The sequence below is a fragment of the Triticum aestivum genome, chromosome 3A (assembly GCF_018294505.1).
Source record: "Triticum aestivum cultivar Chinese Spring chromosome 3A, IWGSC CS RefSeq v2.1, whole genome shotgun sequence".
Classification (NCBI taxonomy): domain Eukaryota; kingdom Viridiplantae; phylum Streptophyta; class Magnoliopsida; order Poales; family Poaceae; genus Triticum; species Triticum aestivum.
In genome coordinates, this window is record NC_057800.1 from 576,321,640 (window position 1) to 576,393,728 (window position 72,089).

The 72,089-nt window shown below is 49.4% G+C and overlaps 1 protein-coding gene across 1 annotated transcript; it reads right to left on the minus strand.

The window, feature by feature from the left end:
- Positions 1–32,364: 32,364 nt before the first annotated feature.
- LOC123062328 (probable sugar phosphate/phosphate translocator At4g32390) lies at positions 32,365–34,038 on the minus strand. The gene has a single exon (XM_044485788.1). The coding sequence runs from the start codon at positions 33,753–33,755 to the stop codon at positions 32,682–32,684; it is 1,074 nt and encodes a 357-aa protein (XP_044341723.1). The 5' UTR covers positions 33,756–34,038; the 3' UTR covers positions 32,365–32,681.
- Positions 34,039–72,089: the final 38,051 nt, after the last annotated feature.

Consider the following 72,089-nt stretch of genomic DNA (forward strand, 5'->3'; position numbering starts at 1 on the left):
TACCGACGGTCGAATCTCAGGCAAGTAACATACCGATGACAAAGGGAATTACGTATGTTGTCATAAGATTCGACCGATAAAGATCTTCGTAGAATATGTAGGAGCCATTATGGGCATCCAGGTTCCGCTATTGGATATTGACTAGAGAGGTGCCTCGGTCATGTCTACATAGTTCTTGAACCCGTAGGGTCTGCACGCTTAACGTTCATTGACGATATAGTACTATATGAGTTATGTATGTTGGTGACTGAATGTTGTTCGGAGTCCCGGATGAGATCCCGGACATGACGAGGAGCTCCGGAATGGTCCGGAGGTAAAGATTTATAGATATGATGATATGGTTCAGCCAAGGGGTGAAGCCCACAGGGCTTTAGGTCGGTGCAAAAGGAGTTTTGCGGAGACGAGGGGGCCAAACACCGGAGACCCTAGCGTCTGGGACAAATGCCAAGGACCATGGTGTCTGGTTCTGGAAGTCCAAGAAGGACTCTTCCTTGCGGGCAAAAGCGACTTTGAGGAGGCTTTTACTCCAAGTTTCGACCCCATGGATCAACATATGAATAGAGGGGCAGGGCTAGCACCTGGAACACATCAAGAAACACCAAGCCGTGTGCTGGCAACCCCGTCCCCTCTAGTTTATCCTTTGTCATAGTTTTCGTAGTGCTTAGGCGAAGCCCTGCTGAGATTGTTCTTCACCAGCATCGTCACCATGCCATTGTGCTGCCGGAACTCATCTACTACTTCGCCCCTCTTGCTGGATCAAGAAGGCGAGGACGTCATCGAGCTAAACGCGGAGGTGCCGTGCGTTCGCTACTTGATCGGGACGGATAGTGAAGGTGTGCAATGATAACCCACAAGTATAGGGGATAAATTGTAGCCTCTTTTGATAAGTAAGAGTGTCGAACCCAACGAGGAGCTAAAGGTAGAACAAATATTCCCTCAAGTTCTATCGACCACCGATACAACTCTACGCACGCTTAACGTTCGCTTTACCTAGAACAAGTATGAAACTAGAAGTACTTTGTAGGTGTTTTTGGATAGGTTTGCAAGATAATAAAGAGCGCGTAAATAAAAAGTAGGGGCTGTTTTAAGTAAAGAAGCAACTAAGTTAGGTTTAGTAGAGAGCTTTTTGTCACAAGAAAGTTATTTGTCCCTAGGCAATCGATAACTAGACCGGTAATCACTATTGCAATTTTATTTGAGGGAGAGACATAAGCTAACATACTTTATATTCTTGGATCATATGCACTTATGATTGGAACTCTAGCAAGCATCCGCAACTACTAAAGATCATTAAGGTAAAACCCAACCATAGCATTATAAGGCATCAAGTCCTCTTTACTCTCATACGCAAACGACCTACTTACTTTGGTTGTGCTTCTGTCACTCACGCCACCCACCATAAGCAAATCATGAACATATTGCAAACCCTACAGCGGGGATCCCTCACGCTTGCGCGACATGGAGAGCACCATAGGACAGCACCAATAATAAAACATGCAACTCAAACCAATCACGATCGTCAATTAACCCATAGGACAAAACGGATCTACTCAAACATCATAGGATAGCCATACATCATTGGTGTCGTGGAATTGTCACAACAGATGTCCTAGTGTAAGGACTTAGTCGCGAGGCCAACGCATCTATGTGGTAGCTTGAAGGGGTTGAGCGGAATCGAGAGACACAACACACAAGACGAGGATTTAGACAGCTTCGGGCCCCGGGAAACATCATCCAGTAATAACCCTACGTGCTGTTTGTGGCTAGGTCTCATTATGATCATGAGGGAGTCACCGTAAGCCGGCTCTCCTCTTTGTGTCTAGCCCTAGATATTGTTTCTTGTTGCTTTTCCCTCTTTGGGGAGCCCTGCCCTTCCTTATATAAGTTAGAGGGGCGGGTTACATGTGGAGTCCTAGTAGGACTAGGATTAATCTATCTTCTCTTACAAGTTGATTACAAGTCCGGGTCTTGCTTCCTCGTAAAGGAGATATTCCTCATGCCTTCTGTCTTAAGCCGGCCTACCATAACATAGCCGGCCTTTTGGGCCTTGAGCCTCTTGGGCCCCCGGGTCTTGTCGCTCCTTTGATCCGCTGGCCAGGTCACCCATAAGTCGCCAGGCTCGGGCGGGTCACTTAGTGAGTCGTCCAGCCAGGGCGGGTCATTAGTGAGTCGCCAAGTCCAGCTGGGTTATACCGTGGGGTATATCCCTGACATTAGCCCCCAAGTTTAATTTGGATTTATCCATGTTAAACTGATCCTGTAAAACAAACACAAGAGCAAATTTGACAGATTATGCTCCGGGTTAAGAATTCTTGTAAACCGGCATCTGATGATCCTTAAGTCCTTGTCATTTCCTCCTTCTAGAAAATCCGGGTTAACAAGCCAGCTTCATACTCAATTTGTTGACATTGGTTTCTCACAGAGAAATATTGTGAAGAATAATCCACTTGAGTCGGCTTCCAAAGCGCCGGTTTAAGAAATATGAGTCTTGAGATACTTATCTGATATTCAGCCGGTTTGAAGATGTAAAACTTGCCGGTTTAATATTACCAAAATGGCCGGTTTATAAATATTGATGGCACCGGGTCATAATTGTTGTCGACACCGGGTCATGTGATTGATCTTCCTGATTTGCTCAAAACTGATAAAATGAAGATGTTCCTCCTTTATATGCATAATACCTGTAGCCCCCAAGTTTTAAGAGGAGAACATAGTGATAACTTAAGACTTGCTCCAATAAGTGTTTCAACCTTGAAGAAATCCGGTTTGTTCATCTCAATCACTAGTCAGAACTGAGTATTCCACATATGTAGCCCCCAAGTGCCGGGTTGTCATGCTTGCAACAACCTGGGACTTGAATTTGCCTGATGCTCAAAGAACTTCAACCAGTGTAGTCCCCAAGGGCCGGGTCATTATGCAATAATGAGCAGGGACTTTATAAATATGATCCTGTAGACTTGAACGACAACGTGTAACCCCCAAGGGCCAGCTTATTATAATGTAATGAGTCGGGTCTTCAATAAGGCCAATAAAAATGACTTTGCATTAGCCCCCAAGTGCCATGGTGCATGCTGGCAGTGACATGGGACTTGCATATTTGATATAATCTCAATCTGAATAATGTAGCCCCCAAGTGTCGGGTCGTAAGCCTGCAGTGACTCGGGACTATTCCTTCCATTGTAAAATAAATCATGCCCATTGATAAAGATAATAGCTGTGGCGCTAAAGCGACTTTGAAAACCTCAATCATAATACTGGTTATTGATAATCATAATAGAAATCCAGCCATGTCGGCTATTTAAAGAATTCAAATACCTTATCTGTTGACAAGTAAATCCAGAGTTTAAATACCCGGCGGCTCTTGGCCGATGGCGATTCAATACGCCTTCATTGTAAACCGGAATTCTCATGACCCGGCGGCTTATAGCCTTTTGAGAAAAATCCAGAACGGATAATCATTTTGAAGCATCAACTTTGGTAATGAGCTTGAACTTAATCATTTATATGTCATATTTCTGCAAATCCTGCAGAGAGTTTAAACAACATATGCCCTGGCGACTTAGCGTCAAAACCATGGCGGGTCATAATATCTCACATATAACCACTATGATATTGAATTTGTACTGCCAGCTTACATAACCTATGTAGTAAGGGTGATAACCCAATCCTTAGAAGCTAATGCTTCCACATAGATGATGATTGTCATAAACTGGCGACTTATAGTCGAAAGTCAAGCCGATTTAAGCATAAAACACTTATATATATTTGAGATATAATCCCAAAAAGGCGTCAAATTAAGTAATTGTGGCTGCAATAAACTTTACCAGAGACGGAATAAAACTTTTTGAGGCTTCTGATTCGGATACGATCAGTAAACCATTCCAAAGGGGTTAAGCTAAGATTCGAATACGATCATATAGCCCCCAATGGCTTTGGCGATGCCGATCAAGAGGGTATCGACAGCTATGTTCTCTTTGGTTCGAATACGACCTATGTTTGAACAGGAAGCCCCCAGATGACCTTGAGAGTTGTTTAACGATGCTGATTCGAATACGATCCACGTCGATTCCCAAAGGGGTTGAGCTATGATTCGGATACGATCAAAAAGCCCCCAAGTAGGTTCGGCAGTTTGCCAATCAAAAGGGTATCGACAGCTATGTTCTCTTTGGTTCGAATACGACCTATGTTTGAACAGGAAGCCCCCAAGTGACCATATAAATTTTGGCATTGCGCCGATCAAGAGGGTATTGATAGCTATGCTCGATGAGCAGGAAGCCCCCAAGTGATCATAATAAGATAAGCCGTAGGGCAGGATATCCAAGTTTGAACCGCGCATCATGGCAGCAAGTTCTTTTGGCAACCTTTAATTTTTCTGAGAACTCCAACTTGCGAGAGATTTAAATCTTTTTGAATCCGGAACTTTAAACCGGATTTTAAAACTTCAAAACTTTGTGAAAGACAAATTTACCTTGAGCCGGATTTTGAACCGGATTTGATAGCTTCAAAGCTTTGCGGGAGAGAGATGTCTCTTGAGCTATATTTTAAACTGGAATCTTCATTTTGAGCCGGAAATTTTTCTGACGGCCTTTAAATATTCGCCAATAAAGAGTAGCCTCCGGGGCCGGGTTATCTTCCCTTCAATGACCCGGAGTTCTTGAATTCATTGAAACCGGCTAATTTTGCCGAGCCATACCATTGTAGCCCCCGAGTCTCAAGATGACTCGAAGAGTTGGCTTGAGATTCTCCATATTTGACCATAGCAGAAGGTGTATATCATTGGCGTTGATAACGCGATGTGAATCCACAGAAGGTTGAGGTGACTGCGGCGGGTTATAAATGATCCCGTATGAGCCGTGTCAGCAACTCGCCAATGGTTCTTTCCAACTGGCTATTTGAAATTTAACCAAATTGTAGCGATGGCGACTTGTGTGCCTGCCCATTGAGCAATCCAGTGTAGACGGCGGCTGATAATACATGATAATTTGCCTCCAATTTGTTGAAAGAAAACCGGGCTTCCCAAGCGGTGACTTGCTCATACTCAATAAACAGCTCATGCAGACAGGTGTGGCCCGATGTGTTGATGTAAACCAGTCCGTGAGAGGCGGATGGTAAAGATGACCGCAATATCTGAGGCGGCACAGACAGATGAATCGGTCGTGACGTTGTAAGCCGGTGCAGACGGGCAAGTTATCCTCCTTGTTGTAAGTCAGCATGGTCGCGAGAGACGGCCACGGCGTTGTAAGCCGGCGCGGTTGCGAGAGACGGCCACGGCGTTGTAAGCCGGCGCGGTCGCGAGAGACGGCCACGGCGTTGTAAGCCGGTGCGGGAGTCCGTTGAATAACGACGACCATCTGTGCCACAAGATGTTGGCGTGCCTCCATCTCCGCGGTATAATATCACTTTTTGTCATAAATAATTGCCCTGCATAAACAATATTGCAGACCAAGGCAAAGATAAACTTGCTCTTTGACAAAGAACCACACGTGCTAATAAAACAAACTTGGATGGACATCACCTGATATGTTAGGCCGGAAATAATCCGCCATGGAGTTGATGATATCTATGGTGAAATTGAAATCACTCACGGGTGAGTCGCTTGTGGCGTTATAAACCGGCGCAGATGGTAGAGTCAATTGCAGGCGCGGTAAGCCGCACGGACGAACGAGTCAATCGCCGGCACGGCAAATTGCGCGAACGGGCGAGTCAGCCGCATCGTGTTGATGTAGACCGGACCGCAGGGGCAGTGGTTTGCGCACATCTGCTGAGCAATTTGACATAGTGCGGATGTCGACTCGACCTCCAATGACAGCGCACGAGGACCGGATCCTACTTCGGCCCTGAGTTAATTGACCTGTGTACATAATAGCATACCATGAAAAAAAGCTTTGGGTGATATTTAATTATACCAAGTACAGTAAGAGTTTAGAAAAATAGCACCTGATTGTTTTTTGTTCGGCAAGTCAATAGAACCCCTTTTCATTTTATCTCTGCTCCGGGTGCAAACGCCTTGCCGTGCACATTATATGCATACTTGCACCGTTCTTCAACTGGTATTCTTTGTTAGTATTTTACATTGGCTCAAGTCTTCACATGGAGGAAACAGTAGCAGCAGCTGTAATCATTGACCGCTCCTTGTCCTCATATCAAACACCATATCACGGAAAACCACTGCTTGGTGGTACCATACTCCTCGTCTTCAGAATCCCAGCCGCTCAATACATGTCATCTGATGAGTCTGACAATACCTGCGTCACCTGCTTACTTATTCATTATCACCTTGGAATTCTCACACAAGAAACATGAGGCGGCGGAGACTGGAGAGAGAGCGACCCGTCATGAAAGAAGGCGCGGGCGGATCCAGCGAGCCATGGCGGTGGAAACAGCCAGGCGGTGCTGCGGCGGTTGCGGCGACTTGTGGCCGCAGCAGCTGGCGCTAGAAGGCGGTTCTCCGGCGGCGGCGCTAGCGAAGCGGGTGTGCGCACGTGCCAGCGAGCAGTGCTGAGACACGCAGATGGCCCGGTGGCGACGGGGAGGCCAGCAGGCGGAGCGAAATGCGCCAAGCCGGCTGAAACGACGCAGACGCGATGAAGTGTGATGCAGTGCAGGGCGCACGAGGCGGAGCCTGGCCCGGAGCAACATCAACGCGGAGCCGGCCGCGGCGGAACACAGGCAAGGCCATTGTGGGCGGAGAACGAGGCGAGGCCACGGGACTTAGCAGAGGCGGCAATATAGGCGGGTCGCGCCGGGCGACGGTTCAGCCCCGCTACTGCTGAGGCGGGCGGAGACGGAGGTCTCGAAGGCGGACGGCGGCAGTCGGCGAGGCTGAAACGACTCTGGATAGGGCCGAAACCGTGCCCCTGTCCACGTCCTTTTCCGGGTCGTGGTCTTCCCTCTTTTTTTTAATGCCGCAGCGGACACTCGCCGGCCCTCCAACCTCGGAATTGACTGCATGCGGATTTCCAGGTAGACGTACATGGCCGGGATTAATTTGGTCTTGATCTCGTCGAATAACAAACTGCCGCATGGTTTTGATGATCCATCAGAAGTGTTAGTCGAAGTTGTACTGCTAGGATTTTGATTGCCTTTGTTTTTTCGTGCGCCGCTGCTGACCGAATCTTGCATCTCGTGCCTCCTCGAGATTTGACGCGCTCGGAGTAGCAGAAAATGACAGTCTCGGCCGTAACAGATATCGATTCGTCCTTGGATGGATCGCCACAAACATGTGCGGCGACGAAACCCTAGCTTCTAATGTAGATCCTTTCACACCAGCTCCTCTTCATCGGAAAAATTTGGCGAATTTCTCGATCCCTAAGAGAAATCCCTTCAAGAACTCAACACCATCGTGCGCAAGCCCCACGGTGGGCGCCAACTGTCGTGAAATTGTCATGGCAGATGTCCTAGTGTAAGGACTTAGTTGCGAGGCCAACACATCTATGTGGTAGCTTGAAGGGGTTGAGCGGAATCGAGAGAAGCAACACACAAGACGAGGATTTAGACAGCTTTGGGCCCGGAAAACATCATCCGGTAATAACCCTACGTGCTGTTTGTGGCTAGGTCTCATTATGATCATGAGGGAGTCACCGTAAGCCGGCTCTCCTCTTTGTGTCTAGCCCTAGATATTGTTTCTTGTTGATTTTCCCTCTTTGGGGAGCCCTGCCCCTCCTTATATAAGTTAGAGGGGCGGGTTACATGTGGAGTCCTAGTAGGACTAGGATTAATCTATCTTCTCTTACAAGTTGATTACAAGTCCGGGTCTTGCTTCCTCGCAAAGGAGATATTCCTCATGCCTTCTGTCTTAAGCCGGCCTACCATAACGTAGCCGGCCTTCTGGGCCATGAGCCTCTTGGGCCCCCGGGTCTTGTCGCTCCTTTGATCCGCTGGCCAGGTCACCCATAAGTCGCCAGGCTCGGGCGGGTCACTTAGTGAGTCGTCCAGCCAGGGCGGGTCATTAGTGAGTCGCCAAGTTCGGCCGGGTTATACATCTGGCCGGGTCATACCGCGGGGTATATCCCCGACAATTGAGAAATAATATATAGCGTTGAGCACCATGTTTAAGTAGAGATTACAATAGGTAAAAGAGGGGTTACACTGCTCCATAGAGGGGGGAAGAGTTGTTGATGACGGCGGTGAAGTTGTTGGTGTAGATTGCGGTGACGATGATGGTCCTGGCGGCGTTTCGGCGCCACCGGGAGAGAGGGGGGAGGGGCCCCCTTCTTCTTCTTCCTTGACCTTCTCCCTAGATGGGAGAAGGGTTTCCCCTCTGGTCCTTGGCTTCCATGGCATGGGAGGGGCTAGAGACCCTCCGAGATTGGATCTGTCTCTTTGTCTCTTTTTGTTTCTGCGTTTCAGATTCTACCCTTTCACCGTTTCTTAAATTCCCGGATATCCATAACTCCGACTGGGCTGAATTTTGGACACAATTTTTATCTGGATATTAGCTTTCTTGCGGCGAAAGAAGGGCACCAACCGCCTTACAGGGTGGCCACGAGGGACCATGGCACACCTGACCCTCTAGGGCGCGCCCCCTGCCTCGTGGCCCCCTCGGGCATCGTCTCACGTTGATTCTTTTTCCCAAAAATCACATATATTCCAAAAAAAATCTCTGTTAGTTTTTATCCCATTTGGACTCCGTTGATATGGAATTTCTGCGAAACAAAAAACATGCAACAAACACGAACTGGCACTGGGCACTGGATCAATATGTTAGTCCCAAAAATAGTATAAAAAATTGCCAAAAGTATATGAAAGTTGTATAATATTGGCATGGAACAATCAAAAATTATAGATACGATGGAGATGTATCATACGACTACATCAACCGCGTTGATAAACGCTTCCGCTTTCAGTCTACGAGGGTACACAGACACACTCTCCCCTCTCGTTGATATGCATCTCCTAGATAGATCTTGCGTGATCGTAGGAATTTTTTTGAAATACTGTGTTCCCCAACAGTGGCATCCGAGCACAAAGGGTTTGGGAACACAAAGGGTCTATGCGTAGATATTATATGCATGAGTAGAACACAAAGGTTTATGGGCGATAATAGTGATACTGCTTACCAGCAATGTCTTACTTTGATTCGGCAGTATTGTTGGATGAAGTGGCCCAGACCGACATTACATGACTGCGTTCATGAGACTGGTTCTACCGACGTGCTCCGCACACAGGTGGCTAGTGGGTGTCTGTTTCTCCAGCTTTAGTTGAATCGAGTTTGACTACGCCCGGTCCATGTTGAAGGTTAAAACAACACACTTGAAGAAAAATCATTGTGGTTTTGATGCGTAGGTAAGAATGTTCTCGCTAGAAGCCCGTAGCAGCCACGTAAAACTTACAACAACAAAGTAAAGGTGGTCTAACTTGTTTTTGTAGGGCATGTTGTGATGTGATATAGTCAAGATGTGATGAGATATAAATTGTTGTATGAGATGATCATGTTTTGTAACTGTTGGGGATATTACTACTGGGCGTAAACCGGCCTACCTGGGCCGGGTTAACGTCATCTGTAGTTCAAGGGTGTTAAAGCCCAAGGAGGAAGATAAGGGCCCAAGGCCTGTAGTCGGTTTAAGGCCTGTGGCCGTAAACCGGCGTTGGTATTTAACTTGTATTGTAAAGTTAGGAATAAGTAGAGACCAAACCGGACACATCTATGAGCCGGTATTGGGAATCTGTGAACCGACGGGCGTCACCCGTGTATATAAGAGGACAACCCGGCGGCGGTTCAGGAGACAGACAACAACTCGAGACATAGGCGAAGCTTGTTTGCTCCCTAGTCATCGAAATCCCATCAATTCCATCACAACTAGACGCAGGCTTTTACCTTCATCGAAGGGGCCGAACTAGTATAAACTCTCTTGCGTCCTTGTGTCCGCTTTAACCCCTTCAAGCTAACCCGTCGTGATGGCTCCACGACTAAGTCCTTTCTCTAGGACATCTGCCGTGACAAAACCACGACAGTTGGCGCCCACCGTGGGGCTATCGCACGATGGTTTCCGGTTCTTGGAGGGCCGCTTTGAAGGACTCGAGGGCTATGCTGTAGGCCGGATGACTAAAAGTCGTCGCGGCAAGCTCTACATCGACGACGCAGGCTGGGGCCACGAGGCCGGCTCAATTGAGTACGGGTACCGGTCCCCCTTTGGAAGCATTCACGTTTTCATTGGCAAGATCAGTGAACCGGGCCCTAAGCCGGACATCTGCACCGACCTCTTCGAGACGGCTCAGCGTGCGCAATCCGCCCGGGTTAAACCGGCCATGAAACGTGCCTTTGTGGGAGTCATCCATGGAGGAAGTTATAAGGACGGATCGGAATTTCGCGGGGCGACTGTCATTTGTTCCGGTGACGAATCTTCAACCGGAGAAACCGAATCTCTTTATCAGCTACAAGATGGCCGGATTGGGAGCTGTTCCGATGGCGACAGTATTCCGGACCCCTCTGGTCTGCCCAACCGGGTTGGAATATTCATGGACGGAACACAAGCAGCGCTTCATTCTTCGACAGCTGCAGCAACGGTTTCCGGTTCAGCAGCAGTGATGGCTGCCGGGGCAGGAGGCCCTGTGCGCCCGCCGGCTCAGGTTCTATCAGAACTATTTGATGCGTTGGTTGTGCTTATGGCGGAAGTTAATCCGCCAGATCAGGACGTTCACAATACGGAGATTGCAAAGGTAAAGGAACAGATCACCCAGGCCAAGGCGGATCTAGCGGCTGAGGACACCAGGATGGCCGCAGAGCGGGCTGCTTTAGACGCACAGGCCTACAGGCTTATGTTAGACCAGAGCGCGTCGCATGAAGTCATGAGGAGGAAGCACCGATCCCGCTTACCTCCGGTTTTCGAGGCCAGAGACCTTTTCAACACTCCAGGGCCAAGAGCCGGCAATCCACTGGAGGGGAACCGGGCAGAAGCCCCTGGGACCGGTGCACCGGTTCAGCCTCGTCAGATGGACCTGCCTCGTCAAAACACCTTTGTACCTCAGGCTGCTTTAACACCCCCGGGTCACTACTCCAACCCAATGGACAATCTTGTTGCCGCTGCTGCACGGCTGGAGGCCATTCCAATTGAAGGTGACTCGCTGCAAGCAGTAGAGACACGGCGGGTCAAGGAACTTCTAAGGACAGCTTTGGCCCAACAGGAAGCGTACTCATACAGCCGCGACCGGATCCACTCGACCCCTCGTCCAAGCCGGAGCTATAGCAGACATATGGATGAACCGGCAGTGTCGAGTAATGAACGACATGGGGCACGTCGGGACAACAACCCGGCGGGTGGTGCTGATGACGCTCAGGGAGTGGTGGACCGGGCCCGCGCACGCAGGGAGGCCGAGTTAGCTGCACAGCATCAGGCTTGGCAGCTCACGCCGCGTCCAACCACCTTGAATGAACCTGGTATTACTTCTAGTTCTTTGGGGGTGCCTTGCCTTATCCCCGCTTTACGGAACGTGCGCCTGCCCAAGGATTTCAAAGGCCCGCACAAGGTACCAAATTACACAGCGGATCAACCTCCAGAGACATGGGTGGAGAGGTATGAGATGGCCATGGAGATGCTTGATGTGGATGACGCGGCGTGTGCAAAATACTTCACCATGATGCTCGAAGGAACGACCCGTACCTGGTTAAAAAGCTTGCCGGCTAATTCTATCAGTTCATGGGTCCAATTACGGGCCCGGTTTATCAGCAATTTCAAAGATACCTGTAAACAGCCTATGTCGATAGTGGACTTAGCTGCATGCGTCCAGGAGGAAGGAGAATCAATGACTCATTGGGTGCGTCGGGTTTCACAAGTGTTGCACTCCTCAGACCGCATCAACGCTGACACCGCAGTATTAACCCTAGAGGGCAACTGCCGGTTTGGACCCCTGAAGCTGAAGTTGGGATGGATGAAGCGTCATTGCACCGACATGGGGACTCTCATGGCCGCTTTGGTGAAATATGCTGATTCTGATAGTACCAAGGATCCCGAATCTGATGATGACAAGACAGGGAAAGGAAAGAAGAACAGCAGCACCAAAGGTCAGCAGCATCACTGGGTAGGCAATGGCGGAGGAGGCAAGCGTAAAGCGGATGGTAACATGGACTTTGTGGCTAATACCAACGCACAGAACAATGGCCAGCGACGCAAGGGTAGGCCAAAAAATCGTAGTGGGGCACCCAACCCTAACCCAAGCCGCCTAAACTATCTGTTAAGCCAGCCCTGTCCGAGACATGGGACGAAGGAGGAACCAGCAAACCACCTTTGGAAGGATTGCTTTATTATGCAGGAGTTCAAGAATTCTAATAATTTCCGGTATGATCACGAATCTGGCGATGGCTCAGGGTCCGGGCCGGGTTACGGTGGAGGAAGTTCTGGTTCAGGATTTAATGGTAATCCGGGTGGGAATAATGGTCAAAATAATCGGAACAACCAGGGTGGTTACAACCAATAGCAGCAACAGTCAGGTTACCAGAGCAACCCAAAGCAGTTGAGTGGTGGGCAGTACCATGTCTTTACCACTAGCTTGGACAAGCGAGACCGGAAGGTTCAGAGGCGGGCGGTCAACTCTGTTGAACCGGCCATACCCCGTTATCTACATTGGTCTGAACAGCCGAACATATGGAGCAGAGAGGATCACCCGCCCCAGGTCGATAATCCAGGTCAGCTGGCTCTGGTGGTGGCACCTCAGGTGGGAGGTTACAAGTTCACCAAGGTGCACATGGATGGAGGGAGCAGTATTAACATCCTGTACTATGAGACCTTCCGTCGTATGGGACTAACAGATAAGAATCTCAAACCGTCTAATACAGTATTCCACGGTGTAGTGCCTGGCAGATCAGCATATCCCGTTGGTAAGATAGCTCTGGAAGTGGCCTTTGGGGATGATCATGATTCCAGGTCAGAGACATTGACGTTTGAAGTGGTGAAAATCCAAAGTCCATATCATGCCCTGTTTGCGCGACCGGCATACGCCAAGTTTATGGCCCGGCCCTGTTATGTGTATTTGCAGCTCAAGATGCCGGGTCATAAGGGGACAATAACGGTTCACGGAAGCCACAAAATCGCTTTGGAATGCGAGGAAGGAGATGCGGCTTATGCAGAGTCGGTTTGTGCCACCGAGGAGTTGAAGTACTATAAAGACAATGTTGATCCGGCGGACATGACTCCGTTAAAGAAACCAACTACGGAGCATGATCCGGCCCTGAAGTTCAAATCGGCAGCAGAGACTAAGCTTGTTGACTTCGTACCTGGCGATTCGTCCAAGCAGTTCAGCATCAGTGCCAACTTGGATCCGAAATAGGAAAGCGCGCTCATCGAGTTCATCCATGAGAATCGGGACATTCTCGCATGGAAACCCTCCTACATGCCAGGTGTACCGAGGCAACTCGCTGAGCACACACTTAATGTGGATCCTAAATATAAACCAGTGAAACAGTTCCTCCACCGGTTTAACGAAGAAAGGCGCAAGGCGATTGGAGAAGAGGTAGCCAGGCTCCTAGCAGCTGGCTTTATTGTTGAAGTTTTTCACCCTGAGTGGCTTGCCAATCCGGTGCTGGTCCTCAAGAAAAACGGCACCTGGCACATGTGTGTGGATTACACAGATCTTAATAAGGCTTGTCCAACAGATCCTTTTTCCCTCCCCCGTATTGATCAAATTATTGATGCTACGGCGGGTTGTGAGCGTTTAAGTTTTTTGGATGCCTATTCTGGCTATCATCAGATCAAAATGGCAGTTAAGGACCAGGAGAAGACATCATTTATAACTCCCTTTGGAGCCTTCTGCTATGTGTCTATGCCATTCGGGCTCAAGAGTGCCCAGGCAACTTACCAACGGTGTGTACAAAATTGTCTTCACAAGCAGATTGGCCGTAATGTACATGCTTACATGGATGATATCGTGGTTAAATCCAGGGAGAAGGAGACTCTGATTGATGATTTGAAAGAAACCTTTGATAATCTGAGAACATACAAGATGATGCTTAATCCGAACAAGTGTGTCTTTGGTGTATCGGCGGGCAAGCTATTGGGTTTTCTAGTGTCCAACAGGGGAATTGAGGCTAATCCGGAGAAGATCACGGCTATCACCTCCCTGGCTAAACCGAAGTGTATCAACGATGTTCAATGCCTGGCAGGCAGGATTGCTGCGCTAAGCCGGTTTATCAGTCGCCTGGGTGAGAAGGCAATCCCTTTGTATCCTATGTTAAAAAAGACGGATCAGTTTGTCTGGAGTTCTACTGCTGATGAAGCATTTGAGGACTTAAAGCGGCAATTGGCCAATCCGCCTGTGCTTGCCGCTCCCGTTGACAAGGAGCCGTTACTGCTATATGTTGCTGCTAATGTTCGAGCGGTCAGTGTAGCTATTGTAGTGGAGCGAAAGGAGGCAGGTAAGGAGCATCCGGTTCAACATCCGGTCTATTACATCAGCGAGGTGCTCATTGAGTCCAAGCAAAGGTATCCGCATTGGCAGAAGCTAGTGTATGGAGTTTTTATGGCAAGCCGGAAGCTTAAACAATATTTCCAAGGGCACTCAATTACGGTGGTCAGTTCTGCTCCTTTGGGAGATATCATCCAGAACCGGGAAGCAACTGGCCATATTGCAAAGTGGGCCATAGAGCTGGGGCCATACGGTTTGAAGTATGTGCCTAGGACATCGGTTAAGTCTCAAGCACTTGTTGACTTCATCAATAATTGGACAGAAATGCAAGCACCTGAAGAAAAGCCGGATCATACGTATTGGACCATCCATTTTGATGGATTCAGGAAGTTGGAAGGCTCGGGGGCTGGAGTCATATTAACTTCCCCACGAGGTGATAAGTTTTGTTATGTTCTCCGTTTAATGTTCCCTTGTACTAACAATGCAGCTGAGTATGAAGCCTTGCTCCATGGTCTTCGGATGGCTAAGGAGATGAACCTAAGTCAAGTTAAGTGCTTCGGTGACTCGGACCTTGTGGCCCAGCAAGTGTCTGGCACTTGGGACTCCAAGGACCCGCTCATGGCAGCATATCGTCGTGAGGTGGATACTATCGCAGGTTATTTCAAAGGCTATCAGGTGGATCACGTGGACCGGCGGAAAAATGAAGTGGCAGACGCTTTAAGTCGGCTGGGCTCTCAGCGCAAACCGGTCCCACCCAATGTTTTTCTGGATGTGCTGCACAACCCGTCGGTCAAGATCCCTGGTGAAGAGGATTTGGCTATTCCTGATCCGGAGGCTCGATTGGTGGCGGCTCTTCATGTTATTCCGGATTGGACGCTTCCTTACCTGGCGTATAAGAACCGGGGTGAGTTGCCAGAGGATGAGATTCTAGCCCAGCAGATAATCCGGCGATCCAAGTCCATGGCTATCATCAACGGCGAGTTGCATCATTGCAGTATATCAGGAGCTTTTCAACGCTACGTGTCTCCTGAAGAAGGCCGGAAATCTTGCGTGAGATCCATGAAGGAGATTGTGGCCACCATGCCGGTTCAAAGTCTCTGGTGGCTAAAGCGTTACGCCAAGGTTTTTATTGGTTAACTGCTCATGCTAATGCGGAGGATCTGGTCAGATGATGTGATGGTTGCCAAAGGTTTTCAAGGCGTGCTCATGTACCGGCTCAAGAATTAAGAATGATACTAATTACTTGGCCGTTTGCGACTTGGGGGCTGGATATGGTTGGGCCTTTCAAAAGGTCCAAAGATAAGAAGACCCACCTCCTGGTGGCGGTTGACAAGTTTACAAAGTGGGAGGAGGCAGAACCTGTTAGCAAGTGTGATGCGGCCACGGCGGTTCAGTTCATCAAAAAGGTGATTTCCCGGTTTGGTTTTCTGCACAGTATTATCACAGATAATGGTACCAATTTATCCAAAGGTGCTATGAAGGAGTTCTGTGAACGGGAACACATCCGGCTCGACGTTTCATCAGTGGCACATCCACAGTCCAATGGTCAAGCAGAAAGAGCTAATCAAGAGATCTTGAGAGGCATCAAGCCCCGGCTCATGGTTCCTTTGCAGAGAACACTGGGTTGTTGGGTAGAAGAATTACCATCTGTGTTATGGAGCGTCAATACAACACCCAACAGATCAACAGGATACACACCGTTCTTCATGGTTTACGGAGCGGAGGCGGTTCTCCCCAGTGATATCTACCATGATTCACCTCGTGTCACGGCCTATATTGAAGCGGACAACGAGACAGCACGGCAAGATGCTTTGGACCGGTTGGATGAAGAGTGTGACATCGCAGCAACCCGATCGGCGATTTACCAGCAGGATCTTCGTCGTTATCATAGTCGCCGGGTCAGAACCAGAACCTTTCAGGAAGGAGATTTGGTGCTTCGGCTCATCCAAGATCAGACTAACATGCATAAGCTATCCCCACCTTGGGAGGGGCCTTTCGTGGTCAGCAAGAATCTGCACAACGGGTCATACTATCTGATCGATATTCGAGAGCATAAGGACTCATGTACATCAGAGGAGGAGACTAACAGGCCGTGGAATATAGCTCATCTTCGGCCTTACTATACCTGAGCCATTGGCTATACTTATGTACATATTATGACAATGTATATATTATGATTAAATATAATAAACCGGAACCTTAGCTAAAGCGAGGTATCTGTTCTTTACATCATGTGAGGTTACACGGAGTTGCTCTAAAGCGGCCTTCGGTTTACCCCTTGAGTTCGCTTTGCTAAAAGCATCGTGTTATATCACTTGGAGGATTGGTCGTGCCCGAACCAATACCATGCCTCTTGATAGGCGAGAGCCACCAGATCACTTGGGGACTTGGTCATGTCTGAACCAGTCATGCCTCTTGGTCGGCCTAAGGCCACATAATCACTTGGGGGCTTGGTCGAACCCGAACCATGACCACGCCATTTGGTCGGCATAAATGCCTCGATTTCATCTGGGGACCTGGCTGACTAGAACCATAGTTACACCTAACGGGAGCTTGGTCGTGTTTGGCCATGGTAACGCCATTTGATCAGCTTAAATAAAACTTTTATTTTGCTTCACACTTTTCTTTGAAGGGGGGTTTTGCTTTTCATTGTGTTTCTTAAACCGACAAACAATTTTTTTTCAATTGACGGAACACAGTTCACGTCAATCCGGAGACTATTTGACCGGTTTGATCCGTGTTGTTAACATCCTCTTATGGAGTAACACGGTGTTTATTATAACCCGGCACGGTTTACATGGTAAACCAGCATCATATATATATACACGAGCTGTTATCTCCTCCAACAGTGTGGGTTTGCAAAACTCCGCTTCAAGATTGGCCAAGCCAACTTCACGCTCAATGATGGCAGAAAGTGTTTTGGAAAGTTCATTACCACAGGAAGAACAAATTATGCACGAAGGCATATCAACATCAAAAGTATCAGCTAACCTATTACAAGGCAACATGGTGCCCATAATAATATAATTGTTTTTCACAAAGAAGAGGCGGTTTTTAAACCGGCTTCTGGTTTAAGCTTGGTCACCAGCCCGGCCTGATGGTTGTGGGTCATCCTGTGCCGCTTCAGCCTCCGTTTCCCTACCCAGTGGCTGGAAATCCACAGTTGTCCAGTCGATTCCCATTAATGCTTGAAAAACAGCTTCATCATGGATCAGCAATGACGGGTCAATATCGGGAGCGTAAGTATGCTTATGGATTGGAGGGATCAGATTTTACGATTCGTGGATTGGTGCAGCTATTCGCTTGTTCTGACTATCATATTGCGCTTGATAACGAGACAAGTCTGCTTCCTCAGCCAACTGACAAGCTAGTGGACGCACCTCCCGGTTTATTGCTCGCAGATCCGCTTCACCAAATTCTGACCCGTCTTCCTTCAAGCTGGGATAGCCCTGAGCCGCTTCAACAGGATCAAAATCCGGCACCCAGGCTTTTGCCCGGATTAAGGCATTGATTGCACCGGTTCGAGAAGCAGATTTCTTTAGCTCTTCAACCCGGGCAGGAAGCACCGACAGTTTCATCAGAGTATCTTGAATTAAAGTGGGCGCCGGTTTGTTATGAGATGCGGTACAGATGATCCGCTGGGCACCGGTATACAATTGTTCAACCAATGTATAGGCGGCCTTTAGTTTCTTCCGCACATCTGACCCCAAGTGACCAATGCGTGTCCCTGAAATACCATAAAAGGTTAGTAAACCGGTGACTCTGTCAGAAGGCAGAGCCAATTCGGAAGGCAAACTGGCTTACCAAAGATAGCAGTAGTCATGGCATGCACGTGCCGCTTTATGCTGGTCAGTTCATCTGCCACTGATTTTAGGGCAGCCTCGGCATCCTCTGCTCGTTTGATCAAAGCGGACTTTTCAGTGGCCCAATCCGCCCGCTTTTTCTTGAAGTTCTCCTTAAGTTGTTCCATGCTGCTTAAAGCGCTGGCCAATTCCTCTTTTGCTTTGGAGGTTTCAGCCTGTTGGGTTTTCAGATTTTCTTGAAGATCGATGACTTGGTTTTCCTTCGTCTTCAGCTCCGCCTGCATGCATACAGATATATGTTTCAACAAATCGGTAGAAGGATTCAAGTACCAACCACATAACAAGTTATGCGCTTAGCACTTGGGGGCTAATGCATATTTGATCTTCATCTTTCGATTGTTTACAAAGTCCCAAGATCAATACAAGTATTCAACTTGGCACTTGGGGGGTAATGGCTATTTGATCATATATATTCTGATACGGCAGTTTCAATTACTTATAGTACCGGTTTAACTATGCTAAGTTGAACCGGCTCTTGGGGACTACATCAGCAAATTTCAAAGCAACAAGATTTATATTATTGAAGTCCCGGTTTGAAAGAATATTCCAAACCGGCCCTTGGGGGCTAGGAGAGTCAGGAATGGAAGCATACAAACAGAATTACCAAGTGCACCACTTTGCAAGCTTGTGCTAGTCACCACACACATCACAAAAATACATGGGTTGCACCTCTGGAAAGATGACAAAACCCTTAACAAAACATATGTAGAACATCAGGGCATATCATGCACACATTAATCATGGCAAAAATGACAAAAACCTAAATGGAGCAGCAGATCTAACAATTATCTCAAGTAGCCTCCTTCTAACAGCATTTCGGGCATCAAGATGAACTCAAATGAAAATGATGCAATGGAATGAAATGATGTACTCTCTGAGATGTACATTTTGATATGCTATATGCATGAATCGGAGCTACAGATGCAAAGTTACGAGGCTATGAACAGGAGCATCTGGATCTGGGATTTCGGGACTTAGAAGAAAAAAAACACCTCCGAGATCTAGGGTTTACTGTTCACGGCACGCGAACCGAGGCGGTGGCGCGCGAACTCCGGCGAGCCGGTGGTGGCCGGGGCCGGCGAGGAGAGGGTCGGGGAGGTCGGGCGGCGGCAGATCCGGTCGCTCCTCGACCGGATCTGGCCGGAGGAGGGAGGCGAGGCCGAGGCAGCGGCGTGGTCGGCGAGGCGCGGCCGGGCAGCGTAGGTCGGCGATGGCGGCGGCGGCCGGCAAGGCGCGGGCGGCGGGGAGCGAAGGAGGCGGCGGCGGCTGCTACGGGCCGCGGTGGCCGGCGCTGGGGCTGGCGGGCCCGCGCGGGTGACGGCGCGGCGAAGTGGGGCGCTGCCACGTGGCGGCTCCCGGTTGGGGCGGCGGCGACGTCCGGCACGGGGCGGACAATGTCCAGCCGCGCGGAGACGATTTTTAGGGTTTCGGGGAGGGGGATCCGAGATTTTCGGGAGGGGATCTATATATAGGCATAGGAGGAGCTAGGAGAGTCCAAATGAGGTGCGGTTTTCGGCCACGCGATCGTGATCGAACGATCTAGATGATGGAGAAGGCTTAGGTGGGTTTTGGGCCAAATTGGAGGGGTGTTGGGCTGCAACACACACGAGGCCTTCTCGGTCCCTTGGTTAACCGTTGGAGTATCAAACGAAGTCCAAATGATACGAAACTTGACACGCGGTCTACCGGTAGTAAACCAAGGCCGCTTGGCAAGTCTCGATCCAATCCGGAAATGTTTAATCCCCACACACGAAAGAAAGCTAGAAATGACCACCGGAGGAGAACGAAGTGCCGGAATGCAAAACGGACAACGGGGAAAATGCTCGAATGCATGAGACGAACACGTATCCAAATGCAATGCACATGATGACATGATATGAGATGCATGACAACGATAACAACACACGGAGACAAGGACCCTAACCCGAGAAAATAAAAATAACTTAACGCCGAAACGGCAAGAGTTGGAGTACAAATTGGGAAAGTTACATCCGGGGTGTTACAGACTGTACACGCCCGGGAGTCTCAGGAGTGCCGCCCTCGGGCCTCGGGGGCTCCCTCCCATGCCTAGTGGAAGCACTTAGCTCCGCGCTGGTGAGAAGACTTGAAGACTAGACTAGGTGCCGGACGCGGCTTTTCATTTGCTTTCCGTAGTTGGTTTGCCTTCTCTTAATCGAAGTTTGCTTCTGGTGTTCCTTGCTGATTTGGTTATGTCGCCTTTTGCCGCCTTTTTCGAATCCAGTTCGCTTGTGTTTTCTCTCTCTCGCATACCTCGCGAGGGGGGCTAGGCAGGCGCCTTCGCGAGGGTTTCTTCCTCCTGTGTTGGTCCTTCTCTCTGCCTTCGGTCTGCTTTCTCGTGAGGCACCCTCGTTTGAGCCCACAAACTGGCACATCTCTCCTAATCTGTGCCCCTTTTGTCGGATTTCGGGTTCCGGCAGACCCTTGAGGTTCGAACACTGGGGTGCACGCGGAGATTTCGCCTTCTACCTACCTGCGCCCCTCCGCCTCGCTAAGATCTAAGCTATGGAAAGAACAACACAAGAGACACAGGGTTTATACTGGTTCGGGCCACTGTTGTGGTGTAATACCCTACTCCAGTGTGTGGTGTGGTGGATTGCCTCTTGGGCTGATGATGATGAGCAATACAAGGAAGAACAGCCTCGCGAGGGTCTGCTCTTGGCTGAAGGGATGAACTGCTGGGAGGAGTTCAGTCACCCTTCTCTCTCTCTCTCTCTTCTTGATTCTCTCTCCGATTTCAATCATAGCTAGTTTCTCTCTTGGCTTCTAGATTCTCCCTTCTTGATTCCGATCTCTCCTGTTTCTTATCCCTCTACCCTGTGGGTGGCTAGTCCTATTTATAGGCAAAGGCCCTAGGCCTCTTCCCAAATATTAAGCGGGAAGGGCGCCAACAATTGGCCATTTTGAAGGGGAACATCTGGTACACTTACCCTGACTAAAGTTGGTCCTCGCCTGCCAAAGGCTCTGGTGGTGACGCTGGCTTGGGCTCCACAATGACTTCCTCCCTGCCGTTGGACTGGTCTTGGTCTCGTTGCACCGACACGGGTGCCTTCGCTTGATGCTCTCGCTTGCGCTTGCTCCCTTTGCACCAAAGAGGAATGGAGGACACTGCGCGGGCTGGCGCCCGCCTGGAACCCTTGGTCGTCATGGCTTGCATCACGGGCACCTCATGAGGTACCCCGCCTTGATCTCTCCGCCTCCTCGCGAGCCAGCCTGACGAGGCCGTGCCTGAGGAAGCTCCGTGTAGTCCGCCCCGCGAGGCTTGGCCCCTCGCGAGGGTCTTGGGTCTGTGTTGATGAAGATGGGTCGTGCTGGGGCCCTCCTCGAGCCACGCCGCAGGCCACAAGCAGGCAAGTCTGGGGACCCCCGTTCCCAGAACGCCGACAGTAGCCCCCGGGCCCAAGGCGCGCCCGGACTTGGCCGTGTAGGGAGGCGAAAGGGCAAGAGCGAAGCGCCACGGGCCCTAACAGCCTGCGGCCTTGGGCGCCGCGTGGCGGTTGATTGGACGTGGGCGTCTCCACTTCCCCACGGCGCCTCGGCAACTGCACGGATTGGACAAGTCCCTGCAAGCAAAGCGGGTCATGATTACCTGCGATCATGGGGGGCGACGGTTGGCCCTCACCGGCTATAAGTACGGATCAGCGCGCACCCTTCCAGTTCATCCCCCCTTGCTTCTCCTTCTTCATGGCCCCGTCGAGGAGGTTCTCGGCCGCAGAGAAGGGGAAGGCTCGCCAGGTTGAGCCTGCCTCTCCCCCGCCCAAGCGCGGCCGAGGGCGCCCTCGCAAACATCCTGTGGCCACCACGGCAGCTCCCCACGGTCGTGGAGACGATTTCCAGCACGGTGACAGGCGGACTGCTGCGGTCGAGGGGCGCGCTTCGGTCGCGCGTTCCCCTAGGCCGCGCTTTCGCGCTGCAGAGGTGCTGCCGGAGTTCGTTGTGTGGTCGGCGGAGCCGACTAGCACCCGGCTTCAACTTCCTCGCTTCCTCCTTGGCGAGCTCCCGGCCGGCGCCCCGGGCGGCCTCTGGCTTCATGCAGACGGCTGCTGCAGCCGGGCCTCATGGGCTTCACTGGAGGTCTCCGCAGCCGGGAGCCTGGCCTTGACCCGCGGTTGGCAGACGTTTGCCCGCGCGCGTGGCCTGAGCCGTCGGTGCACCCTGCACTTCAAGTTTAACGGCGATGCCACCCTCTACGTGAGGGTGTTTGGGGAAGATGGTCGCTACGCAGGGTGCTCCCCTGAGGACGACGACCGCGGCTGGGAACCCAGCCCCGACGATGATGGAGAGGACAGCGCTCGCGTGATTGGCGGCGCTCAGGGTTCCCCAAGCTTCACCGGTTCTTCTTCAGGCGGCGACTCTTCTAGCGATGGCCGCGGTCAGCCTCCACGCCGTCGTACCTGCTTGGGAGGTGGTAGCGTGTCTGCCCGCCGTCGCGCCTCGGTGAAGCGCGAGAGGGAGTCTGTCTGAGCCCCGGAGGCAGCTCGAGTCTTCCCTGCAGGCCGGTGTGAGGCGAGCTGCGCCTGATTTGTTCTTTCTTCTCCTTTTTCCTGTGTAAAAAGACAGTAGCGTGGAGCCCCGTGGGGGCGTGTTTGGGTTATTGCTGTTAATCATCGCTTTGCTTCCGTTATTATGCCTTCCGGCTACATGCCCGCGTGTGGATAGTTCCCGGCCCCAGCCATGGGGGGGCGACCGACCCAGGCCCTGTGTTCGTGTCGCGGTGCCCGTGGGGCACGGACTGGAGGGGTGCTCCTGTAATGGACCCAGGTCGCGAAACCTTTGAACGACTAGGACAGGAACACTCGCGAGGGCGCTCGGCTGCCCCCTCGCGAGGCCTTGCATAAGAGAAATCAAGGCAGGAGAGTGAAAAGTCGAAGAACCACAAGCCAAAGACGGCAACAACTTCAATAAAACTTCGAATGAGAATGAACAAGCCAACTGCGGAAAGCAAATGAAAAAGCCGCGTCCGGCATCTAATCTTGTCTTCGACGTCTTGTCACCAGCGCGGAGCTAAGTGCTGCCACTGGGCGTGGGAGGGAGCCCCAGGGCCTGAGACCAGCGCTCCTGAGACTCCGGGGCGTGTACAGCCCCAACTCATTATTACGTGAGAGTGTCACGGGCGGCGAGCTTCACAGGCATTGGCCTTCTTCACAGGCTCCGGGCCTTTCTTGGGGGAAGCAGGCTTCACGGGCATTTGCCCTCTTCACAGGCTCCGGGCCCTTTCCAAAACGCGACAGCTTCACAGGCATTCGCCTTCTTCACAGGCTTTGGTCCTTTTCCAAAACGCGACAGCTTCACAGGCATTCGCCTTCTTCACAGGCTCCGGGCCTTTTCCAAAAAGGATAATCTTCACAGGTATTCGCCTTCTTCCTAGCCTCTGGGCCTTTTCCAAAAAGGATAATCTTCACAGGCATTCGCCTTCTTCACAGGCTCTGGGCCCTTTCCAAAATGCGACAGCTTCACAGGCATTCGCCTTCTTCACAGGCTCTGGGCCTTTTCCAAAACGCGACAGCTTCACAGGCATTCGCCTTCTTCACAGGCTCTGGGCCTTTTCCAAAAAGGATAATCTTCACAGGCATTCGCCTTCTTCACAGGCTCTGGGCCTTTTCCAAAAAGGATAATCTTCACAGTCAGCCGTTGGTTGCTTCCGAGGGGCGATGAGGCACTGAAGGCTTGACGAGGTGGCGCCATGCGGGGCTGCCGCGGCTAGAGCTCAGCCATTCAGGTTTGTCGGTGTTGCAGGGACGGACCCATGCGCAAGCGTCGTGCCGTTTGGGAGCAGCTCCGTCAGTTGGCGTCAGTTGAGCGGGCAACTAGGTCAAACACATTAGCCGCGAAGGAGTGGATTCATTCAAATAGATGCTGGGAAGGCGGACATCACTGGGTCAGGCCCGAGCGACTTGGGGATGATGCAGCCCATGGGGCGCCCCCAACAAAGTAAGCTAATAACATGAAATAAAAGGGATACATGCCGCAGGGACGGACCCACGCGACCTGGGAATAATGCAGCCCTGGGGGCGCTCCCAGCTGGAAATCAAACTTGAAAGATGTCACCTGATGATGTTGAGGATGAAGGAGTGTTGGTGTAGCAGACTCGGTGGGCTGCGGAAGCCGATCCTCACGAGCCCCCAGGCCTAGGGGCCTCGGGAGGCTCCGGAGGCGCTGGTGGCTCCTCGCGGACCATCTCCACCTCCGCCAGGGCTGCGGAACGCCTGGCCTCTTGAGCCTCCATCATGCCCCTCATGAGGCGCTGGTATGCGGCAGCCGCGTTCGGCAAGCCGTAAGGCATGCGAACGTAGCTGTGGGGTGGACCTTCGCAGCGCCCCACTCGCGAGGGCCAGAGGCGCTCCAGAGAGGCGACTCGATTGAGCCCTGGTATGTCGATGCAGACGCGCAGCCCTCCATCCTCGCCTGGATGGGGAGCCACAACTGGTAGACGGCGGCCGCCTTTCATGACTCTTGACTCATGTAGCTCCTGAATGGCCTTGCTGACGAACTCCTGAGGGTCTGGCTCTCCTTGCCTTACTCCTTCTTGAGGGAAACGTGCTTCGAAACACGCCTCCATGTGGTGCCCAAGCGCCTCCCTCATGACCTTAGCCAGGTCGGTGGCCCTCCAGGGGAGAGCCCCGAGCCCTGCCTGAGGAGGGCGCCGGGCGCGCTTTCCTATGCGATGGAAGGAGTTTCCCCCTGGGCAGGCGCGGGCCCTGAGGGGCCGGGCTGGACGATGTCTTCTTCTTGGGGGCGGTCTCGGGAAGCCTCCTGCTTCCGCAATCCGGGTCTTCTAGTGATGCGGCCTGAAAGGCTCGTTCCAGGGAACACACCGCGTCCTTCTCTTTACAGGGCACCATCATGACTCTGCCACTTCCTGGCATCTTGAGGACGTTGTAGTCGTGGTGAGTTACGGCCATGAACTTGGCCAGCACTAGGTAGCCAAGGATGGCGTTGTACGGCAGGCGAATGTGAGCGACGTCGAAGTCGATGAGCTCGGTGCGGTAGTTGTCGCGTGCCCCGAAGGTGACAGGGAGGCGGACCTGCCCAATCGGGACCGTGGAGCCGTCGGTGACTCCGGAGAAAGGCTTGGTTGGCTGAAGCTGGTTGTAGGGCACTTGGAGATTGTTGAATGTTTCCACGGACAGGACGTTGAGCCCTGCCCCACCATCGATGAGGGTCCTGGTGACCACCATGTTGCTGATGATTGGGGAACAAAGCATCGGGAGGACCCCGGCTGTGGCCGCACACTTGAGCTGATCTGTTGAGCTGAACGTGATGGCGCACGCCGACCACCTGAGAGGGCGTGTGGCTTCGAGCTTGGGGAGGACTGCATTCACTTTGCGTGCGAACTGCTTGAAGATGCGTTGAGAGGCTGGGGCTTGAGCCCCACCCAGGATGCAGGCGATCGCGCGCGGCTCCTGGAAGCCCCCAGCCCCCTCGTCCAGATGGCGGTCCTCGTTTCTCCTTGGCTGCGGCGGCAGTGGAGGGAGGCCTGCGTTGCCTTGCGGGTGATCCTCGCGAGGCTGATCCCTCCAGTCTCCCTCGCGAGGCGGGTCTTGCAAGCGATCCTCGCGAGGTTGATCGCGCCACCCTTGGCGCGGGCAGCGGTCTTCCCAGCGTCTTGCGTTTCTTCCTCCTCCTCGACCGTAGCCCCGGTCACCATGGTCGGGGCGACGGCCGATCCTTCCTTCTCGCACGGCTCGGAGCTCTTGACATTCGTTGGTGTTGTGGGTGTGGAGGTCGTGGTACACACAGTACCGACTGCCCTTGGAAGATTCAGGCTGATCTCTGCCCCGCTTGGTGTCTGGTTCTGCCGCGAGCACGGCAGCCCCCTTGCGCTTCACATCCTTGGCCTTCGGCTTCTTCTCTTCTGGGTCTGCGGCAGGCAGCTCGAGGAGGGAGAGACGCCCTTCCTCAGCCCTGGCGCACTTGGTTGCCAAGTTGAACAACTCCAAGTAAGTGCACAGGTCTTCATGCATCGCCAGCTCCTCCTTCATCTTAACATCGCGCACGCCGTCGGAGAAGGCTGAGATGATGGCCTCCTCGGTCACCTTGGGAATCTTGAGGCGTGCGTTGTTGAAGCACTGGATGTACTTCTGTAGGGTCTCTCCAGGTTGTTGGTTGATGCGGCGCATGTCGCTCACGGCGGGTGGCCGGTCGTGAGTACCTTGGAAGTTGGCGATGAAGCGGGTGCGCATCTCGTCCCAGGAGGAGATCGTGCCTGGAGCCAGGTGCGGGCCCCGTCCTTGAGCGCCATGGGAAACCAGTTCGCCATGACCTTCTCGTCTCCGTTGGTAGCTTCGATGCCCAGCTCATAGAGCTAGAGGAACTCCGCAGGGTCGGCCGTGCCGTCGTAACAAGGAGGCAGGTCTGGCTTGAACTTGCCGGGCCACGCGACGCTGTGTAGCTCGGTGGTGAAGGCACGGCAGCCTGCTGTGGCCACGGGAGGCCTTGGGTGATGGAGAGCTTGGTCTTGCAGGTCCTCATGCGCTGCAGCTGGGAGCAGCGCGGGGTCTTGACGTGCGGGAGCAGGAGCATGGTCGCGACGTGCTGGAGCAGGGAGTGCCCGGGCAGCTTCTTGCGGGCGAGGGACTTCTTGGCAGCTCTGCTCTTGCCGCGCTGGCACCTGACGGAGCGGGTTCCTCCCAGGGGCCACGCGCCTTGGAGCCATGGCGCCTTCTTGAGGAGGAGGCGGTTGGGGCGCCGCCAGAGCTTCGTCGCCCGCACGGGGCTGGGTGCGGTGCAGTGGAACGGACGGCGCGTGAGAGTCCCCTGCGGCGCGGATGAGCTCAGCGACACGGTCGAGCCATTCTTCGTAGACGTCGTCGATGGGACGGTAGCGCAGGAGCTCGTGTGCCGCGATGAGCGCAACTCGAGCCTCCATGGGTGCGCAGAGCGCACGGGACGAAGAACCAGCTGGGGTGAGCGAGGGAGTAGCGGTGCGGCCGACTTGCCGCACGGACGGATGCTGAGATGACGCTTGCTGCTCATCCCCCGCCGGGCCGGTGGCGGCGTTGACGGCAGGTGACGGGGAATGGCGAGGACGCCCGCCGACAGGAGCCGTCTGGGCGACGCGAGAAGCGAGAGCGGCCCGGCGCTCGGCGCGGGCCCGGCGAGCGTCAGACATGGACGCGATGGTCGGAGGAGAACGCAGTGGTGGAAGATGAATTCCGGCACACCCCTACCTGGCGCGCCAAATGTCAGATTTCGGGTTCCGGCAGACCCTTGAGGTTCGAACACTAGGGTGCGCGCGGAGATTTCGCCTTCTACCTACCTGCGCCCCTCCGCCTCGCTAAGATCTAAGCTATGGAAAGAACAGCACAAGAGACACAGGGTTTATACTGGTTCGGGCCACCGTTGTGGTGTAATACCCTACTCCAGTGTGTGGTGTGGTGGATAGCCTCTTGGTTGATGATGATGAGCAATACAAGGAAGAACAGCCTCGCGAGGGTCTGCTCTTGGCTGAAGGGATGAACTGCTGGGAGGAGTTCGGTCACCCTTCTCTCTCTCTCTCTCTCTCTTCTCGATTCTCTCTCCGATTTCGATCATAGCTAGTTTCTCTCTTGGCTTCTAGATTCTCCCTTCTTGATTCCGATCTCTCCTGTTTCTTATCCCTCTACCCTGTGGGTGGCTAGTCCTATTTATAGGCAAAGGCCCTGGGCCTCTTCCCAAATATTGAGCGGGAAGGGCGCCAACAATTGGCCACTTTGAAGGGGAACATCTGGTACACTTATCCTGACTAAAGTTGGTCCTCGCCTGCCAAAGGCTCTGGTGGTGACGCTGGCTTGGGCTCCACAATGACTTCCTCCCTGCCGTTGGACTGGTCTTGGTCTCATTGCACCAAAACGGATGCCCTTGCTTGATGCTCTCGCCTGCGCTTGCTCCCTTTGCACCAAAGAGGAAAGGAGGACACTGCGCGGGCTGGCGCCCGCCTGGCACCCTTGGTCGTCATGGCTTGCGTCACGGGCACCTCGTGAGGTACCCTGCCTTGATCTCTCTGCCTCCTCGCGAGCCAGCCTGACGAGGCCGTGCCTGAGGAAGCTCCGTGTCGTCCGCCCCGCGAGGCTTGGCCCCTCGCGAGGGTCTTGGGTCTGTGTTGATGAAGATGGGCCGTGCTGGGCCCCTCCTCGAGCCACGCCGCAGGCCGCAGGCAGGCAAGTCTGGGGACCCCCATTCCCAGAACGCCAACACCCTCGGGTACTGCGATATGAAGCGCTGGGTCAAGGCTCGGGTGAACGATAAGTCTCCTAGTGAGCTTCCTAACAATTTTTTTGCAGTTCCTAAGCAACCACTAAGCCAAGACGGGCACGAGGAAACAAGTGCCTCGTGAAGAAGAGGCTGCCCCGAACGCGCCAGGCTAAGTTATCTCCGCACAAAATAATGACACAACACAGAAATAACAAGCATAGTGTAATGATTGAGGAATCATAGTTCGATACACGCCCCTCCAGGCCCATACTGGTTTCATTTTGATGCAGGAAAGAAAAGAGGAATAAAACAAAAGCGGAGTTGCAGCGAACCACGGGGGCAGGCCTCCAGCGATGTCCCGGGCTTAGCCGGATCCCTCCTTGCGCTTCACGGAGGCGCACCGATGAGACGACCCGCTACCCCCTTCGAAGCGAGCGCGACGGTGGGTCGTAGCCGCCACTGCTGGAGCTTTCGCCAAGAGAAGAGCCATCGTAGCTGGACGAGGCGCGGCCGGTGGGCTCGCCCTCGTCGTGGCCATCGCTGAGACCTAGCACCTCCTCGCCGTCGTTCGTCTCGGGGCAGCACCTGGCGCGGCGACCATCTTTCCCAAACACCCTCACGTAGAGGGTCGCATCACCGTCATACTTGAAATGGAGGGTGCACCGCCTGTCCAGGCCGCGCGCGGGCGAACGTCTGCCAACCGTGGGTCAGAACTATGTTGCCCGCGGCGGAGACTTCAACCATGACCCAGGAAGCCCTGCTGCAGCCAGAGCCCGCCTAGACCAGAGGCCGGCAGCTCGTCGACGAAGAAGCGCGGAAGCTGAAGCCAGTTGTCGGCCGGATCCTTCGACCAGACAACGAACTTCGGCAGCACCTCTGCCGAGTGGAAGCGTGGCCGGGGAGGCCGCGCAACCACGACACGTCTCACCTCATCGACGGGGCTGCCACGACCGGAGAGACCCCCACCACGCACAGCGGCACCATCCTGGGAGCGGGGGGCCACGGCGGGAGTCGTGGTGTGCTTGCGGGGACGGCTGCGTCCCCGCTTGGGCGCCGGGGAGCCAGGCCCCTCGCGAGGGGCCTTTCCTTTCTCCACGGTGGAGAACCTCTTCGACGGCGCCATTGGAGTCGGTGGTGGAGCAGAGGAGGAAGAAGTAGGCGGAATGGGAAGAAGTGGGGGACGGGGGCTCTACCCCCTTCCTCATTTATAGCAAGAGAAGGCCAACCAGCGCCCCCCACGATCACAGGTAATGATGGTTTTCCTTGCATGTCGCAGGGACTTGTCAAGTCGGGCAATTGCCGAGGCAGCATGGGGAAGCGGAGACGCAAACGACCAATCAACCGCCACGCATCTACCGAGGCTGCAGGCTTTTGGGGCCCCGGTGCTACGCGCTTGACCTTTGGCTTCGCCTTGAAGCCAAGCCCGAGCGCACCTTGGGACCGGGGGCTACTGTCGGCGTTCTGAGAACGGGAGTCCCCAGACTTGCCTGCCTGCGACCCACGGCGTGGCTGAGCTAGCAGGCCCATACGGCCCATCTTTATCAATAAGGCATTCAAGACCCTCGTGAGGGGCCAAGCCTCACGAGGCGGATGACGCAAGACCTCCTCAGGAGCGGCCTCGCCAGGAAGGCTCACGAGGGGCGGAGAGATCAAGGCAAGGCAAACCTCGCGAGGTTCTTGTGACGTGAGCCATGACGATCGAGACCAGGCGGGCGCCAGCACGCACAGCGTCCTTGTTTCCTCTTTGGTGCTAAGGGGGCAAGCGCAGGCGCGGAGTATCGAGGCATCAAGCAAAGGTTTCCATATCGGTGCAACGAGACCAAGACCAGCAGGACGGCAAGATGAAGGTCACCATAGAGCCGAAGACGGCGTCATCACCAGAGCCTTTTGCAGGCGAAGACCACTTTTGTCAGGATAAGCTGTACTAGTTGTCCCCTTTCAAATTGGCCGTTGTTGGCTCCCTTCCCGCTCAATATTTGGGGAGAGGACCAGGGCCTATATAAGTAGAACTAGCCACCACAGCAGAGGAGACTGACGGGGGACGGATTGAGAGAGAACTGAGAGAGAAAGAGAGAAAGGATCATCAAGATCATCTTACCCACACAAGTTCCCCAAGCACAAGAACACCTCAACCTCAGGAGGTTGTTCTTCCTCTTGTATTGTTCATCATCAGCCCAAGAGGCAATCCACCACCACACTGGAGTAGGGTATTATACCGCGCCTCGAAACGTGGAACGGCGGGATAGGAAACGGTTCGAAAAACCGGGCGAGCATGACGTCACGTTATAAAAGTTGTCATCAGATTGGACTCATGGAATATTATATTCTCTTTGTGGTTGTGAGTGGTGTGTGTTACAGGTCTGGACACGTTGATACGTCCGAAGACTATTTGGGAATTCGGAAGGAGGAACCCGCCTTGCAATGCCGAAGACAGGCCTACACGCCGGATACCTTGTCATTGAAGCCAGGTTCAGGGGCTACTGAGGGAGTCCTGGATTAAGGGGTCCTCGGGCGTCCGGCCTGTTAGCCATGGGCCGGACTGATGGGCTGTGAAGATACAAAGACCGGAGACCGCACCCGTGTCCGGATGGGACTCTCCTTGCCAAGTGGAAGGCAAGCTTGGAAACTAAATATGTAGATTCATTTCTTTGTAACCGACCTTGTGTAACCCTAGATCCTCCCGGTGTCTATATAAACCGGAGGACTTAGTCCGGAGAGAGGGACATTATCATAACCATACAAGCTAGACCTCTAGGGTTTAGCCATTACGATCTCATGGTAGATCAACTCTTATAATACTCATATTCATTAAGATCAATCAAGCAGGACGTAGGGTATTACCTCCATAGAGAGGGCCCGAACCTGGGTAAAACATTGTGCCCACTGTCTCCTGTTAGCATCGACCTTAAACGCACAGTTCCGGACCCCCTACCCGAGATCCGCCGGTTTTGACACCGACAGCGGATGCGAAGCGGACTAGATTTGGATTTGGGTCGGCGCGTTGGGCTTCCTCTTTTGTTTACGCCGACCCAAACGGACGGCGGCGGACGAAATGGGTCGCCCCATTGGAGTTGCTCTAATGATACTCCCTCCATCCGGAAATACTTGTCCTAAAAATAGATAAAATGAATGTATCTATAACTACAAAAATTCTAGATATAACCATTTTAAGGACAAATATTTCCGGACGGAGGGAGTACTAGCTAAACATTTCATATACATTTAAGCTGGAGCTCTTGGACTCTAGTTTTTCTGGAGTTACTGAAAGCAAAATAAGCGTACATTTACACCATTGCGAGTGGAAAAGGGTTAAAAACACAAAGCTCCGATCTGGATCCCTGGATATATAGACGCCCGAATAGACCTGCCTCTCTCGAGGGTTTGATTCCGTAGTGCAAGTGTCGGCAGGTTGAAGGCAATGCAAGAATCTGAGACATTGAACGATGCACCGACAGTACAAGAAATTTGACTCGGTGCACATGCCAGTGCTCGGCAGGATTAAATTCACAGCACATGGCATGATGGCAACATGCACTGAGGCACTTCAGCCGCACTACGCTAGTCCTACACTTAATTAGCAGATCTCAGGCCCTCTTGAGCAATTGAAAACACTGGAAAACTGGCACTAGCGGCCGTAACAGCGGTGTTTCCTCCATTCCAGCAGGTAGATCTGGGGGAAGCGCAGATGCTCTGCACAGTAATCAATTTTTTTTTTGTTTCTTTGCGTTGCAGGGACCTAGTAATTTAATTACACGATTCGTCTGGTTCCAAGCACCTACCAATGGAATCAAGGCGCGAAAGCACCGAACTGGGGTCCAGCTCCGTGCGAAAGCAACCGTAGACTCACTTAAATTTACCCAAGCAGTGATGGCACCAGATCCCGGGTCCAACATCCCATCATAAATTAGGCGCGAGGAGGAGTAAATAAGTTACTACTAGCTGCTGCTCGATCGCCACATCTCTACGGCACCAATTAACTCGATGCAATGCTTAGTACAAAGATGATGATACAATAGACAGCCGAATACAATTTTGTTGATACTGGTAGTAGCACTGTCTGCTAAGAACTATCGTATTTTCACACGCCCGGCACAAAAATGTCATGTTTCCTGTATTTATTTGCCTTCCTAACACAAATTAAGGCAAGAAATGAACAGATTTTGCATCATCAAACATGTAAGGATCGGATCACATTTTGGGGAACCTGCTACGCCGGACTGAGAGAACCAACCAAATTGGGCGTGCTGTTGGTGTTGTTGGATCGGATCGGATGAGATGAGATGAGCGGCTCTATGATGACTGGGTCTCGGTCTTGCGCTCGCCGCCGTGAGAGTCGCGCTCCTGCAGCAGCGAGCCGGCCTCCTCGTCCGCCTGCGCCACCTTCTTCTGCGCCTCCTTGGCCTTGAGCGCCTGCAGCTTCACGTGGTTGTAGTAGCCCACGCCCAGGAAGGCGATCCCGTAGCCGAAGAGGTTGATCGGGGTCACCGTGTCCCGGATCACGGACCAGGAGAAGGCGATGAGCAGCCAGTCCTTGACCACGCCGGCCACGTTCATGGTGAGCGCCGACGTCTTGCCCACGAGCAGGAAGACGGCCAGGTTGAGCGCGAAGGCGCAGAGGGAGTTGGTGCCGAAGACGAAGAAGTCGGGCTCGAACATGCCCACGGCGCGCAGCCTGGGCAGCTCGACGAAGACCCAGGGCAGGAAGAGGAACCCCAGGCAGCAGGGCGCGACGTAGTAGAGCGAGGTGATGGGGTTGAGCGAGATCCCCTTGGAGGTGAGGAGGATCTGGATGAGGACAAGCCTGGTGGCCTCGAAGGCGACGGCGGCGAGCTGGAGCGCGACGCCGCGGAGGTCGAAGCGGGCCTCGCCGTAGGCGGCGATGGCGACGCCGAAGGAGATGGAGAGCATGTTGAGCATGGCGGAGGAGCGGAAGGTCTCCTTCTTGAAGAGCACCCCGATGGAGTAGACGGCGACGGGCATGAGCGCCTTGAGCATCTGGATGAAGGAGACGGAGAGGTAGATGTAGGCGGAGTTGGAGAACCAGAGGGAGAGCGAGTAGAGCGCGCCGATGGGGAGGACGGAGCTGGTGTAGAGCTGCGTGGTCATGGCGGGTGAGGACGGGAGGTCGACGACCCGGAAGACGCGGACGAGCGCGACGGCGAGGGAGGAGCAGAAGGCCATGTGCACCATGGTGAGCGAGATGGGGAAGGGCCAGTTGTACATCTTGGGGTCGAGGATGTACTTGTTGTAGACGATGACGGTGAAGGAGAGGAAGATCCACACCGCGACGTAGCAGTAGGAGACGAGCACCTTGCGGAGCACCGACTCCGACATGGCCCCCTCGCCGCCGGCCTCCTTGGCCATAGCTGCTGCTCCGGCCGGGCGGCGGGCGGATCTGGGCCTGCGCGGCGCGCGGTCGCTCGCCTGCGTGGGGGATCTGGGGGCGGGGAGGGTGGGCGGATCTGGGAGGAGGATGAGGAATTGAGGAGGAGGCTGGTAGTTGGGGGATTTTGGAGAGGAGGACGGGTGTGGGTGTGGATGTGGGTTTCTTGGCACGGAGAGGAGGGAGTGGCCCGGCTCCCGTCACCTGTGTGTTGTGTCACACGCTCGGGGTCCGGCTTACCGCGGATGGCCACGTGGAGAATGGGGTGCTCCGAGGCTCGGTGTGGCGTGTTTTATAGGGGTGCGGTGCGGATGTGGCTTTGACCTCTTTTTCGGCCGCATGGCTCGCTTCGTTTCGGGCTGGTCCGCTACGTGCGGTCTACGAGCAACGGGATGGGTTCCCTCTTATCGTGTGGAAATGCCACAATATATCCGTACATTTCCACGGGAAATTCCTTCACTTACGATCACGACCAGTGCCTAATCCTTCACTTGCAATCACGACCAGTGCCTAATTTTCTCGACAAGTCCTTGAGTTACGGAGCCTTTTTACATATTCTAATTGGGAAATGTTAACTAGCTGACCACGGTTTTTTCGTGTTTCCCAGCGGACGCACTTACCGCCGTCGGATCTGGTTGCACGGATCTCAGTGCATCTACTGTTGCCACGTCTTCTTAGGGGCGAACGAGCTCATCTCCATTTTCCATCACAGTCCACTCACTCATCTCCTCTGCCTCATTTCTTTTCCCATCACACAGTCAAAGAGAAGCGACAACGGGATTCCGGTCAGATCAGGGCAGGGCAAAGCGGGGAGCGGTTGCGAGGTGCTCTTGTGGAGCTCCGGTGCAACTCGTGGGCACAGAGGAGAGCGGGCTTGCGAATGAGGCCGCCTCCATCAGCACTCTCTTCACCGACTCCGAGGCCATGAGTTGTGGTGCGGGGAGGACATGCTCGTGTGCTTCTGGTGTGGGGGCTCGTTGTGCGATGCCGGCAGGGGCGAGGGGCAACGTCAGTCGGCGTCGTGGTGCTGCTTCTGATGGCAATGCTCATAGAGGAGGTCCGGTGGACAAGAGGTGCCATCATCACCTTTTGCTCCCTATCTTCTTCGTTGTTCCATCATCGTGATATGTTTTTGTGGATAATTTGTCTGAGAAAGAATGTAGCTAGTTTGCATGATATGTTTAGGGATGGCGCCCACCGGGTTTTGGTACGGGTGAAACCACTCATACCCTTTCCCGTTGAGGGGGTCCTTGGGTGTCCGGGCTACTGGATGTTGGCCGGACTGATGGGTCGTGAAGATACAAAGCAGGAGGCTTTTCCCCGTGTCCGGGTAGGACTCTCCTATGCGTGGATAGCAAGATTGGTATCCGAATATGTAATTTCCTTCTTCCACGAACCGACTCTGTGCAATCCTAGGCCCCTCCGGTGTGTATATAAATCAGAGGGTTTAGTCTAGAGGCCATCAGAATTCATACAAGCTAGACATCTAGGGTTTAGCCATTGCGATCTCAAGGTAGATCAACTCTTGTAACCCCTATACTCATCAAATACAATCAAGCAGGACGTAGGGTTTTACCTCCATTAAGAGGGCCCGAACCTGGGTAAAACATCATGTTCCCTGTGTCCCTTGTTATCTTCGATTCTCAGACGCACAGTTCGGGACCCCCTACCCGAGATCGGCCGGTTTGACACCGACATTGGTGCTTTCATTGAGAGTTCCTTTGTGTTGTCGATAGAAGGATCAATGTTTCGCCTTGTCATTAATGACGATATTACTTCTGGAAGGAACCTAACTCCAGGATAGGTCCTCCAGCTCGGCAGTTTTACCATGGGCGCTCGCTCGGCCGTTAAGCCAACGGCGGACCCCACAATCGCCAAACATCGTCTCCGCATTAGCCTCGAACACTCCGGAAAGATGGATCCGGCAGATGTCTCGTCCTTGAACGAGCTGCTAGATCACATCGCCGCCCTGGGGGTCGCAACAGACTATGATCGGATTGGGCTTAAACCCGATCAGAGGGAGATCAAGTCCCCACCGATCACCCATCTAGTAGCGGTCGTTAAGGAACATGCCGAGAATGCCTCTTCCCATAAGTTAAGAACCAGCTATGTTCGGCTTATCGAGCCCTGCGAGCCGGATACCCATCCTTGAGAATCATGTCCTCTGAACATAGGATCACGCAATGAGCCCGGAAGTCACCAGGACCTTCCTGATCCAGAACTGGTGACCTCAGAGATTCTTCAAGCTCCGGAACCAATCGTGGGTCAGGATTCGGATTTTAGCCCACCCACCCACCACAATCAATATTCCCCAAGTAATTCAGGCCCTCCAGATATACGTGACCTACTGTATGTATGGCAGGAACCTCAGGAAATGGTCCATCACTTCTGGGCCAGATTCCTCCTTGTTAAAAACAAGATTAAAGATTGCTGCGACGACGACGCGGTTTCAGTTTTTGGCCGTAACTGTACGGACGAGGGAATTCTCAGTGCCCTCAACCATGGCCGCATACAACACTTTACAGAATTGGCATACATAGTACAGAAGTAATGCATGATGGAAAGTGCATGGAAAGCCCAGACAGCCCGGTGGGAACCCCCCGCCTTTAAGCAGCCCACCGGACGGGAAAATGGACGCACCCTTACAAGGCATCCGATCACAAGCCAATTGACAAGAAAAACAAGCCCTTCACGGGATATAGAACCTTCCTTGAAGAACTGCTCGACAAGCCATGTCAGATACATACGACGTTGAGCACCGAACCAACGCATAGCCTTCGGACATGTTGGGTACTCCGGCAAGTGGCTAAGAGCGGTGAGCCCATCCTCACCAGTACTACTCCAGAGAAGCATTCTTTAGAGGATGATGATTTCAATGTCTTTACGGTCTTTGATACCTTCTCTTCAAATAATCTGCGCAAACGGGCGCTCCGCGACCTCGCCGACGTCAACCAAGTAACCTCAATAAACCCATGGAGCAATACGGCCATAACTTTCGCTACCGCCGTTGAACCAAGGACAAGATCTATCTGAGCACCAGTCGCATTGGTTTTAAACCCAATTGTTGACGGCGTTCGACTCACCAAAGTGCTCTGATACGTCTCCAACGTATCTATAATTTTTGATTGCTCTATGCTATATTATCTTCTGTTTTGGACATTATTGGGATTTATTATTCACTTTTATATTATTTTTGGCACTAACCTATTAACTGGAGGCCCAGCCCAGAATTGCTATTTTTTTGCCTATTTTCGGAGTTTCGCAGAAAAAGAATATCAAACGGAGTCCAAACGGAATGAAACCTTCGGGAACGTGATTTTCGGAACGAACATGATCCAGGAGACTTGGACCCTACGTCAAGCAAGCAACAGGGAAGCCACGAGGTAGGGGGCGCGCCTACCCCCCCCCCCCTAGGCGCACCCTCCACCCTCGTGGGCCCCCTGTTGCTCCACCGACGTACTCCTTCCTCCTATAAATACCTATGTACCCCCAAACGATCAGAGACGGAGCCAAAACCCTAATTCCATCGCCGTAACTTTCTGTATCCACGAGATCCCATCTTGGGGCCTGTTCCGAAGCTCCGCCGGAGGGGGCATCGATTACGGAGGGCTTCTACATCAACACCATAGCCCCTCCGATGGTGTGTGAGTAGTTTACCTCAGACCTTCGGGTCCATAGTTATTAGCTAGATGGCTTCTTCTCTCTTTTTGGATCGCAATACAATGTTCTCCTCCTCTCTCATGGAGATCTATTCGATGTAATCTTCTTTTTGCGGTGTGTTTGTTGAGACCAATGAATTGTGGGTTTATGATCAAGTTTATCTATGAACAATATTTGGATCTTCTGAATTCTTTGATGTATGATTGGTTATCTTTGCAAGTCTCTTTGAATTATCAGTTTGGTTTGGCCTACTAGATTGATATTTCTTGCAATGGGAGAAGTGCTTAGCTTTGGGTTCAATCTTGCGGTGTCCTTTCCCAGTGACAGTAAGGGCAGCCAGGCACGTATTGTATTGTTGCCATCGAGGATAACAAGATGGTTTTTTTTATCATATTGCATGAATTTACCCCTCTACATCATGTCATCTTGCTTAAAGCGTTACTCTGTTCTTATGAACTTAATACTCTAGATGCATGCTGGATAGCGGTCAATGTGTGGAGTAATAGTAGTAGATGCAGGCAGGAGTCGGTCTACTTGTCTCGGACGTGATGCCTATATACATGATCATACCTAGATATTCTCATAACTATGCTCAATTCTGTCAATTGCTCAACAGTAATTTGTTCACCCACCGTAAAATACTTATGCTCTTGAGAGAATCCACTAGTGAAACCTATGGCCCCCGGGTCTATCTTCCATCATATTAATCTTCCAACACTTAGTTATTTTCATTGCCTTTTATTTTACTTTGCATCTTTATCATAAAAATACCAAAAAATATTATCCTATCATATCTATCAGATTTCACTCTCGTAAGTGACCGTGTAGGGATTGACAACCCCTTGTCGCGTTGGTTGCGAGGATTTATTTGTTTTGTGTAGGTGCGAGGGACTCGCGCGTAGCCTCCTACTGGATTGATACCTTGGTTCTCAAAAACTGAGGAAAATACTTACGCTAGTTTGCTGCATCACCCTTTCCTCTTCAAGGGAAAACCAACACAGTGCTCAAGAGGTAGCAAGAAGGATTTCTGGCGCCGTTGCCGGGGAGGTCTACGCAAAAGTCAACATACCAAGTACCCATCACAAACCCTTATCTCCCGCATTACAGTATTTGCCATTTGCCTCTCGTTTTCCTCTCCCCCAGTTCACCCTTGCCGTTTTATTCGCCCTCTCTTTTCCGTGCGCCTCTTTTCCGTTTGCTTGTCGTTATGTCTGAAATTGGGGAAACTATTGTCAATATAGACAATAGTAATAACATGGAAAATTCTGATGCTCCTGCTGAAGAACCCCCTATCTTACATAAAAATGTCTGAATTGGTAGTGGTAATATTATTGGAAAAGGGGTTATTCAAGATTTCTTTACTTGTGCCGGTGCTTTGCCTTCTATGGGCAGTTCCATTCTTCATAGAACTAGTAGTCTTGCGGACGCTATTGCCATGCTTATAGTTGAACTTGAAAGGCAATTTATGCACTTGCACCCTTGCATACAAAGGATTTTCTTAGAATTTTCTAATATAGAGCACTCTTCTGTTAAGCGTGCCGCTACTATCTTTTTGGCTCATGAGTTCAGATTTATTATAAAAGAAGCCAAAGAAATCTTTGCGCATTATAGGGTGGACGCTGGCCATCCTCCCATAGAGGCTATCCTCTTTGATCAAGAAGAAATAATGAGTTTTCAATCTCTATATTATGTTGCTTTCAATGAAAACCTTAGAAAAAAGGTCCCTACCAATGTTCTAATTGATAGAATTTCTGAACTTATTGATGATTTGGCTATTCAAAATAATGAGTTAGGATATTCTCTCGAGTATAGGCTCACAAAGTTCTGCCAAAAAATGCTTATAATGATGAATTGGTTGTGCAATACGAAGGGCCGAAAGAGGAACCTATACCTCCTAAAATTGATCTTGGGGACTTTTGTCCTATTAAATTTAGCCCTTTTGATTACTTTTGCTTGCCTCAAAGGAAACTTGTTGCTAAACGTAGGGAATATGAAATTAGTTTTAATGATCTATCCTATTACTATGGCAATACCTAGATCTATCCTTGCATTTATGACTAGCTAGGGGCGTTAAACGATAGCGCTTGTTGGGAGGCAACCCAATTTTATTTTTATTCCTTGCTTTTTGCTCCTGTTTAGTAATAAATAATTTATTTAGCCTCTGTTTTGGTTGTGTTTTTTTGCGTTTATTTAGTGTTTGTGCTAAGTAGAACCGTTGGGAAGACTTGGGGAAAGTCTTGTTAATCTTGCTGTAAAAAACAGAAACTTTAGCGCTCACGAAAACTGCTGCCATTTTTATTTGGAAAGTGATATTTAGTTAATTATTTTTTGATATAATTAATAGATAAATTCCTCACGTTCATAAATTTATTTTAGAATTTTTGGGGTTCTAGATCTTGCGCTAGCTACAGATTACTACACACTGTTCTCTTTTTGACAGATTCTGTTTTTCGTGTGTTGTTTGCTTATTTTGATGAATCTATGGCTAGTAAAATAGTTTATAAACCATAGAGAAGTTGGAATACAGTAGGTTTAACACCAATATAAATAAAGAATGAATTCATTACAGTACCTTGAAGTGGTGTTTTGTTTTCTTTCGTTAACGGAGCTCACGAGATTTTCTACTTTAAGTTTTGTGTTGTGAAGTTTTCAAGTTTTGGGTAAGGATTTGATGGATTATGGAACAAGGAGTGGCAAGATCCTAAGCTTGGGGATGCCCATGGCACCCCAAGATAATCTAAGGACACCAAAAAGCCAAAGCTTGGGGATGCCCCGGAAGGCATCCCCTCTTTCGTCTACTTCCATCGGTAACTTTACTTGGAGCTATATTTTTATTCACCACATGATATGTGTTTTGCTTGGAGCGTCTTGTATGATTTGAGTATTTGATTTTTAGTTTACCACAATCATATTTGTTGTACACACCTTTTGAGAGAGACACACATGATTAGGAAATTATTAGAATACTCTATGTGCTGCACTTATATCTTTTGAGTTATATAGTTTTGCTCTAGTACTTCACATATATCTTTTAGAGCATGGTGGTGGATTTGTTTTATAGAAACTATTGATCTCTCATGCTTCACTTAGATTATTTTGAGAGTCTTAAATAGCATGGTAATTTGCTTAAATAATCCTAACATGCTAGGTATTCAAGATTAGTAAAAACTTTCTTATGAGTGTTTTGAATACTAAGAGAAGTTTGATGCTTGATGATTGTTTTGAGATATGGAGGTAGTGATATTAAAGTTTCGCTAGTTGAGTAGTTGTGAATTTGAGAAATACTTGTGTTGAAGTTTGCAAGTCTCGTAGCATGCACGTATCGTAAACATTATGTAACAAATTTGAAACATGAGGTGTTCTTTGATTGGACTCCTTATGAGTGGCGGTCGGGGACGAGCGATGGTCTTTTCCTACTAATCTATCCTGCTAAGAGCATGCGCGTAGTGCTTGGTTTTTGATGACTTTTAGATTTTTACAATAAGTATGTGAGTTCTTTATGACTAATGTTGAGTCCATGGATTATACGCACTCTCACCTTTCCATCATTGCTAGCCTCTTCGGTATCGTGCATTGCCCTTTCTCACATTGAGAGTTGGTGCAAACTTCGCCGGTGCATCCAAACCCCGTGATATGATACGCTCTTTCACACATATACCTCCTTATATCTTCCTCAAAACAGCCACCATACCTACATATTATGGCATTTCCATAGCCATTCTGAGATATATTGTCATGCAACTTTCCACCATCCCGTTTATCATGACACGTTCATCATTGTCATATTGTTTAGAATGATCATGTAGTTGACATAGTATTTGTGGCAAAGCCACTATTCATAATTCTTTCATACATGTCACTCTTGGTTCATTGCATATCCCGGTACACCGCCGGAGGCATTCATATAGAGTCATACCTTGTTCTAGTATCGAGTTATAATCATTGAGTTGTAAATAAATAGAAGTGTGATGATCATCATTTAATAGAGCATTGTCCCAATAAAAAAAGAGAAAGGCCCAAAAAAGAAGAAGCCCCCCCCAAAAGAAGAAATGAAAAGGGACAATGCTACTATCCTTTTTTGCACACTTGTGCTTCAAAGTAGCACCATGATCTTCATGATAGAGAGTCTCTTGTTTTGTCACTTCCATATACTAGTGGGAATTTTTCATTATAGAACTTGGCTTGTATATTCCAACAATGGGCCTCCTCAAGTGCCCTAGGTCTTCGTGAGCAAGCAAGTTGGATGCACACCCACTAGTTTTTTTTGTTGAGCTTTCATACATTTATAGCTCTAGTGCATCCGTTGCATGGCAATCCCTACTCCTTGCATTAACATCAATCGATGGGTGAGGGAGTCCTGGATTAGGGGGTCTCCGGACAGCCGGACTATCTCCATTGGCCGGACTGTTAGACTATGAAGATACAAGATTGAAGACTTCGTCTCGTGTCTGGATGGGACTCTACTTGGCGTGGAAGGCAAGCTAGGCAATACGGATATGGATATCTCCTCCTTTGTAACCGACCTTGTGTAACCCTAACCCTCTCCAGTGTCTATACAAACCGAAGGGTTTTAGTCCGTAGGACAACAATCACAACATACAATCATACCATAGGCTAGCTTCTAGGGTTTAGCCTATCTGATCTCGTGGTAGATCTACTCTTGTACTACCCATATCATCAATATCAATCAAGCAGGACGTAGGGTTTTACCTCCATCAAGAGGGCCCGAATCTGGGTAAAACATCGTGTCCCCTGCCTCCTGTTACCATCCGGCCTAGACGCATAGTTCGGGACCCCCTACCCGAGATCCGCCAGTTTTGACACCGACATTGGTGCTTTCATTGAGAGTTCCTCTGTGTCGTCGCCGTTAGGCTTGATGGCTCCTACTATCATCGATAGCGATGCGGTCCAGGGTGAGACTTTTCTCCCCGGATAGATCTTCGTATTCGGCGGCTTTGCACTGCGGGCTAATTCGCTTGGCCATCTGGAGCAGATTGAAAGTTACGCCCCTGGCCATCAGGTCAGATTTGGAAGTTTGAACTACACGACCGACATCCACGGAGACTTGATCTTCGACGGATTCGAGCCACAGCCGGGCGCGCCGCATTGTCGCGATGAGTATGACCTAGCTCTACCGCCGAACAGTACCCCAGAGGCTGCGCCCGCATCAGCTCCGACCCTTAGCTCGGAGCCAACTGCGCCAATCGAGGACGGGTGGTTAGACACCGCCTCAGGGGCTGCAGTCTCAACGGCGATCGAGCCGAACACCAGCCTAAACCTCTGCGCAGTCCGTGACTCCAAGGTGCCGGACTCTTTTCTGGACTCCGAACCATCCGCGCCCCCGCCAATCGAATCCGATTGGGCGTCGATCATGGAATTCACCGCCGCGGATATCTTTCAGCACTCGCCCTTCGGCGACATCCTGAATTCACTAAGGTCTCTCTCTTTGTCAGGAGAGCCCTGGCCGGATTATGGCCAACAGGATTGGGATGCGAACGACGAAGAAATTCGACGCCCACCCACCACCCACTTCGTAGCCACTGTCGATGATTTAACCGACATGCTCGACTTCGACTCCGAAGACATCGACGGTATGGACGATGATGTAGGAGACGAACATGAACCAGCACCTATAGGGCACTGGAAAGCCACCTCGTCATATGACATATACATGGTGGATACACCCAAAGAAGGCAATGGGGACGGGATAGCGGAGGATGACCCCTCCAAGAAGCAACCCAAACACCGACATCAGCGGCGCCGCTCTATGTCCTGCCAAAGCAAAAGTGGTGATACCGGCACAGGAGATAATAACACTCTGGATAGTGTCGAAGAAAACAACAAACCCCTCCAGCAAGATTTAGAGCAGGAGGATGGAGGAGCCAGCTCTCCTGAGAGAGCGGCAGACGGAGAGGAGGAGGATGACAATCACATGCCCCCTCCGAAGAGGAGGCAAGCCTCGGCGATGATGAATTCGCCGTACCAGAGGATCCTGTCGAACAAGAGCGCTTCAAGTGTCGGCTTATGGCCACGGCAAATAGCCTGAAGAAAAAGCAGCACCAGCTTCAAGCTGATCAAGATCTGCTAGCTGACAAATGGACTGAAGTCCTCGCGGCCGAGGAATATAAACTTGAGCGCCCCTCCAAGAGTTACCCAAGGCGCAGGTTACTACCCCGACTGGAGGAAGAAGCGTATGATACGGCTGATCGGCCACCTCGTGGCCGCGATAGAGAGGCATTCCAGCCAAAAGCTCAGCCTCCACCCCAATGCCATTCAAATAAAAAGGCATGGGGAAATACGCCAGACCTGTGAGACATATTGGAGGACAAGGCAAAGCATTCAAGATCGATCTACGGATCACGAGGGCGCACCACTCTGCGAGACGACAAATGTCATGCCGGATACAGTAAAAGCAAATCTGGCTGGGCCGAACACAGTGAGCAAGACCCATTCGAGTTGCGTCGTGATATAGCCCAATACAGAGGCGCCACACACACCCCTTATGCTTCACAGACGAAGTAATGGAACATCAATTCCCAGAAGGTTTCAAACCTGTAAATATTGAATCATACGACGACACAACAGATCCGGCAGTATGGATTGAGGACTTCCTCCTCCACATCCACATGGCCCGCGGCGATGACTTACACGCCATCAAATACCTCCCACTAAAGCTCAAAGGACCAGCGTGGCATTGGCTTAACAGCTTGCCAGCGGACTCCATTAGCTGTTGGGAAGATCTGGAAGTTGCATTCCTCGAAAACTTTCAGGGCACTTATGTGCGACCACCAGACGCCGATGATTTAAGCCACATAATTCAGCAGCCAGAAGAGTCGGCCAGGCAATTCTGGACTCGGTTCCTTACAAAGAAAAATCAAATCGTCGACTGTCCGGATGCGGAGGCCTTAGCGGCTTTCAAGCACACCATCCGAGATGAGTGGCTAGCCCGGCACCTTGGTCAGGAAAAGCCAAAATTTATGGCAGCTCTCACGATGCTCATGACCCGCTTTTGTGCGGGAGAAGACAGTTGGCTGGCTCGCAGTAATAACATATCAAAGAACCATGGTACCTCAGATACCAAGGACGGCAATAGCAGGTCACGTCGCAACAAGCATAAGCGCCGCATTAGCAACGAAAACAATGAGGATACGACAGTCAATGCCGGATTCAAAGCCTCTAAACCCGGTCAGCGGAAAAAGCCATTCAAACAAAGTACGCCGGGGCCGTCCAGCTTGGACCGTATACTCGATTGCTCGTGTCAAATACACGGCACCCCAGACAAGCCAGCCAATCACACCAACAGGGATTGTTGGGTGTTCAAGCAGGCTGGCAAGTTAATTGCCGAAAACAAGGACAAGGGGCCGCATAGCGATGACGAGGAGGAGCCCCGGCAGCCGCACACTGGAGGACAAAAGAGGTTTCCCTCGCAAGTGCGGACGGTGAACATGATATACGCAACCCACATCCCCAAGAGGGAACGGAAGCGTGCGCTCAGGGACGTATATGCGTTGGAGCGAGTCACCCCAAAGTTCAACCCTTGGTCCTCTTGTCCGATCACCTTCGATCGCAGGGACCACCCCACTAGTATCCGTCATGGCGGATTCGCCGCACTAGTCCTAGACCCAATCACCGATGTATTTCACCTCACTCGAGTCCTTATGGACGGCGGCATCAGCCTGAACCTGCTTTATCAGGACACAGTGCGCAAAATGGGTATAGACCGCTCAAGGATCAAACCCACAAAAACGACCTTTAAGGGCGTCATTCCAGGTGTAGAGGCCCATTGCACAGGCTCAATTACACTGGAAGTGGTCTTCGGATCCCCGGATAACTTCCGAAGCGAAGATTTAATCTTTGATATAGTCCCGTTCCGCAGTGGTTATCACGTGCTGCTCGGGCGAACCGCATTTTCTAGATTCAATGCGGTACCGCATTATGCATACCTCAAGCTCAAGATCCCAGGACCTCGCGGAGTTATTACAGTCAATGGTAACACAGAGCGCTCTCTCCGAACAGAGAAGCACACCGCAGCCCTCGCAGCAGAAACGCAAAGCAGCCTCTCAAGGCAATCAACCAGTTCGGCGCTTCACAGCCCGGACACCTTCAAGCGCGCTCGGGGCAATCGGCAAATAGACCGCCTGGCGCGATCTGAGCTCGCGTAGCAATACGGCAGCCACCCCAATCCTAGCCCAGCAGTGAAACTCGTGCCGCGCGTCCATAATTACGCATTAAAAATACCATGGGCACAGGTGGGGAGGGGGGCACAACTGCGACACGCCCCAAGACGCGGCCTAAACCGCACTAGGGGCTTCCCGTTCGGTTATTTTTCTTTTCCTTTCAGGACCCTAACCTCTGGAAACACTGTCCGGCAGCACTATTGCCGAACACATGATGCAGCAACCAAGGAGGTAGAAAGCTACGTTATACCACGGAATTCCGAGGTTGATTACAGTAACGAGTGAAATATTCAATTTAATATCATCCCTCAGCTTGCCCTTGGAAGGGACATAGTCCTACTCTTTGCTTATCGCACTATCTGTATCACTCTGCTTTAACGCAATTTCTTAATAAACAATGCATGACATTACGACTATTATTGCATTCTTGTTATATATATATATATATATATGTGTGTGTGTGTGTGTGTGTGTGTGTTCATTAATGACGCCTTGCAACCGTACACTCTGGTACGGCCTATACACCAGGGGCTTACATACCCCACAATGCGGTGTGAAAAGTCCGAACACTTTCATAAGTGCGGCACCCTGAACTTATAGCATTATATGCATCAGCTCCGAATCATGTCTTTGGTCAAATGTTGGGTTTGCCCGACTCCTATGTTTTGGTACCTTACGTTCCGCTCTATTGGCTAAGGTAGCGCTAGGAGAACTACTGCGATTGTGCCCCGGTTCTGCTGGGTTCAGCACCTCAGTAGAGAAAGCTAAAACTGACTGTCATGATAAGGCGAGAGACTGGTCGCTATTCGGCGAGGTTTTTCGAGTCCCTAAAGACTTATGCCTCTTAGGGCGAGGGGCCGGCCCTGTCCGGCTTACAGGCATGTATCGCGCCCCGAATTCGGCCTTCCGAATACTAGGGGCTTCGCCGAAATTTAAAATTATAGAATTCTATGGCTAAGTGAGAGTGATAAAGCATTATTAGTCCGGTTGCCTTGTTCGTTGTGCTGAGCACCTCCCTCGAAGGACCCAAATATGGGAACAAGAGTGCTCAGGTTTATCCCGAACACCCCAGCACTCGTGGCATGGGGGCAGAAGCCGAGGACTAGCCATCTCTCAGATTGGATAAACGGCCAAACAGAAGGTAATATTTTAAATTCACACAAGCGTTGCATAGCGCATATGAAACAAGTTTTCATACATACAGGATAAAACGAGCAAGTCTCATTCAAATATTACATCTTTTGAACACTCATCCGCGATGAGACGGGCACCCGGCAGAACACCCTCGTAGTACATCTCGGGGTGGCGGTGCTCCTTGCCCTCTGGCGGCCCCTCCTTGATCAGCTTCACGGCGTCTAGCTTGACCCACTGCAATTTTACACGGGCGAAAGCCCGACGTGCACCTTCAATGCAGACAGATCGCTTGACGAGCTCCAGCCGCGGGCAGGCATCCACAAGCTGCCTCACCCGGACGAAGAAGCTGTTCGGAAGGGCGTCGCCAGGCCATAGCTGGACTATAAAGCTCTTCATGGCCTGATCGGCCGCCTTATGTAGCTCAACCATCTGCTTCAGCTGGTCGCTCATTGGCACCGGATGTTCGGCCTCAGCATACTGAGACCAGAACAACTTCTCTGTCGAGCTTCCGTCCTCGTCCTGGTAAAATTGTGCGGCATCGGACACATTGCAGGGCAAATCCGCGAATGCTCCTGAAGAGCTCCAGATCCGGGTAAGTAATCGGTAATTTATTTTTACATGCTTGCTTTGCATATAGAAAGCCTTACCCGCCGCTATCTTCTTCATCGCGTCGATCTCTTGGAGGGCCTTTTGGGCTTCGGCCTTGGCACTTTTTACACTCTCTTGGGCCGTGGCAAGCTCAGACTCCCGCATCTTGGAGTCAAGCTCCAACGCCTCGTGCTTCGCCACAAGAGCCTGGAGCTCTTGCTGCACCTCGCCCACCTGAGCCTCGTGCTTCTCGCTCGGTGCGCTCCTTGGCTGCTGTATCTTCGGCCTTGGTCAGCGCTTGCTTCAGGGTCGCCGCCTCAGTCGTGGCCCCTGGCAAACATACGATGATCCTGTCATTTTGCAATTGCGTCCTCTTTTATATATACACAAGACAGGGTATTACTTACCCTTGTTCTCCTCGAGCTGCCTCTTGGCAAGGCCGAGCTCTTTCCTGGACCCCTCGAGGTCCTGCTTTAGTACGGCGACCTCCGCAGTTAGTGCGACGGACGCCAGCAGCGAAGCCTGCATATGCATATTGACATACTTATATTAGACTCCTGCGATATTATTTGATCCTCTGTTCGGCTTTTCTTTGTGAACACCGAACAAAGCATCAGGGGCTACTGTCTATGCGGTAATATTTCTACTACATTTTAAAACACTTACCTCGAAGCCTGTTAGAAGGTTGGCACAGGCTTCAGTCAATCCGCTCTTGGCGGACTGAACCTTCTGGATCACCGCACTCATGATAGTGCGGTGCTCCTCGTTGATGGAAGCGCTTCCAGCAGATTGTCCGGTGCCTCTGGATGGACAGAGGTCACCGGCACAGGCGTCTTGTCCCTCTTAGAAGGAGGCCGCCTGCCCGAGCCCGGAACCGCTGGAGGGTCCGGCACGGTGTTCGGCTGAGGGCCGAACTCGGAGCTCTCGGGGGCTCCGTCCCCTCGGCTCTTGGAGTCCGAAAGGTCGCCTTGAGGCGCCTCTGGGACTGTCTCCCCTCGATCCGGTGCCTCTTGAGGCAACACCTCGACGTCGTCGGCAGGATGAGGGGAGGTGGCGGTCGGGACTGGATCGCTATCCATGTCCGACAAGCCCAAGGAGCCGTCCGATGATACATCGATACTGGCTCGTGGCGGCCTACATAATTGCGTTCGATGTTAGGGAAAGCAGTGCGACAAAGGAATCCTATGAGTTACTCTGGTATCTGAATACTTACGATCTCCCCGGGGGCTTGACCCTGGGCAACCACTCGTCTTCGCCTTCGTCGGCGGTGATGGAACCGTCCGGAAGGAGAGTCCTTCCCTTCTTGGACCCTCCGGCCTCCCCGGTTGGGGAGGCCTTCCTTTTCTTGTCTCCCCCAGTCGGTGGGGGAGCATCTTCTTCTTCTTCTTCCTCGTCTTCGGGGGAAGAGTGCGCCGCAGAGTCATCGGACGGTGAGTCCGACGACGCCTGGCATTGGGAACTCTTTTGGGTTCCCTTGGCCTTCTTGGTCTTCTCCGGCACCGTATAAGGGGCCGGAGTCAACATCTTCGCCAGAAGAGCGTCTGTGGGGCCTTCGGGCAAAGGAGCCGGACAGTCGATCTGTCCGGCCATCTTCTGCCAGTCCTGTCAAAGGTACGGGAGTTTAGATCCCGCATAGAGTCAATCTATATAAAAATAATAAGTATCCTGTGAAAGGTAAAGCAGCTTACCGCACTGGCTTGGTGCTTCGCGCTGAGTCCGCGATCCTCAGTAATAGGGGGGGGGGGACCTCGGCACTTATGAACAGCACCCTCCAGGCGTCTTCATGAGTCATTTCGAAGAGCCTATTCAGAGTTCAGTGCTGCGCCGGATTGAACTCCCACAAGTTGAACTCCTGTTGTTGGCACGGGAGTATCCAGCGGATGAGTATAACTTGGACTATGTTGACAAGCTTGAGCTTCTTGTCCACCATGTTTTGAATACATGTTTGGAGTCCGGTCAGCTCTTTCGAACTACCCCAGGACAGGCCCTTCTCTTTCTAGGAGGTGAGCCGCGTGGGGATGCCAGATCGGAACTCGGGGGCCGCTGCCCATGCAGGGTCGCGTGACTCGGTGATATAGAACCACCCCGATTGCCACTCCTTTATGGTTTCCACAAAGGAGCCCTCGAGCCATGTTACGTTGGGCATCTTGCCCACCATGGCGCCTCCGCACTCCGCCTGGCGGCCGCCCACCACCTTCGGCTTGACATTGAAGGTCTTCAGCCATAAGCCAAAGTGGGGCTTGATGCGGAGGAAGGCCTCGCACACGACGATAAATGCCGAGATGTTGAGGATGAAGTTCGGGGCCAGATCATGGAAATTCAGGCCGTAATAAAACATGAGCCCCCGGACGAAGGGATGGAGAGGGAATCCCAGTCCGCAGAGGAAATGGGTGAGGAATACTACCCTCTCATGGGGCCTGGGGGTGGGGATGAGCTGCCCCTCATCTGGGAGCCGGTGCACGATGTCGTCGGGCAGGTATCCGTATCTCCTCAGTTTCTTGATGTCTCCCTCCGTGACGGAGGAGACCATCCACCTGCCTCCTGCTCCGGACATGATTGGAGAAGGTCAAGGTGGGAAGTGTGGACTTGGGCGCTAGAGCTCGAGTGTGCGAAAATGGATGGGTAAGGTAGGAAGAAGGCATGGATAGAAAGGTGTGTCCTTATCCCTTTATATGGGCGGACGAAACTAAGCATCCCCACTTGCCTGGTAAAACTTGCTTATCCCCCAAGCGCCGCAATTGATGGCGCGGTTGGGTTACCCACGCCCGTATTGATGAGAATCCCGTAATAAGGGGACATGATCTCTGCTTTGACAAGACGTGTCGAAAAACTGCCTCGCGTTATGTAACGCCCTCGATGCGGCTATATCTCCCACGTGTCGAAGCACGACTTAGAGGCATAACCGCATTGAAAGCAATGTCGCAAGTGAGGTAATCTTCACACAACCCATGTAATACATAATGGAAAAGATACATAGTTGGCTTACAATCGCCACTTCACACAATTACATGAATAAAGCATTACAACATCCAAATACAATCAAGGTCCGACTACGGAACCAAAATAAAAGAAGAACCCCAAATGCGACAAGGTCCCCGATCGACCCCAACTGGGCTCAGAATGGACAACGGAGAGAACGAGGAGGCTGGGACGGATGCAAGTTCTGGAAACATGATGATGCAATGCACATGATGACATGACAAGATGCGACACGCAAGCAAATGACAAAGCAATAACAGCGAATAACAGGAAGACACCTGGCACAATGGTCTCGGGGCGTCACACGTTATGTGCGGGGCTGGTTAAAAGAAACGGTTCGAATAATCACCGGGCCGTGACATAACGTCATGCTGCCAAAAAAGCCAGCAAATTAGATCTGCGAACATATTATTCTCTCTACGGTGGAATGTGGAACTTATTTTGCAGGGTCGGACACTATCCTCGTATTCAAATTCTTCTGTGATGTATTCGGAGAAGGAACCCGCCTTGCCATGCCGAAGACAATACTGTGCGCCGGACTCATCGTCATTGAAGCCTGCTTCAGGGGCTACTGAGGGAGTCCTGGATTAGGGGGTCTCCGGACAGCCGGACTATCTCCATTGGCCGGACTGTTAGACTATGAAGATACAAGATTGAAGACTTCATCTTGTGTCCGGATGGGACTCTACTTGGCGTGGAAGGCAAGCTAGGTAATACGGATATGGATATCTCCTCCTTTGTAACCGACCTTGTGTAACCCTAACCCTCTCCGGTGTCTATATAAACCGAAGGGTTTTAGTCCGTAGGACAACAATCACAACATACAATCATACCATAGGCTAGCTTCTAGGGTTTAGCCTCTCTGATCTCGTGGTAGATCTACTCTTGTACTACCCATATCATCAATATCAATCAAGCAGGACGTAGGGTTTTACCTCCATCAAGAGGGCCCGAACCTGGGTAAAACATCGTGTCCCCTGCCTCTTGTTACCATCCAGCCTAGACGCACAGTTCGAGACCCCCTACCCGAGATCCGCCGGTTTTGACACCGACAATGAGCATCTCCATATCTCATTGATTAGCCTTGTTGATCTGAGACTTTCTCCTTTTTTTCTTCTCCACATAACCCCCATCATTATACTCTATTGCACCCATAGTGCTATATCCATGGCTCACGCTCATGTATTGCGTGAAGGTTTATAAAGTTTGAGATTACTAAAGTATGAAACAATTGCTTGGCTTGTCATCGGGGTTGTGCATGATGAGAGCATTCTTGTGTGACAAAAATGGAGCATGACTAAACTATATGATTTTGTAGGGATGAACTTTCTTTGGCCATGTTAATTTGAGAAGACATAATTGCTTAGTTAGTATGCTTGAAGTATTATTATTTCTATGTCAACATTAAACTTTTATTTTGAATCTTTCGGATCTAAATATTCATGCCACAATTAAGAAGAATTACATTGAAATTATGCCTAGTAGCATTCCATATCAAAAATTCTGTTTTTATCATTTACCTACTCGAGGACAAGCAGGAATTAAGCTTGGGGATGCTTGATACGTCTACAACGTATCTATAATTTTTGATTGCTCCATGCTATATTATCTTCTGTTTTGGACATTATTGGGCCTTATTATTCACTTTTATATTATTTTTGGGACTAACCTATTAACCGGAGGCCCAGCCCAGAATTGCTGTTTTTTTGCCTATTTCAGAGTTTCGCAGAAAAAGAATATCAAATGGAGTCCAAACGGAATGAAACCTCCGGGAACGTGATTTTTGGAACGAACATGATCCAGGAGACTTGGACCCTACATCAAGCAACTAACAAGGAAGCCACGAGGTAGGGGGCGCGCCTAACCCCCCCAGGCGCGCCCTCCACCCTCATGGGCCCCTTGTTGCTCCACCAATGTACTCCTTACTCCTATATATACCTACGTACCCCCAAACAATCAGAGACGGAGCCAAAACCCTAATTCCACCGCCGTAACTTTCTGTATCCACGAGATCCCATCTTAGGGTCTGTTCCGGAGCTCCGCCGGAGGGGGCATCGATCACGCAGGGCTTCTACATCAACACCATAGCCCTCCGATGATGTGTGAGTAGTTTACCTCAGACCTTCAGGTCCATAGTTATTAGCTAGATGGCTTCTTCGCTCTTTTTGGATCTCAATACAATGTTCTCCCCCTCTCTCGGGGAGATCTATTCGATGTAATCTTCTTTTGCGGTGTGTTTGTTGAGACCGATGAATTGTGGGTTTATGATCAAGTTTATCTATGAACAATATTTGGATCTTCTGATTTCTTTTATGTATGATTGGTTATCTTTGCAAGTCTCTTTGAATTATCAGTTTGGTTTGGCCTACTAGATTGATCTTTCTTGCAATGGGAGAAGTGCTTAGCTTTGGGTTCAATCTTGCGATGTCCTTTCCCAATGACAGTAGGGGCAGCAAGGCACGTATTGTATTGTTGCCATCGAGGATAACAAGTTGTCTTTTTTATCATATTGCATGAATTTATCCCTCTAGATCATGTCATCTTGCTTAAAGCATTACTCTGTTCTTATGAACTTAATACTCTAGATGCATGCTGGATAGCGGTTGATGTGTGGAGTAATAGTAGTAGATGCAGGCAGGAGTCGGTCTACTTGTCTCGGACGTGATGCCTATATACATGATCATACCTAGATATTCTCATAACTATGCTCAATTCTGTCAATTGCTCAATAGTAATTTGTTCACCCACCATAAAATACTTATGCTCTTGAGAGAAGCCACTAGTGAAACCTATGTCCCCCGGGTCTATCTTCCATCATATTAATCTTCCAACACTTAGTTATTTTCATTGCCTTTTATTTTACTTTGCATCTTTGTCATAAAAATACCAAAAATATTATCTTAGCATATCTATCAGATCTCACTCTCGTAAGTGACCGTGTAGGGATTGACAACCCCTTATCGCGTTGGTTGCGAGGATTTATTTGTTTTGTGTAGGTGCAAGGGACTCACGCGTAGCCTCCTACTGGATTGATACCTTGGTTCTCAAAAACAGAGGGAAATACTTACGCTACTTTATTGCATCACCCTTTCCTCTTCAAGGGAAAACCAGCGCAGTGCTCAAGATGTAGCATGCTCATGGATGACGGTAGGAGACTTAACCTCATCTATGAAGACATGCTCGACAAAATGCAAATGGACAAGAGTCGCATCGAGCAAAGCAGTACCACCTTTCGAGATATTATCCCAGTCATGAAGCACGATGCTCGGGGAAAATTAAACTCAATGTAGTATTTGGCACGCCTAATAACTACAGGTCCGAAGAGTTGCCCTTCCACGTGGCCCCTTTCAATAGCGGATATCATGCCCTTTTTGGGCGGGACGCCTTTGCACGCTTCCAAGCCATACCCCATTACGGGTACATGAAGCTTAAAATGCTAGGGCCCAACGGAGTAATCACTATCACCAGCGATCCGGATATAGCACTCCGTGCCGAAAACAAAATCGCATCCTTGGCCCTCAAGGCACTATCCGAGGCCCTCGCGGCCTAAGAATTAACCACTCTGCGTTCCACAGTGGACAAAGATGATGTAATGCTTGACAAGAGGCCCAAATCCACCTCTTTCAAACCAGCAGGTGAAATAGTCAAATTTCAAGTGCACCCGACGGATCCTGACAAAACAACATCCATTGGAGCACAACTGGATCCGACGGTTGACTCCGCCTTACGAGCGTTCCTGCGTGAAAATTGGGACATGTTTGCCTGGCATCCTTTGGACATGCCCGGCATCCCACATAGACTGGCCGAGCATAGCCTCAACATAATAAATGGGTTCAAACCAGTCAAGCAAACACTGTGGCGATTTTCCGAACCCAAACGACACGCTATGGGGGAGGAGCTAGCCAAACTACTTGAGGTCGGGTTCATCAGAGAGATCAAGCACCCGGATTGGCTAGCCAACCTGGCCAGGGTGCCGAAGAAGGATAAATCCTGGCGCCTTTGTGTCAATTTCAAAGACCTCAATAAGGCTTTCCCTAAGGACCCCTTCCCGCTGCCCCGCATTGACCAAATTATTGATGTGACTGTAGGACACGACTCATTGTGTTTCCTCGATGCCTACTCTAGATACCATCAGATTAAGATGAAGGAGTCCGACCAAGCTGTAATGGCATTTATTACCCCGTATGGGGCTTTCTGCTTCAACACTATGCCCTTCGGGCTCAAAAACACTGGCACCACTTACGAACGCATGATTCAAACATGTTTGAAAAAACAAATTGGCTAAAGAGTGGAGGCATATGTGGACGACGTGGTCATCAAGACTAAACACGTCAAATCGTTGGTGGATGATCTGTGCCTCACATTTGACAACCTCCGAACATATGACATATGGCTCAATCTGAAAAAATGTGTCTTTAGCGTTCCAGCCGGGAAACTGCTCGGGTTCATTGTTTCCAATAGAAGAATCGAAGCGAACCCAGCCAAAATCCGAGCCCTGTCACAATTGGCAACGCTAACAGACTTAAAGCAGGTCCAAAACCTACTTGGGTGTGTGGCAACCTTAAGCCGCGTCATCTCCAGATTGGGAGAAAAGACACTACCACTTTATCAACTGCTCCGGCGCACCGACCACTTCGAATGGACAGATGCAGCTACAACTGGATTGGAAGAAATAAAAACTTTGTGAGCAGGCAACCCAATCCTAGCTGCACCAAGTGTTGGCGAGCTGTGTTGCTCTATATATCTGCGACTCACCAGGTAGTGAGTGTGCTACCTCTTGAGCACTGTGTTGGTTTTCCCCGAAGAGGAAGGGATGATGCAGCAAAGTAGCATAAGTATTTTCATTAGTTTTTGAGAACCAAGGTATCAATCCAGTAGGAGGCTACGCGTGAGTCCCTCGTACCTGCACAAAACAAATAAATCCTCGCAACCAACGCAAATAGGGGTTGTCAATCCCTACAAGGCCACTAACGAGAGTGAGATCTGATAGATATGATAAGATAATATTTTTGGTATTTTTGTGATAAAGATGCAGAGTAAAATAAAGGCCAAGTAAATAGCAAAGGAAATAACTAAGTAGTAGGAGATTAATATGATGAAGATAGACCTGGGGGCCATAGGTTTCACTAGTGGCTTCTCTCGAGAGCATAAGTATTCTACGGTGGGTGAACAAATTACTGTTGAGCAATTGGTAGAATTGAGCATATTTATGAGAATATCTAGGTATGATCATGTATATAGGCATCACGTCCAAGACAAGTAGACTGACTCCTGCCTGCATCTACTACTATTACTCCACTCATCGACCGCTATCCATCATGCATCTAGAGTATTAAGTTAAAAACAGAGTAACACCTTAAGCAAGATGACATGATGTAGAGGGATAGACTCATGCAATATGAAGAAAACCCCATCTTGTTATCCTCGATGGCAACAATACAATACGTGCCTTGCTGCCCCTACTGTCACTGGGAAAGGACACCGCAAGATTGAACCCAAAGCTAAGCACTTCTCCCATTGCAAGAAAGATCAATCTAGTAGGCCAAACCAAACTGATAATTCGAAGAGACTTGCAAAGATAACCAATCATACATAAAAGAATTCAGAGAAGATTCAAATATTGTTCATAGATAGACTTGATCATAAACCCACAATTCATCGGTCTCAACAAACACACCGCAAAAAGAAGATTACATCGAATAGTTCTCCACAAGATAGGGGGAGAACATTGTATTGAGATCCAAAAAGAGAGAAGAAGCCATCTAGCTACTAACTATGGACCCGTAGGTCTGAGGTAAACTACTCACACTTCATCGGAGGGGCTATGGTGTTGATGTAGAAGCCCTCCGTGATCGATGCCCCCTCCGACGGAGCTCCGGAACAGGCCCCAAGATGGGATCTCGTGGATACGGAAAGTTGCGGTGGTGGAATTAGGGTTTTGGCTCCGTATCTGATCGTTTGGGGCTACGTTGGTATATATAGGAGGAAGGAGTACGTCGGTGGGGCAATAGGGGGCCCACGAGGGTGGAGGGCGTGCTTGGGGTAGGCAGGCGCGTCCCCTACCTCGTGGCCTCCTCTTTTGTGTCTTGACGTAGGGTCCAAGTCTCCTGGGTCTCGTTCGTTGAGAAAATCACGTTCCCGAAGGTTTCATTCCGTTTGGACTCTGTTTGATATTCCTTTTCTTCGAAACCCTAAAATAGGCAAAAAAAACAGCAATTCTGGGTCGGGCCTCCAGTTAATAGGTTAGTCCCAAAAATAATATAAAAGTGGATAATAAAGCCCCATAATGTCCAAAACACTAGATAATATAGCATGGAGCAATCAAAAATTATAGATACTTTGGTGACGTATCAGAGTGTCGGTGTCAAAACCAGCCGATCTCGGGTAGGGGGTCCCGAACTATGCGTCTTAGGATTGAAGGTAACATGAGACAAGGGGGACACGATGTTTACCTAGGTTTGGGCCCTCTTAAGGGAGGTAAAACCCTATGTCCTGCTTGATTGTATTTGATGAGTATAAGGGTTACAAGAGTTGATCTAGCTTGTGGTCGTAATGGCTAAACCCTAGATGTCTAGCCTATATGATTTGTGTTAGCCTCTACGGACTAAACCCTCCGGTTTATATAGACACTAGAGGGGCCTAGGGTTGTACAGAGTCGGTTTAAAGTGAAAGGAAATTATACATCTAGATGCTAGGCTTGCCATCCATGCAAAGGAGAGTCCCATCCGGACATGGGGGAAGGTCATCTACCTTGTATCTTCATGGACCATCAGCCCGGCCCATATCAGATAGCCCGGACACCCGAGGACCCCTTACTCCAGGACTCCCTCAGTAGCCCCTGAACCAGCCTTCAATGACGATGTGTCCGGCACGCAGATTGTCTTCTGCATTGCAAGGAGGGTTCCTTCTCCGCTTACAAACCTGTCTTCTGAACAATAGAACTATGTCCGACTCTGTATAATAGCCACAACCCTCAACCACAAGGGCACAATACTTAATAAGGCATATCTACTGACAGCTTTTTTGGTGAAACGTCACGTTTGGCCTTTTTATTATTTCGAACCCGTTTTTGGCCTCCCGCTTCATGCTTCGAGGCGCAGCCTCTATTGACACGTCTTATCAAAGCAGAGATCGCGCCCCCTTATTGCGGGATTTTCATCAACACGGGTTTGGGTAATCCAACCGTGCCATGCACACGACCCCTTGGGAATAGGCGAGTTTTAAGGCTAGTGGGGGTGCTTGATATTCACTGCCTATATAAGCGGATAAAGATCCATCTTTTTACCCCACGCCTTCTTCCTTCCTCAACCTTCCCATCCTCGAGCTCCAGCGCCCAAGCTTCAACCTTTCCCACCACCCAACCCTTCCAGCCATGGCCGGATCCGGCTCACAGGGCAAGTGGATGGCTTCCTCTGTCACGGAGAGGAACATCAAGGAACTCCGGGAAGCGGGGTACTTGGCCGCGAACATCGCGTATCGGCTCCCTGCCAAAAATAGATCATCCCTACTCCGGAGCCCAATGAGAGGGTGGTGTTTATCCCCCACTTCCTCCGCGGACTCGGGTTTCCCCTCTACCCTTTCGTCCGTGGCCTCATGTTCCTTGACGTTATGGGCTAGATTTCCATGATCTAGCCCCAAATTCCTTCCTCCACATTTCGGCGTTCATCGTCATGTGCGAGGCGCTCCTCCGCATCCCCCCACTTCAGCCTATGGCTTAAGGTCTTCAATGTGACGCAAAAAGTGGTAGACGGGCAACATGCGGACTACGGCGGTGCCATGGTGAGCAAGCTCCCCGATGTCACCTGGCCCAAAGGGGCCTTTGTGGAGACCATGAAGGTATGGAAGCAGGAGTGGTTCTACATCACCGAACCTCGCGGCGCCACATGGGCAGCCACTCCTGAGTTTATATTCGGACCCCCAATGCGGCTCATGTCGTGGATTAACAAGGGCATGGATTGGGCGTCGTCCGATGAGGTGATGATGCTGCAAAAGCGCATAAAAAATATGATGGAGAAGAACACCAGTCTCACTGATGTGATTCAGGTGATGCTTTTTCGCCGGATTCTCCCCTGCCTGCGCCGGCCTCTCCACATGCGGGAGTTCAATCCGACTGGCCCTCGGACCCTGCAGCGATTCTTTGGCATGACGCACGAAGAGATCTGGAAGCTACTTTTCAAGGCCTAGAAGTCGTGGCCGGAGACGATCGAAGACATCGGCCTCGACAGCACTCATCCGGCCACCCCAGTAAGTTTTCTGATTTTCGAACATAACTTCAACTCGTAAATCAAAGGGTATGTTGAGCCTTCCATTCTTCCATCAGGGCTGGACAAAGAAGGTGGAGCGAATCTAGTGTCCGGCTCCGCTACCCGAAGACCCAACCATTCCTCTACTAATGAGGATGTTGGTCCCGGCGCCGTACCAGGCGTCGGAGAAGAAGGCCAAGAAGAAGAGGAAGGAAGCCAAAAGTGGCCTCCACCGTAAAGTTACTTCGGACGCTGCGTCCGGAGATACTGAAGCTCCCTCCTCCCATGAGGGAGATGAAGACGAGGAGGAGGAGGAGGAGGAGAGCAATTCTCCCCTTAAGGGGGGAAGAAGAAAAGGGCGGCCTCCATGGACCTAGAGGTGAAGACGTTCAAGAAGGGGAAGATTTCCCTCTAGGATGACTTGGACTCGGACGCCGAAGCCATCCCCGAGTGGCACCCCAGGTCGAAGCCCCTGGCTGCATCGTAAGGGTCCAAGGATACCGCATATATATCCGGTTTTTATGATTGCAGTTTCAACACATTTAAATTTCGTGTTACAGTCTGGCGCGCGATCTCCCCCAGCTATCATCGTCTTTTGGGAATTCGCTGGGGCCGGAGATGGTGGAGAGCGAGACACCTCTTCAAGCCTCCCCGCCAACTGCCACAGACAACACCGAAGTGTTGTCCTGAAGAGCCTCTCTGAGCCATGGAGAGGTGTGGGAGGCCGCCCAGACGGTGCCAGAGGGTAACACCTACTGCCGAGAACATGGGGCAACTGACCCCCATGGAGACTGGTGACGGGAGCCATGCCCAATCCGGCCCCCAGCCGAATATTATTCCAGAGACCTGTAAGGCTCTGGAATCGAGCGAGCAACCTCCTTCGAAAGAGGGGGGAGCGTTGACTCCACCGGCGACCTCTGTCAATCCGGAGGCGCCGGACACTCTGGTGGAGGTGCTTCGGCGTGCTTCCATTGTGGAGGAGCACCGTACCCTCATGTGTATGGTGGTTGAGAAGGTTCAGTCCGCCAAAAGCAGGTTGAACGAAGCCTTTACTGTCCTATTAACAGGCTTTGAGGTACGTGATGTAATATTCTTAGCTGCTTTGCATATGCAAAAAATATGCCTGTGTATAGATAGTAGCCCCTGAGACTCTGTTCGGCCTTTGCAAAGAAGGTACGAATAGAGGATCAAGTACTATTCACAAGAGATAATATACTTGTCTATTTCGTTAAACAGGCTTCACTGTTAGCGGCAACCGCCCAGACCGCCGAGGTGTCCGAACTCAAGCGGAAGCTGGAGCGGGCCGATGAGGACCTTGTCCGCATCAACAAGCGGTTTGATGAGGTGCCTCATTAGGTTTGTCCTCAACCGGATCCTTCCTGTCTGCACCATCATCCTTGATACGTCTCCAACATATCTATAATTTTTGATTGCTCCATGCTATATTATCTTCTGTTTTGGACATTATTGGGCTTTATTATCCACTTTTATATTATTTTTGGGACTAACCTACTAACCGGAGGCCCAACCCAGAATTGCTGTTTTTTGCCTATTTTAGGGTTTCGAAGAAAAGGAATATCAAACGGAGTCCAAACAGAATGAAACCTTCAGGAACGTGATTTTTGGAACGAACAAGATCCTGGAGACTTGGACCCTACGTCAAGCAACCAACACGGAGGCCACGAGGTAGGGGGCGCGCCTACCCCCCAGGCACGCCCTCCACCCTCGTGGTCCCCCTGTTGCTCCACTGACGTACTTCTTCCTCCTATATATACCTACGTACCCCCAAACGATCAGACACGGAGCCAAAACCCTAATTCCACCGCCATAACTTTCTGTATCCACGAGATCCCATCTTGGGGACTGTTCCGGAGCTCCGCCGGAGGGCGCATCGATCACGAAGGGCTTCTACATCAACACCATAGCTTCTCCGATGATGTGTGAGTAGTTTACCTCAGACCTACGGGTCCATAGTTATTAGCTAGATGGCTTCTTCTCTCTTTTTGGATCTCAATACAAAGTTCTCCTGCTCTCTTGTGGAGATCTATTCGATGTAATCTTCTTTCTGCGGTGTGTTTGTTGAGACCGATGAATTCTGGGTTTATGATCAAGTTTATCTATGAACAATATTTGAATCTTCTCTGAATTCTTTTATGTATGATTGGTTATCTTTGCAAGTCTCTTCGAATTATCAGTTTGGTTTGGCCTACTAGATTGATCTTTCTTCCAATGGGAGAAGTGCTTAGCTTTGGGCTCATTCTTGCGGTGTCCTTTCCTAGTGACAGTAGGCGCAGCAAGGCACGTATTGTATTGTTGCCATCGATGATAACAAGATGGGGTTTTCATCATATTGAATGAATTTATCCCTCTACATCATGTCATCTTGCTTAAGGCGTTACTCTGTTCTTATGAACTTAATACTCTAGATGCATGCTGGATAGCGGTCAATGTGTGGAGTAATAGTAGTAGATGCAGGCAGGAGTCGGTCTACTTGTCTTGGACGTGATGCCTATATACATGATCATACCTAGATATTCTCATAACTATGCTCAATTCTGTCAATTGCTCAACAGTAATTCGTTCACCCACCGTAAAATACTTATGCTCTCGAGAGAAGCCACTAGTGAAACCTATGGCCCCGGGTCTATCTTCATCATATTAATCTTCCAATACTTTGTTATTTTCATTGCTTTTATTTTACTTTGCATCTTTATCATAAAAATACCAAAAATATTATCTTATCATATCTATCAGATCTCACACTCGTAAGTGACCGTGTAGGGATTGACAACCCCTTATCGCGTTGGTTGCGAGGATTTATTTGTTTTGTGCAGGTGCGAGGGACTCGCGCGTAGCCTCCTACTGGATTGATATCTTGGTTCTCAAAAACCGAGGGAAATACTTACGCTACTTTGCTGCATCACCCTTTCCTCTTCAAGGGAAAACCAACGCAGTGCTCAAGAGGTAGCAAGAAGGATTTCTGGCGCCGTTGCCGGGGAGGTCTACGCAAAAGTCAAAAAACAGTGTATCCATCACAAACCCTTATCTCCCGCATTACTGGCGCCATTTGCCTCTCATTTTCCTCCCCCCCACTTCACCCTTTCCGTTTTATTCGCCCTCTCTCTCTATCCTCCCTCTCTTTCTCTATTTGCCTCTTTTTGCCCGTTCTTCGTTTGATTGTGTGTTGGATTGCTTGCTTGTCACGATGGCTCAAGATAACACTAAATTGTGTGACTTTACCAATACCAACAATAATGGTTTTATTAGCACTCTGATTGCTCCTCTTACCGATGCCGAATCTTGTGAAATTAATGCTGCCTTGCTGAATCTTGTCATGAAAGATCCATTTTCCGGCCTTCCTAGTGAAGATGCCGCTACCCATCTAAATAGCTTCGTTGATTTGTGTGATATGCAAAAGAAGAAATATGTTGATAATGATATTGTTAAATTGAAGCTATTTCCTTTTTCGCTTAGAGATCGTGCTAAAGCTTGGTTTTCGTCTTTGCCTAAAAATAGTATTGATTCATGGAATAAGTGCAAAGATACTTTTATCTCTAAGTATTTTCCTCCCGCTAAGATCATCTCTCTTAGAAACGATATTATGATTTTTAAGCAACTTGATCATGAACATGTTGCACAAGCTTGGGAGAGGATGAAATTAACGATACGTAATTGCCCAACACGTGGTTTGAATTTGTGGATGATTATACAAAATTTTTATGCCGGATTGAATTTTGCTTCTAGAAATCTTTTAGATTCGGCCGCGGGAGGCACTTTTATGGAAATCACTTTAGGAGAAGCTACTAAACTCCTAGATAATATTATGGTTAATTATTCTCAATGGCACACTGAAAGATCTGCTAATAGGAAAGTGCATGCGATAGAAGATATTAATGTTTTGAGTGGAAAGATGGATGCACTTATGAAATTATTTGCTAATAAAAGTGTTTCTTCTGATCCTAATGATATGCCTTTGTCTACTTTGATTGAAAATAATAATGAATCTATGGATGTGAATTTTGTTGGTAGGAATAATTTTTGTGACAACGCGTATAGAGGAAACTTTAATCCTAGGCCTTATCCTAGTAATTCCTCTAATAATTATGGTAATTCCTACAACAATTCTTATGGAAATTATAATAAGATGCCCTCTGATTTTGAATCTAATATTAAAGAATTTATTGCTTCACAAAAGAATTTCAGTGCTATGATTGAAGAAAAATTGCTTAAGATTGATGAGTTGGCTAGGAACTTTGATAGAATTTATCTTCATATTGATTCTTTGAAACTTAGATCTATTCCTCCTAAGCATGATATTAATGAGTCTCTCAAAGCCATGAGAATTTCCATTGATGAGTGCAAAGAAACAACCGCTAGGATGCGTGCTAAGAAAGATTCCTTTATAAGAGGATGTTCTTTTAGTTTCCATGATAATAAAGATGAAGATCTAAAAGTTATTGATGTGTCCCCTATTAAATCTTTGTTTTGCAATATGAATCTTGATAATGATGGTACTGAATATGATCCACCTTTACCTAGAAGGCGTTCCAAAAATCTGGAGTTTTTTGATCTTGAAGAGATCAAAACTCTAGATGTTAATGAACCTACTATTTTGGATTTCAAGGAATTTAATTATGACAATTGCTCTTTGATAGATTGTATTTCCTTGTTGCAATCCGTGCTAAATTCTCCTCACGCTTATAGTCAAAATAAAGCGTTTACCAAACATATCGTTGATGCTTTGATGCAATCTTATGAAGAAAAAATTGAGTTGGAAGTTTCTATCCCTAGAAAACTTTATGATGACTGGGAACCAACTATTAAAATTAAAATTAAAGATCATGAATGCTATGCTTTGTGTGATTTGGGTGCCAGTGTTTCCACGATTCCAAAGACTTTGTGTGATTTGTTAGGTTTCCGTGATTTTGATGATTGCTCTTTAAACTTGCACCTTGCGGACTCCACTATTAAGAAACCTATGGGAAGAATTAATGATGTTCTTATTGTTGCAAATAGGAATTATGTGCCCGTAAATTTTATCGTTCTTGATATAGATTGCAATCCTTCATGTTCTATTATTCTTGGTAGACCTTTCCTTAGAACGATTGGTGCAATTATTGATATGAAGGAAGGAAATATTAGATTCCAATTTCCTTTAATAAAAGGCATGGAACACTTTCCTAGAAAGAAAACTAAATTACCTTATGAATATATTATGAGAGCCACTTATGGATTGCCTACCAAAGATGGCAATACCTAGATCTATCCTTGCTTTTTATGCCTAGCTAGGGGCGTTAAACGATAGCACTTGTTGGGAGGCAACCCAAAATATTATTTTTATTCCTTGCTTTTTGCTCCTGTTTAGTAATAAATAATTTATATAGCCTCTGTTTTGGTTGTGTTTTTTGTGTTTAATTAGTGTTTGTGCCAAGTAGAACCGTTGGGAAGACTTGGGGAGAGTCTTGTTAATCTTGCTGTAAAAAACAGAAACTTTAGCGCTCATGAGAACGGCTGCCATTTTTATTTGGAAAGCGATATTTAGTTAATTCTTTTTTCAGATGATTAATAGATAAATTCCTCACGTCCAACAATTTATTTTAGAATTTTTGGGGTTCCAGATATTGCGCTAGCTACAGATTACTACAGACTGTTCTGTTTTTGACAGATTCTGTTTTTCGTGTGTTGTTTGCTTATTTTGATGAATCTATGGCTAGTAAAATAGTTTATAAACCATAGAGAAGTTAGAATACAGTAGGTTTAACACAAATATAAATAAATAATGACTTCATTACAGTACCTTGAAGTGGTCTTTTGTTTTCTTTCGCTAACGGAGCTCACGAGATTTTCTACTTTAAGTTTTGTGTTGTGAAGTTTTCAAGTTTTGGGTAAGGATTTGATGGATTATAGAACAAGGAGTGGCAAGAGCCTAAGCTTAGGTATGCCCATGGCACCCCAAGATAATATAAGGACACCAAAAAGCCAAAGCTTGGGGATGCCCCGGAAGGCATCCCCTCTTCCGTCTACTTTCATCGGTAACTTTACTTGGAGCTATATTTTTATTCACCACATGATATGTGTTTTGCTTGGAGCGTCTTGTATGATTTGAGTCTTTGCTTTTTAGTTTACCACAATCATCCTTTCTGTACACACCTTTTGAGAGAGACGCACATGATTCGGAAATTATTAGAATACTCTATGTGCTTCACTTATATCTTTTGAGTTATATAGTTTTGCTCTAGTACTTCAATTATATCTTTTGGAGCACGGTGGTGGATTTGTTTTATATAAACTATTGATCTCTCATGCTTCACTTAGATTATTTTGAGAGTCTTAAATAGCATGGTAATTTGCTTAAATAATCCTAATATTCTAGGTATTCAAGACTAGTAAAAACTTTCTTATGAGTGTTCTGAATACTAAGAGAAGTTTGATGCTTGATGATTGTTTTGAGATATGGAGGTACTGATATTAAAGTTGTGCTAATTGAGTAGTTGTGAAATTGAGAAATACTTGTGTTGAAGTTTGCAAGTCCCGTAGCATGCACATATGGTAAATGTGATGTAACAAATTTGAAACATGAGGTCTTCTTTGATTGTCTTCCCTATGAGTGGCGGTTGGGGACGAGCGATGGTCTTTTCCTACCAATCTGTCCCCCTAGGAGCATGCGCCTAGTGCTTGGTTTTTGATGACTTGTAGATTTTTGCAATAAGTATGTGAGTTCTTTATGACTAATGTTAAGTCCATGGATTATACACACTCTCACGCTTCCATCATTGCTAGCCTCTTTGGTACCGTGCATTGCCCTTTCTCACATTGAGAGTTGGTGCAAATTTCGCCGGTGCATCCAAACCCCGTGATATGATACGCTCTTTCACACATAAACCTCCTTATATCTTCCTCAAAACAGCCACCATACCTACCTATTATGGCATTTCCATAGCCATTCCGAGATATATTGCCATGCAACTTTCCACCATCCCGTTTATCATGACACATTCATCATTGTCATATTGCTTAGCATGATCATGTAGTTGACATAGTATTTGTGGCAAAGCCACCGTTCATAATTCTTTCATACATGTCACACTTGATTCATTGCATATCCCGGTACACCGCCGGAGGAATTCATATAGAGTCATGCCTTGTTATAGTATCGGCTTGTAATCATTGAGTTGTAAATAAATAGAAGTGTGATGATCATTATTTAATAGAGCATTGTCCCAACCAAAAAAAGAAAAAGAAAGGCCAAAAAAGGAAGGCCCCAAAAAAGAAATGAAAAGGGACAATGCTACTATCTCTTTTTCCACACTTGTGCTTCAAAGTAGCACCATGATCTTCATGATAGAGAGTCTCTTGTTTTGTCACTTTCATATACTGGTGGGAATTTTTCATTATGGAACTTGGCTTGTATATTCCAACAATGGGCCTCCTCAAGTGCCCTAGGTCTTCGTGAGCAAGCAAGTTGGATCCACACCCACTAGTTTCTTTTGTTGAGCTTTCATACATTTATAGCTCTAGTGCATCCGTTGCATGGCAATCCCTATTCCTTGCATTAACATCAATCGATGGACATCTCCATAGCTCATTGATTAGCCTCGTTGATGTGAGACTTTCTCCTTTTTTGTCTTCTCCACATAACCCCCATCATTATACTCTATTCCACCAACAGTGCTATATCCATGGCTCACGCTCATGTATTGCGTGAAGGTTTATAAAGTTTGAGATTACTAAAGTATGAAACAATTGCTTGGCTTGTCATCGGGGTTGTGCATGATGAGAGCATTCTTGTGTGACGAAAAAGGAGCATGACTAAACTATATGATTTTGTAGGGATGAACTTTCTTTGGCCATGTTATTTTGAGAAGACATAATTGCTTAGTTAGTATGCTTGAAGTATTATTATTTCTATGTCAATATTAAACTTTTATCTTGAATCTTTCGGATCTGAATATTTATGCCACAATTAAGAAGAATTGCATTGAAATTATGCCAAGTAGCATTCCACATCAAAAATTCTGTTTTTATCATTTACCTACTCGAGGACGAGCAGGAATTAAGCTCGGGGATGCTTGATACGTCTCCAACATATTTATAATTTTTGATTGCTCTATGCTATATTATCTTCTGTTTTGGACATTATTGGGATTTATTATCCACTTTTATATTATTTTTGGGATTAACCTACTAACCGGAGGCCCAGCCTAGAATTTCTGTTTTTTTGCCTATTTTAGGGTTTCGAAGAAAAGGAATATCAAACGGAGTCCAAGCGGAATGAAACCTTCGGGAACGTGATTTTTGGAACGAACAAGATCCAGGAGACTTGGACCCTATGTCAAGCAACCAACAGGGAGGCCACGAGGTAGGGGGCGCGCCTACCCCCCAGGCGCGCCCTCCACCCTCGTGGGCCCCCTGTTGCTCCACCGACGTACTTCTTCCTCCTATATATACCTACGTACCCCTAAACGAGCAGACACGGAGCCAAAACCCTAATTCCACCGCCGTAACTTTCTGTATCCATGAGATCCCATCTTGGGGCCTCTTCCGGAGCTCCGCCGGAAGGGGTATCGATCATGGAGGGCTTCTACATCAACACCAAAGCCTCTCCGATGATGTGTGAGTAGTCTACCTCAGACCTACGGGTCCATAGTTATTAGCTAGATGGCTTCTTCTCGCTTTTTGGATCTCAATACAAAGTTCCCCCCCTCTCTTGTGGAGATCTATTCGATGTAATCTTCTTCTTGCGGTGTGTTTGTTGAGACCGATGAATTGTGGGTTTATGATCAAGTTTATCTATGAACAATATTTGAATCTTCTCTAAATTCTTTTATGTATGATTGGTTATCTTTGCAAGTCTCTTCGAATTATCAGTTTGGTTTGGCCTACTAGATTGATCTTTCTTGCAATGGGAGAAGTGCTTAGCTTTGGGTTCATTCTTGCGGTGTCCTTTCCCAGTGACAGTAGGGGCAACAAGGCATGTATTGTATTGTTGCCATCGAGGATAACAAGATGGGGTTTTCATCATATTGCATGAGTTTATCCCTCTACATCATGTCATCTTGCTTAAGGCGTTACGCTGTTCTTATGAACTTAATACTCTAGATGCATGCTGGATAGCGGTCGATGTGTGGAGTAATAGTAGTAGATGCAGGCAGGAGTCGGTCTACTTGTCTTGGACGTGATGCCTATATACATGACCATACCTAGATATTCTCATAACTATGCTGAATTCTGTCAATTGCTCAACAGTAATTCGTTCACCCACCGTAAAATACTTATGCTCTTGAGAGAAGCCACTAGTGAAACCTATGGCCCCGGGTCTATCTTCATCATATTAATCTTCCAATACTTTGTTATTTTCATTGATTTTATTTTACTTTGCATCTTTATCATAAAAATACCAAAAATATTATCTTTTCATATCTATCAGATCTCACTCTCGTAAGTGACCATGTAGGGATTGACAACCCCTTATCGTGTGGTTGCGAGGATTTATTTGTTTTGTGCAGGTGTGAGGGACTAGCGTGTAGCCTCCTACTGGATTGATACCTTGGTTCTCAAAAACTGAGGGAAATACTTACGCTACTTTGCTGCATCACCCTTTCCTCTTCAAGGGAAAACCAACGCAGTGCTCAAGAGGTAGCAATCCTATTTGGGTGTGTCCACCATATACACGTTGTATGTGGAGGTGGCCGTCCAATGTCTGGTAAATGGTGGGTCTTGGCCTTGTTCGTCTCCAGCATCGTCGTCCATGCCGTCGATGTCTTCGGAGGTGTAATCTAGCATGTCGGTTAAGTCCTCGACGGTAGCTATGAAGTGGGTGGTGGGTGGGATGTAAAATTCCCCGCTCTCAGCCCCTAATCCGGGGTGGGCATAGTTCGGAGGTAATTCCTCTATAATGGCGAGGGACCGTATTAAGGCTAGAGCCTCGTTTAAGAGCGAGCATTGGACGGTGAAACGAGAGTCCACGAGGCTAGCCAGGGCAAAGGCCTCCTGGCCACGCTCGCTTGGCGCGGACTTTGAGAGTTTGGAGCTAGAGTCTGGGGGCGAGTCCGACCTTTCGATGATGGGGGGAACCCAGTATGATTCCGAATTTGCCGAGGACATAAGTGCCTCTGGATCTCCGGTAGTGAGCTTCGCAGCACAGAGTCTGGCAGGCTCCAAACTCCCATCTTCGGACCTGGCGATTTGTTCCAGATCTAAGGCCAGGGCGGTAGTCGGGGCCGCGAACCCTTCGAGGATCAAATCTCCTCAGATATCAACGACATAATTTAGGTTCCCGAAACTGATCTGATGACCAGGGGCGTAGCTGTCGATCTGTTCGAGGTGGCCAATTGAGTTGGCATGCAGAATGAAGCCGCCGAACACAAAAATCTGGCCGGGGAGGAAAGCTTCCCCGGAAATGGCATCATTGCTGATGATCGAATGAGCCATCGAACCTTCTAACGATGGCACAGTGGAACTCTCAATGAAAGCACCAATGTTGGTGTCAAAACTGGCCGATCTCGGGTAGGGGGTCCCGAACCGTGCGTCTGATGATCGAAGGTAGCAGGAGACAAGGGGGACACGATGTTTACCCAGGTTCGGGCCCTCTTAAGGGAGGTAAAACCCTACGTCCTGCTTGATTGTATTTGATGAGTACAAGGGTTACAAGAGTTGATCTACCTCGAGATCATAATGGCTAAACCCTAGATGTCTAGCCTATATGATTTGTGTTAGCCTCTACGGACTAAACCCTCCGGTTTATATAGACACCGGAGGGGCCTAGGGTTGTACAGAGTCGGTTTACAGAGAAAGGAAATTATACATCCGGACGCTAGGCTTGCCATCCATGCAAAGGGGAGTCCCATCCGGATACGGGGGAAGGTCTTATGCCTTGTATCTTCATGGCCCATCAGTCCGGCCCATATCAGATAGCCCGGAGACCTGATGATCCCTTAGTCCAGGACTCCCTCAGTTAGCTCCGTACTCATCGCTGAAGGAGAGGAAGAGGGGCATAAATTCCCCATCCAGAAACCGGTGTACTATGTATCGGCGGTCCTTACACCATGGAAATCTTGATACCCTCACTATCAGAAGATAGCTTATGCGGTCTTTATGGCATCCCGGGAGCTATGTCACTACTTTCAAGAGTGTTCGATCACAGCGGTATCCGAAGTACCACTCAACGACATCATAAATAATCGGGATGCCACCGGCCGCATAGCCAAATGGGCCATCGAGCTCTAACCATTTTAAATAACATACAAGCCACACCGAGCTATTAAATCTCAGGTGTTGTCCGACTTTGTCGCCGAGTGGACGGAAGTTGAACTCCCTAAAGAGTACATCACATACTCCAACTGGATCATGTACTTTGACGGCCCTAAAATGTTAGCCGGACTGGGGGCTGGTGTCATCTTGACATCCCCTATGGGGGACATAGTCCACTATGTGTTACAAATCATGTATATAGACTCCAACAATGCAGCCGAATACGAGGCACTACTACATGTCTCCAAATGGTTGTCCCAATGGGCATACAATGCCTAGAGGTCCGTGGGGATTCGAACCTTGCAATATCCCAAATAAATAAAGAATTCGATGCAAAAGACCCAAAAATGGTGGCATACCGAAATGCCGTACTCAAAATATCGGCTCGGTTCGAGGGGCTCGAGTTCCATCATGTTGCTCGAGACAGTAATCAGGCAGCGGACATCCTCACTCGAATGGGTGCTAAACGTGATCCCATCCCGCCTAACACCTTCGTGGAAAGGCTCTTTAAGCCATCCGTAGTATGGCAGGACAAGAGGAGAAATACTAGTCCAGAACCGACCATACCCCAGCAGCCGAACACAATTCAGATATCATCGGGGGCTCGGGTATCTAAATAACACCCTCCTCCCATGTAATCATGGCTATTATTTCTCCATGGACCGAACCTTTCCTGGCCTACCTTAATAGGCAGGAGCTTCCCGATGACCAAAATGAGGCCCGTCGTATAGTTCGATGCTCTAAAGCCTAAAAAGTTCATGAAGGTGAACTCTACAAGAAAATTACTACTGGAGTCCTTCAAAGACGTATCTCCGAAGAGGAGGGGCGGTAGCTCTCGGTTGAAATACATGCTGGTCTAGGTGGCCATCACACCGCAGCTCGGGCCCTCGTAAGTAAGGCCTTTCGTATAGGTTTCTTTTGGCCAACGGCCCAAGCAGACGCATAGGTCCTTGTGCAGCGTTGTGTGCGGGTGTCAGCTTTTCGCTAATCAAAGTCATATGCCACCCACTGCCTTAAGAACAATCCCCATCACTTGGCCTTTCACGGTCTGGGGGCTAGATATGGTCGGACCCCTTAAAGGGGAAGCCACAAGAAGAAATAGTTGCTAGTTATGGTGGATAAATTCACTAAGTGGATTGAGGCCAAACCAGTAAAAACGGCTGAAGTTGGGCTAGTGATCGACTTTATATCCGGCGTGGTACACCGCTATGGTGTCCCGCATAGCATCATCACTGATAATGGCTCCAATATCACAGCCAATGAGGTGAAAAATTGGTGTGATAATTTGGGAATTAAGCTCAAGTATGCCTCTGTATACCACCCTTAAACAAACGACCAGGTCGAACGGGCCAATGGCCTGATAATGAGCGGCATCAAACCCAGACTAGTGCGATCCCTACGGGAGTCAGATAAGCACTGGGTGGAGGAACTCGATTCCGTACTTTGGGGATTGCGGACTACGCCCAATTGCACGACCAGATACACACCCTTTTTCATGGTATACGGCGCAGAGGTTGTCTTGCCCTGTGACATTATTCATGACTCACCTCGAGTGCGCATGTATGAAGAGAGAGAAGCCGAGCTCGATCGGCAGGATGACCTAGACGGCCCGGAGGAGGAGTGTGATATTGCAAGAGCCTATTCCACATTTTATCAACAACAGGTTCGGAGATACCAAAGCAGAGAAGTGCGGGCCAAGACTTATAATGTCGGCGAACTCATTTTACGCCTCCTACAGAAGAAGAAGGACAAGCTCAAACTAAAATGGGAGGGCCCATTCATTATAGATGAAGTTCTCACAGGAGGAGCCTACTGCCTTCGTAATGCATCGAAAAACCGCCTAGAGCTGAATCCGTGGGACGTTGCTCGGCTCCAAAGATTCTACGCATAAGTTCAGCCATGTTTCTTTTTCGTCCCCCTTCTTCTCTCTTCTTCATTTGTTTTTCTTCTTCTCGTTTTCCCCAGGATATGTTCGGATAGACCAAACTCTTAAGGGGCAGACATCTTTAAATGTATACACCCACCATGACTGGGGGCTTCTCTAATCGAATCTTATTATTATTCCGAGCCTGGAGCTCAAATTTATATGTCGTTTGTTTATAAACACTCTTTTGCCGGTATATGCACCTCTATGACTTAAGTTTTTCCCAAGTTGGGTTGCCTTGCTCCTGTGTTTATGCCCTACGTTCCCGATTGTTCGGCTAGGGCGTAAAGGGAGCACCTATGCGATTGTTACAACCGGGTAATCCGGACCTGTACCTCAGACGGGTGAGGCCGAAAGCTA

What these genes read in the sequence shown, in the direction of transcription:
- LOC123062328 (XM_044485788.1), bottom strand. Translation starts at nt 33,755, where the DNA reads ATGGCCAAGGAGGCCGGCGGCGAGGGGGCCATGTCGGAGTCGGTGCTC.